At 40.9% G+C, this 72,089-nt stretch overlaps 1 protein-coding gene across 7 annotated transcripts; it reads right to left on the bottom strand.

The window, feature by feature from the left end:
- Positions 1-7,290: 7,290 nt before the first annotated feature.
- Positions 7,291-45,936, bottom strand: Dctd (dCMP deaminase). 7 transcript variants are annotated; one of them, XR_015453440.1, is made up of 8 exons: positions 45,714-45,807; positions 44,021-44,135; positions 43,660-43,795; positions 25,025-25,141; positions 23,548-23,644; positions 22,229-22,303; positions 20,391-20,472; positions 7,291-7,586 (listed from the first exon to the last, which is right to left on the bottom strand). XR_015453440.1 is itself a non-coding variant. In XM_087217050.1 (7 exons), exons 1-7 carry the CDS (start codon positions 45,825-45,827, stop codon positions 20,457-20,459), a joined length of 579 nt encoding a protein of 192 aa, XP_087073176.1. In that variant the 5' UTR covers positions 45,828-45,936; the 3' UTR covers positions 7,291-20,456. The 7 variants fall into 7 exon arrangements, 4 of the variants coding, with proteins under 4 accessions (XP_087073176.1, XP_087073175.1, XP_087073177.1 ...); XR_015453439.1 differs by having other exon boundaries at positions 7,291-7,667; XR_015453438.1 differs by having other exon boundaries at positions 7,291-7,670.
- Between the last annotated feature and the right edge of the window lie 26,153 nt (positions 45,937-72,089).

The following is a 72,089-nucleotide window of genomic DNA, read 5'->3' on the forward strand; positions in this document are numbered from 1 at the left end:
CAGCGAAAAATATCTTAACAGTAAACTCTTACAGAATTTATAAAATTGGGTGCTTGTTAGGAGCAAAGCCTGTCTTTACCCTTCTCTTTTTGACTTTCATCAAACTTGAAATTCTCTTTATCAATGTTGCCTGCCACTCTTTTCTGCCAGAAACAAGTTTTCGTGTCCAGAATCATTTATACTTTGGTGAGTGTCTCAGTATTTGCTAACACCACAAAGCAGAAAATCTATTCAAAAGGCCTGAATTAAACCAGAGTCCTGGCCTGGGATACAGAAACCAGAGTCCCTCAAGCCCTGCCTGGAAGGAGGGAGAGGCTCCTGGCACTTTCCACTGGAGGGTATAAGGATGCAAATTTCTCCCCAATTTAAGACACCAACATTTTGCCAGTTTTTTATCTCCTTCAGCAAATAATGATGTTTTAAATCAGCCACTGTAAACTCAGTTTTCTTACCATCCCTTCAAAGTATGAGTTCATGGTAAATATTTGAAAGGCTCTTTGGCTTCTTGTTTTTCTCTTTGCATTTAAATGAAAATAATTTCCCCAGATCCTGGTTACATCTCCCAGTGGAAAGTGTTTTGTGCTTTTCAAAGTGGTTTTTGTGCTGAGCCTCTGCTGAGTGTTGTCAGTCCCAGCTCAGTGGTTCCTAACTTGGTCACAGAATCCCGTACGGATCTCTTTTCAGTCCTCTTGATACTAATGAGCTCATTTTTCTTTATCTTTCTTGTGAAGTGTCTTTGGTTTGATTGATTTTTAATACTTTCCAAAGAAGATCTATGGCCTCTGAATCTTTTTGTGATTGGCCCTTAGTCAGCTGTTCTTTGATCTTCATAGTCTTACTTTGTTTTTGTTTTTTGTTTGGTACCAGAGATCAAACTCGGGACCTTGTGCTTGCGAGGCAGGCGGTGGCACCACTGAGCTAAATCCTGACCCTCTCACTTTATTTGAAATAAAGACTTGTGATCCTATGGAATCCAGAGTCTCCATCATTTCTGTGCAACAGGTACTAGGTTTATTTATTTAGAGCTGGGGGATGTCTTTGTTTTCCTTGTAAACCTGTCATTTTGCTTTTCCTTTGCCCTAGGAGAGACTAGGTTGCTAGAATGAGTGGCTCTTGTCAGGTTCTGTTGTTTCTTATCACTGTCTTACTTTTTTTTTTGTAGTTATTCCCTTTGTTTCTCTCTTTTTTAAAAAGACCATCACTGAGTCTTAGTCTACAACTTACATATTTAGAAGACAAAATTCAAGGCTTTAGGTATATTCACAGAATTGTGCAACCATCACCACCATGAATTTTAGAACATTTTCATCACCCCAAAAAGAAACTCCATGCTCATTAGCAGTTGCTCCCTATTTCTTTCCAATCTGTCCTCTCCCACTCCCTAGGTAACCAGCCATCTATTTGTCTCTATGGCTTTGCCTATTTCAAACATCTCACACAAATGGAATAGTATAACATGTGGTCTTTCATACCTGATAAAATATTTTCAAGGTTCATCTATTTTATGGGACATGTTAGTACTTTGTTCCTTTCTATTGCCAAATAGCATTTTGTGGAGCTATCAGATTTTTCTTATGCATTCATCAGTTAATAAGACATTTGGCTATCCACTTTTGTGCCATTATATATAACACTGCCATGAACATTCATATACAACCTTTTCTGAGGCAATATGCTTTCCTTTTCTTTGGCTGTACATCCAAAAGCAGAATTGTTAGGATATTTCCTGGTTTAGGAATTATGTTTTTCTGGAACTCTATGAGGTCATTGTCACTCATTGTTCATGTAATTCTTTTATTAAACAGGTACCTAGAGGTGTTTAGGTTATTAACTACTGTGACAAGTAAGTCCCAACATTTCCATGGTGCAACATATTCGAAGTTTATTTCTCACTCACAAAACTATCAACGGGGTGTTGCTAGTTTGCATGCAGCTTTCCTCAGGTGGGAATTCATATTTGCTTCTGAAAATCCTGGTCTAGGCTTTTCCATTGGTTAGAATGAGTCACAGTGCTAGTAGGGCTGGGAAATAACTGTCTCAGGATGAGCAGCTGCTCCCAGAGGCAACTTCTTGGCCTAACAGAGGAGGCATAAATTATTGATGGTCAGCCAGCTGCCTGTCACATGGGGCTCATTAAGACCTGTGTGTTGGAAGGTGAAGGGCATAGGCAGTGGTGGTGAACCTACGGCAGGCATGTGTGCTACTGTGGGCTGTTTCTATCACTGAAAGCTCGAAAAGGTTTGCCATCACTGGTGTAGGGCCAAAGGGGGTTTGAACCAGAATCCCAACAAGGCCAAGAAGGGAGACTTCTGTCACTTATTTTCTTTTTGGACAGGAGTTATCCCCATGTTCAAAGACTGAACTATGAGTAGGAAGTGTTAAATATGGGAAGCAGTGATCTTGTGACCTCAGGATCACTTGTCCCAAATAGTCCATCTCTGCTTCCCTGCCATGAACAGCATCCCCTCGGGAGTTCAGCCCTGGATTTTTGCATGATCTTCCCCTAGTAATAGTATAAACCTCCACCTTTTCCTGATAGGACTGGAAATCAAGGCACCTCCTGTCTCTGGACACAGGGTGGACACTTGACCCAGAGTAGACCAGATTGGCCCTTTTCCAGGAATTTGAACCTAAAGCAAAAACAGACACACCCAAGAGCAGGGCCCTATGGAGATAATGACCATCCCTTTCTGACCCCCACATCTTAAAATGATGCCAGTCACAGTGTTTCAGGAACCTATGCCTTTGCTTTGACTTGGTGAGTTGCCCCATGATATGGCTTGTATCTAAATGTTCCTCCTGCAGTCATGGTTAGGGCTTTTCAGAGGTGGCTGGATCTACAGTGTGTGATGCTGGAATCAAGGGTGTGTGGTTACTAAATCAGTCCAGTGATTGGTTTTGGTACAGAAAGAGGGCTAATGTGCTCTCACTTGCCTGCTTGGTATGGACTGTTTCTCTTCTGAGATGTTTCTCTGCCATGCCACCCTGTCTTGGAGCCAGCCCACTATGGCCTGAAGCCTCTACAAACTGTGAGCCAAATAAACCTTTCCTCCTTTAACTTTGAGTGCCAGATATTTTGTCTCAACACTGAGTAAAGTAACTAAGACACCTTAGTTCTTATAATAAAGCTCTGCTTAATTGAGTCAGAGTTGGCATCTTGTCACTTACAATGAAGAGTCCTCACCTTATCATCCTCCTGACCTTTTGCAGTCAAGTTCCATGAATTCTACATCCTGTACGGTTCTTAGGTCTGTCTTCTTCCACATATAACTCCATTGCTATAGTTCAAGTTCTTACCAGTGTTTGCCTGCACTTTACAAGACCCCTTAACTACTACTTCTCAGTCCCCATGGAAACTTTTCTAAAATGCAAATACAGGTTTTAGAAATTACAATACCAACATTGGTGCAGTGAAATTATGCACTCATACATTGCTGGTGGGGTTATAATTTTTACAACCTTTTCCAAAGGCAATTTGGCCATATGTATCAAGAGCAATTAAAAAATACACCTTTGACCCAATACTGTCCACTTCCAAGAAGTTTTTTCCTAAAAAAAATCATTAAACATACATATAGAGGGGCCGGGGATTTAGCTCAGTAGTTTCACCGCCTGCTGCGCAAGCACAAGAACCTGAGTTCAATCCCCGGTACCATAAAATAAAATAAAATAAAAAACCATACATATAGAGATTTACCACTAAAAATATTCCCTGAAACATTCATTTATTTATTCATTCAACAAATATTGAATGGCTACTGTATAACAGGTGCTACTATTATTATTTACAGTAACAAAATATGGGGAATAAAAGAACCATCCAGTTTGAGGGAATTGATTAAATAAACATAGTTAAGGTTGTATGAAATGATTCTATGTATTCAATAAGCACCACATTTTTAGGGGAATATTTAATGGCATGGAGAAATTCACATTAAGGGAACAAATGGCAGTTTCAGAAAGTATATAAAGAATAATCTCAACTTCAAAGGGAGAAATACATGCCAAAATATTAACTGGCTAACTCTAGAAAATGAGATTGAATGACTTTAAGATTTTTGCCTTTGTTTCTGAATATCTCAATTTTTAATACTGAACAGGAAAATTATTTTTAAATGACTTTTAAAATAACAAGCAAATATGATCATGTCCTTCTGCTAGCAACAATTCCTTACTTGCAGATTAAAGCATAAAGTGTCCCAGCATCAACTCCCTCCAGCACCTCCCACTGCCCACCACTTTCCAGTTTTAGCCCCCAAAAGTGGCCCAGTGCACTGACATTTCAGGCCTTTCAAGCCTCACATGTGCTGGTCCCCCTTCATCCCTCTGCATTCATGTAACAAATATTCTAGTACCAGGCTCTGTTCTAGGCACTCAGGTTACAACAGTTAACATGATAGAAAAAGCCCCAGACCTCAGGAGTTCTTATTCCAACAAAAGAGGACAGATTATGAACACACACACATAAGCATATTTTTCTATTTTTGTATACAAAAAATCATTGCAAATTCAACACCTTAACATATCACACATTTATTCTCTTACATTTCTGGAGGTCAGAAGTTCAAAATGAGTCTTGAGGGGCTAGACTTCGTCAGCCTCTAGTGGCTACTTGTGAGTCCTTCTCCCGTCTTCAAAGCCAGCTACATATCATCTTCGCCTCCTTTTGACCTTCTGCCTCTCTGTTATAGACTCATGTGATCCTGTCAGGCCCACTTGGAGAATCCTGGATGATCTTCCCAAAATCTCAATTGTTAGCCTGATGATACCTGCAAAGTCCATTTTACTTTATAATGTAACATAATCACAGGCTTCAAGGATTGGAACATAGACATTTAGTGGCCCTCATTCAGCTTACCACATGCGATATGTCATATGCATTATTTGCTGGGGCCAATGGGAAGCCAGTTTGCGCTTTATTTGAGGGAGTCAGGGAAGTCCTCACTAATAAGGGGACAGTTGAATGCAGACTTTATCGCCCTGGGCATCCATGAAACTGTTCTAGGAAAAGCATTCATTTCCCAACAGCTAGTTCAATTTTTTCTTCTCCAGAAAACCCTGCTTCATCAACTTCCATCTGTGTTGAGGTAATGTGGTCAAGACGATGTCTTTATACCATTATCATCCTACGGATGAATCTTGTTTACATGTAGATTTTCTCTGCAGTTTATGAATTTCTTCACGACAAAAACAATGGATTGTGACATCCCTTACCTACTCCCACTCCATAGCACCAGACATAGTAAATGTCCAAGGAAGAATTGCTAAGTAGATAAGTTAATGAGAACCAGGTTTAGAATCCAACATTAATTCAAATTCTACCTCTCCCTCTTAGCAGTTATAGAAAAACAGGCAGTTTAAAAAATTATAATTATTAATGTATATTAATTATACAAATTAATGGGGTTCATGGTGGCATTTCCCAGATGCACATGTTGTGCATGGATCATGTCCTTCTATCTTCTACCCTCTGTTCTCCTCCCCATCCCACTCCATCTCCTTCCCTTCCCTAATAGTCAATAGGCAAGGTTTTAAATTCCTCCATGGCTCTTTTCTCATCTGTGACCAGGATGACAATGATGTTACTTGCCTTCTAGTAATTTGAGACTCTAATAAGGATAAAAATATGTAAAACTTCTAGTGCTTGGCTTATATGGGAATTTCACTAAGTTACATAAAGTATTGTTTTGTAATATTGGAGGTGAGGGGCAGTAGAAATTTTTGAAAATTTGTCCCCAGTCACTTAAAGCTGAGGCCCAGAGCTAAGTGCTCCCATTAGCACGTGGTTTAGGCCTCAACCCTTATTTGGCAGGATCCTGTCTTACACCATGTCCCTGTGGGGCCTAGATCAAATTTGTTTCACCCAGTATTGAGCACCTACTGTATCCCAAGACTACACTCTACTGCTGTGCCAGGAGACACAGTTAACCAGACAGACTCGCTTCATGGCCTCAGCAACTGACATAAATGAAAATTGATTAGAAGGGACCAGACCTGGCAGTCCATGAGACTCATGGGGCAAGAAGGGGCCTGTATTTAGGGCAGTAGGGAGATATTTGCCTCAGAAAACATCTCAGCTAGAACTCCTGCATTTTAAGCTTGGGAGCAATTTGGAGAGGAATTAGTACTTTCTTAAGATATTCCTGTGGGCTTCTATTGCAATACCATTTTGTATCTGTGAAATTTGCTAAAGCACAATTCTGCTGTCATGCATCATAAGGCATTTTATGACATCCGTGCAGCTCTGTTAAAGAACCTGCTTACAAGTCGGGAGAGAAACACCAGCACAAGAACCAAGCAGTGGGCTCTCCGGAAATTTCCATTTGCTCTTCACTTAGCACTGCTAACCATCATGCTTTGTGTGGCCTGATTGCAAGATGCTATCATTGCTGTTATTTCTGAGAGAATGTGAGGTTCCCTGTGAAGCCCTCAGGTCTGGCATGTGTGTTGAGAGAATGCCATTCTCCCTACCCTTCCTACAAGGTAAGGGCCTGGAGAATGCCTCCTGCCTCTTACCCTGACAAAAGTGACAGCAAGATTGCCTTCGCAGGCTCTCATTGCCCAGACACTGTTCTTGAGGATGGTCATGTTTGCAGATCGTCCTGCTACTGTCATTCTTCCCTAGCCTGGGGAGAGGCTGTGGCACATGCACCTTGCCCTTCCCAAGGAGGTGACAGAGGTAGCTCCAGTACAGGAAACTGCCAGGTGGCCATGGCAATGAGCGTGGCTGCTGGGGCACACCTGGCAGATCAGAGCACTGTGACTTCCCTGATCTTGCCCGGAACGTGCTGGGCATTCTCCCTTACACCTGCTCTCACTCAGGAGCTCAGATTTTTGCTTTACTCGCTAACCTCTGGCCTCCTGCTTAATGTGTCTTTTTTTCCTGCCAACAGCATATTTTCCCTGAGATGCAGCTTGAATTTCTTTCCTTCCTGTTCATCCTGGACACTAGTAAGAGTTCAGAGAGGATGGGAAAGGGCGACGGGGCCATGGGGTCTGAGGACTAGTCTGGCCCATTTCAAAATTTAAATCTGGTTTTAAGTCATAAAAGGGCTATAAAAACCTTACACTAAATAAGGAAAACGATCCCATCCGGGGGCCTAATCCTTGCCCCGTTCTGCTTGGCTTCTCTCCCTCATTATGCTTGTATAATACAGTATAGTTTCTATTGAGTGTTTCCTTCCTGTTTTTACACTTATTCTTGCTTCACTGACTTTATTATCAGTAGAATTTTGCAGCATTTTTTTTACACAGCCATAAATACTATTCAATTCAACAAATGCATACAAATGGTTTCCATTAGAATTTTAATCTACTCTCCAAATGAAAGAAAAGCTTAATATAAATCTCTTTAAATTACCAGAACATAAATTCAGACAGGGACAGCTCCACCTAGACTACGCGCAAGGGGTCACATCCTGCTGTCCTCAGTCATAAATTAATTGAGGTCTCTCGCTGCCGTAAACGAACAGTGCATCCCGGAAAGATCGTATCTGTCAAGATTGCAGATTGGTTTCCCTCCGACTTTGTAAAAGTCACAGCTTACAATACCTTCATTATGCCGATGAGAATGGATGTCTCCCCAACTGGAAAGAAATAGGTGTTTTGTTCTGTTGGACCAAGATTTACAGAAAGCAATTTTCCTCCATGCAGGAGATATGACAAACCTGCTGGAAAAAAATGTCATTTCACAACTTCTTTCATTTCATCACCTTTTTTACTGCTAGATGTAGATTCTCTCCCCTGTGTGGATGGGCTGCAGTGACATTTAATGGCTAAGTGAGATGGTCACCAGTGAGTGAAAGCACCTTTCAGAGGGGCTGGGCTGCAGAGAGTTCATGTCCTTCTCCCTTCGCCCTCCTCTGAGAGACTTCTGCAAAGTCCCCAGAATCTGTCAGTGAGAGAGTAAAACTTGGGGCCCCTTGAGCCCTCAGACTGACTTATGCAGAACTCGTGGAGACCAGACAGTCTTTTGTAAACAGCTGCAGTGGCCTCAGTTTCCCCCTTGTTTGCTGAGCCCAAGAACCACAGCACACCCATGCTGTCCTTGGCATCGTCAGTGTGCTCTCCCAGGAGGACGCCTGAAGGGCAGAGTTTGGGCTTAGGTTTTTTTTTCCCATTTCCTCATGTCATAACCTAATGCTGTTCTAGTAGGGCTTCTGCATATTAAATGGCCTTTTAGCAACTGAGAAGGGGGTAGCGTGATCTATGGAGAAAAGGCCCCTCATGTAAATGTATGATGGCTGACATTACCCCACTGAGGAAAAAGGGCAAGATTAACTGTGAGACCGAGGGTCAGCAAACCCTGGGAAACGTCACTCTGTACAGCCACTTTCCTCTCCTTGAGTCAAGAGCCACTGTTCTGGGCTCTTTGTCCACAGCTGCCCCATCCCAACCTGTCATCGCCTGCTCTCTGGGCCTTGGTTGTGAGAAGGCTGAAAAAGTGTAAGGAGGGGCTTCCGGGAGTGCTTTGGGTCCTGAGGGCTTCTCTGGTCTTTGTGTACCAGAGAATAAAACACAGCAAAGCCAAAATCAAATCTCTCTGCCTGGCCCTGGGCAGCAACTGGTGCTGCAGGAAGCCTTCCTACCTGGTGGCCCCTTAGCTGCACAGGCAGAGAGGGCAAAGCAGTGCGCTGGTGGGGCATTGCTTCCATGTGCTGGTGAAATTTTTACAAATCTTTCTACAAATGATGATCTCTATCCACATAACGTGGCATAATAGCCTCTTTGCTTTACTGAGTGGTGCTGGCTGTTCAAGTGCTTATTTCTTGATTTTGAGCCCATTTGCTTTCCATTAGCAGTAATCCCAAGCCTGCAAAACTCCAATTACTAAGTGATAATAGAAATGCTGCTCTGCCTCAGACTCTCTGCAGCATGGGGCCCCAGAGTGGGTACAGGTTTCATGCACAGCCATATTTAATCTTGTTTATGGCATGAGAGTAAGACATCTGGCCAGGCCCCAGGTAGAAGACCGTAGGAGCTGGGCAGATGTTCTCAAAGGATGTCTGGGCCCTTTGGGGTCCTAGAAACTGGTAGAAACAGGACAGGTGCTCCTAAGATGGTCCAAGACACTCAGACTCAGGAATGAAAGCTATGGTGCAGGAAGATGAATGTTTCTTTGAATTATCGAGTTGGGGGAAAGGATGATGTGCCATGGACTAAATCATCATTCTCTAAGTTCCAGCCTAACAGAATTTGGAGATGAGGCCTGTTGAAGATTACCAGGGTTAGAGGTCATGAGGGTAGGGTCCTTATAATGAGATTAGTGCCCTTCTAAGAAGAGAACAGAGGGGCCACTGGTCCCACTTTCTCTTCCTGTCTGTCATGTGAGCACCCAGTAAGAGTGACTGTCTACAAACCAGGAAAAAGGCCTTCACCAGCTCCTGGCTATCTGGCACCCAATCTCAGACATCCCAGCCTCTAGAACTGGAACAATAAATGTCTGTTGCTTAAGTGCCCCAATTCGTGGTATTTTGTCACAGTAGCCTAAGCTGAATAAGACAGGATGATAGGGAACTGAGTGATTGTACAGAGACACACAGCAGGATGTGGGGTCAGGTGGGGCAATTCAGAACTTAACCCAAGTTGATGAGAAAATTCACCCTCTATCTGGTCCTTGCTGACAGCTGTAGGTCCAGGGAGGGGCAGCTGTTTTCTCTTTTAATTATGGCAAAAATATGTAAGCTAAAATGTAATATCAGCCATTTCCAAATGTCCTGTTAAGCAATGTTGACTATATTCACATTAGCATACAACCAATCTCTGGAACTTTTTCACCTTGCAAAACTGAAACTCTATCCATTAGATAACTCCTATTTAACCCTCTACTCCCAGCCTCTGTCAAATGACATTTAATTTGACTATATCCCTCATATACGTGGAATCATGTAATATTCTGTGCCAGGCTTATTGCACTGTGCATAATGTCCTCAAGGTTCATCTCTGTTGTAGCATGTTTCAGAATTTCCTTCCTTTCTGAGGCAGAGTAATATTCCATTGTGTGTATGTGTCAGATTTTATTTATGCAGTCATTCACGGAGGAACACTGGGGTGGCTTCCACCTCTTGGCTATTAGGAATGAACATGTGTATGGGGTGGCTCGCTTACAAAGGAACACTCAGGTCTGTCCATCTGCCGCATTATTCCACCTGGGGCCTCCCTGAAGGCCTGCCCAATAATGTTTTTCCTGCCCTTAGCACCATGTTCCCTAAATCCTGATCAGCACTGCCCTTCTTTCCTTATCCCTTGAAACTGACTCCAGTTTTGCCTGCTTTGGGCCTTCAAGAATATGTCTTTTCTTTCCTTTCTCCCTTTAACCTTAAAACTACTCATCATCCTCAGCATCTTTCACTATCAAGCCCTTTTGCTAAATTTCACTAAGTGCTCACTTTTCCAAGTTTTTCTTCAAATTCCTTGACTCCAAAATCCTTTTGAATATTATGAGCAAGATGGATTTGCCCAACTTTGCTCTATTTTACACCTGAGGGAAAAACAGAGCCAAACAGAGAAAGGATGATGGAATTTGTAGGTAATCCTGAAATTCACTTTCATTTTTGTGCCCTTGTTTTGGTATCCCCCTCAGAAATCCTGTAGCTTATTACCACTGCCACTGTGTGAAAACGTGAAGGGTTTGACACCTGAGCCAAGTCCATCCTAAAAGTGAGTTCTTTCCAGCAATAGAAAGTCGCAAAGAAGAGTGCCTGTGCTCTTCCTCTCTAATCCTTTTGAACTGTTAACTGAGGCACCAGCCATTTCTCTTTAAAGATTAAAATAATAATAATACTTTTTTTTTTTTAGGTTTACAGAAAATTGAGTGGGAAGTGTAGTAGAGACTTCTCATAGTTCTACTTATATTTCTGGTCCTCTGGCCCCAAAGGACACAACTGCTTCCATTATTAACATCCTGATTCTGATTCCATGCTGGCCTCTCAGAAGCCGCAGTTGACCTGTTCCCCTAGCACCTGCCCTGACCCATGGGAGGATCTGAGTCCAGTGCCCAGAACTTCACAGCCAGCCTCTGCAAATGGACTGACCACGATTAGCCCTGCTCTAAGAAGGCCACCAGGACTGTTCTACGGCAGAGCTGTAGTGTCATACAGAGTGCCACAGAATGGTCCTCCCAGTTGTATGACGTGGCTTTCTGCCATGTAGACACCACATAACCTTTGAGGGTGGAATAAGAAATGCCCTTCCTAGGGGACACTTTGTATATAACAAGCAGTCAATCTATACTATCCTCAATCTGCAATGTTTCCCCTGACCTCTAGAGATGGCAAAAGGAGTCTGACTGGATTACAAAGGTTTTTTTCTGATCAGAGATCAGGTTCATCTCTTCATTCAATTAGCCACTTAATACCTATTTATTCCTGGGCCAGGCACTATTCTTCACATGAGGGAGTTAACAGGTAGTAAGATAGGCTTGGCCTTTGCTGTCTTAAGGGGTCGATTGTGCCAGTGGTAGTTGTGCATGCATGTGTGCCCTGTAGTTTGTATTGAAACCTTAATCCCCAGGGCAAGTATTGAGGAGATTAGGTCATGAGGGCTCTGCTCTCAGAAATGGATTAATGCTGTTACAGTGAGTGGGTTACTATAGCAGGACAGGGGCCCTGATTCTAAGGATGAGTTTAGCCCCTTCTTTTGTCATTCTCTCATGCCCTCTTGCCCTTCTGCCTTCTGCCATGGGATGGCCCGGCAACAAGGTCCTTGCTAGACGCTGATGCCTTGGTACTGGACTTCCCAGCCTCCAGACTGTGAGAAATAAATTTATTTTCTTAAAAAATTTCCCAGTCTGTAGCATTTTGTTACAGCAGCACAAAATGGACTAAGACAGGGGTGGCAAACAGAAAACAATAAAGCAAACAGACAAGTGGTCAGGTAAGGAAAGAAACTGGCTGACAGAATATAGTAGTACTGGGAGGTAGGGTCCTAGAAGGCAATTAGGGAGTGGAGGCCACCTTTCAGAGGAGTAAGACAAGCTGAGGTGCTGCAGATATGAAAGAACACTCTGTAGGAAGAGTTGGGGAGGAATTTTCATCCAGGAAGGAGGCACAGCAAGCATATTAGCCTTGGACGTGGGAAGAAACGTTCAAGAAGCAGAGGCCTGTGAGGCCATGGCATACACAAGAGGTGACGAGAGGAGGCTGGAATGCAGCTGTGGGGGGGGGGCACAGCATGGTGCCCACCTGCCTGCCTAACTCTGAGACTTGCCCTCTTTGCCTGATGCCATTTAGCCTAGTGTCCTGGAGTGGACATGGGCCTCCGTTTGGAAAGCTGAGCCCCCCACCTTTTCTACTACTAAAGCTGCACAAGCTTGGATAAGTTCCTCAACTGCATGTCCTCATCTGCAATTTAAGACATGATTCTAAACTCTAACCTTCTCCAGCAACAACTGAGAGATGCTGACCACCCACATACTCACTGAGAAATCTAGAGCTAAATGCCAAGGTGCTGCACTTGCATTTAAAGAGCCTAGGATCTTCCCCTGCCAGCCAGGCACTCTTCAGAGGGGTGGAAACCTGCCAACCTACAGCCCAGGGACACTTAACAACTCACTTGGCCAGTGAGCAATGTCACAGTTGTGTCCAAGAGAGGCAAGGCAGGAGGAGAGAAGTAACAGGCAGAAAGCCCACTCCCGGACAATGAGGCTCTTAAGAGTCCTGACTGAGCAGCGGGCTAAATTGAAACATCATCCCAGTGCTGCCGAGTGATTGCACTGAAGCAAGTTGGCAAAACATCAGACAGCAGGTACCATGGCTGCCTGTGCCGGGAGGCTCCAGCTGGCTGCCTAATTGGGCCAAGCTCCTCAAGGGTTCTGAAATTCACAGGCTCTACCACCAGTGGCTAAAACTACTAATCCTTGAATCAATTAAACTGCTTCCAAGGTGGCACTTTGCCCCTCCCTGGAGCTGTGCAACTTACTCTTGTGATCAGGGGTGGCTTTGAGACCCACATCCAAGGTTTGACCCAGGCAGCTTGGAACCCACAGCCAGGCTGTGCATGTGCTTCCTGGACAGGGCTGCGGGGCGGCTCACGCTGTTACTGCTCTGACATGCACCCTGATGGATGACCTTAACCTAGTTTTTGTTTGACAGGAGAGACCCACACCCCATTTAATCCTTTGTACCTACTCACCTGTGGTAAGGCTGCAAATTGGTGAAGAATCCCCAGGTTTTGGATGGGAAGAGAAGGCCTATATCACAGTGCTGTCCTACAGCTCTTTTCCCTCTGAATTTTGTAAGCTGGAACAGCATTTCGGAGTCTCCACCCCCTTTTACACATATTAGTAGCTATTTAATCAATATGCCAGTACAAACTGATGTTTATGTGAGAGACTGGAGGATTGAGAAGTGGGTTCCATTTTAGTTTTTGCGAATTGAGCCCAGGGCTTTTTCACTGAGCTATATCTTGCCTTTTATTTTTACATTATTTCCAGATAAGGTCTGGCTGAGCAGGCCAGGCTGAACTGGAACCTGCAAGCCTTTTCAGCTTTGGACACTTTTAAGCCTTCTGTACCTTCCTCACACTTGTCCAGGGTGTGACATGGGCCAGCTGGCTTCAGTCATCAGCCCCAAGGAAATAGTGGAAGACAGAATGAAGACTTAGTGGTTATTAGTCTGTGATATTTGTGGAACTAAACAGAACTCCCGTGACCTTTCCCCAACCTCTCCTTCTTAGAAGCACTGCTGGTACAAGAGGCACAATCAACCTCAGCCCCCTCCAATTCTGTCTAATAATAAGAACCAAGATTGCAAAACATGCAGAGCATGCTCACAGTATGAAGTTTCTTAAGTAATACTTTTCTGATTCGTTTTATTAAGAAATTAAATTGTTGATCCATTTGAACTCTCATTAATAGATATTAAATGTTGCTTATTATAAAAATGCTAATAAATTATTCGGTTTTTGTTTTTTTAAATTAGCCACCAAATGGCTAACAAATTAAATTTAAATCATTAAGTCTGATATTCCTAGAGAGGGTTCACAGGAGGTGGTATATAAGAGAACCTGCTTTTATTTTGTTTGCTTTTAAACACAAAGAGCCCGTGCTGACTCCTGGCTCTTGCCTCCCTGGCCCCCTTCCAGACCACGGTGAGCATCTGTGAGACAGCTGACCAGGTGGGGGCTGCAGTTTTGAGGGTGGCTGGCTACCTGGGCTGCCGGCCGAGTCCATAACCTTGGCCTCATTACTTTCGCTCTAACTGACCTCGCTGATCAGCGCTGACATGTGCTGCTCAAGTGTTGACTGCCCTATTGCTCACTGCTTCTTTTAGGCTGCTGCTGGTAATTAAAAGCTCTATTACAAAGATGGCCAGTCAGCCTTCCCTGGGCTTAGAAAGACAAACTGATGTCCTCTTTCAATGGAAAGGATACAAGAAACAGGAAATCCCAGTATGTGGACACAGTTTTAATTAAAACTCAACAGCCCACCTTGCCAGCAATTCGCCTAAGCTGCTGAATATTTCATCCTCTTGAAATATACTATTGTTAACTTGACTCAACAGATGTCTCTTATTAGCATTTTTAACATGGAGCATTAAATAAGAGTTTGCAATATTCTAATTTGTAAAATCTTAAAACAGTATTTCATTTGTTCAGCTGCGGCAAACCAAGATAGCCATATCTATCTATCTATCCATATATATATATATACACACACATCTATATAGATACACATATGTGCATATATATATATATAAAATTTTTCTTCTCCGCAAACAGTGGTACTAACCACACCTTGCATATTATATTCACTGTATTACAGAGAGCAAAACTTAAAATCAAAAGGAAGTGATTAACTCTTTCTCTACATATATCCCCCACCCCACCCTTGGGCAATTTCACCTAAACCTAGTGTTAATCAACTTTCCCTCACTACACTGAAAAAAAAAAAAAAAAAAAAAAGCTGAGATGGTCAGTTTAAAAAGAGGGAAAGTTTCTTTTGGCTTGTTTCAGTCCATGGTCCCATGGCACATTGCTTTTGGGCCTATGGTGAGGTAGGACTTTGTGGCAGAGTGCTTGGTGGAGCAAGCTGTTCCCCTCAGTGGTCAGGAGGCTGAGGAAAGAAAAGGACTCGGCTGGGTCCCAATACCTTCAAGAGAATGGCTCCAATCACCAAACTTCCTTTCATTAGACTCCATTCTTTTAAAGGTTCTATTACCTCCTAATGGCACCACGGGTTAGGAATTAAAAGCCTTTAACACATGAACCTTTGGGGGATATTTAAGATCCAAACTATAGTACCAGAAATGCATAAAGAGGGGAAAGTCAACAATGAACAGACTTTCCAAGGTGCTTTTCAGTCTAGACCCACACTGTCATCTAAAGCAGCCAGCACCTCAGTGTACTGGTCTGCATGTATACCCTTTTCAGGAATCCAGTCAAAATTATTTTTGTGCTGGGCATTGTGGTATATACCTGCAATCTCTGTACTCTGGGAGGCTGAGGCAAGAGGATCACCATATTTGAGTCCAGCCTGAGCAACCTAGTAAGATCGTCTCTGAAAATTAAAAAATAAAATTTAAAAAGGGGTGGGGATATAGCTCAGTGTGAAGGCCCTGGGTTCAATACACAGAAACACAGAAAGAAACACACACACACACACACACACACACACACATTTTCATGCCATGTATGGTGATGCATGCCTGTAATCTCAGCTACTCGTGAAGCTGAGGCAGGAAGACTGCAAGATTGAAGCTAGCCTCCACTTCAGAAAAAAAAAGTGCCACTGAGGAAATGTTACAGCTTAAAGAGGCTAAAAAGTCATGGTAACTAAAGGCAGTAAGAAGCCCTATACTGGATCCTGTCCTAGAAATGCTATAGAGAAATAAGATCTGACAAAATGGGAATAAGAATAGAGGATTAAAGTACTATAACAATGCTAAATTTATGAGAAGTCAATAAATAAATACATGGTGATATATGAAAACATCCCAATTCTTAGGAAACAAGTATTTAGGGATCAAAGGCTACCATGCGACTTAACCTCAAATGGTGTGTACGGTATATATATATATATATACACACATACACCTCTCTGTTTCTTTCTCTCTCTCTCTCTACTTTTATAATTTTGACCAACTACAAAACTAAGATATATCTACACAGGAGTTTGAAAGTTAATGCAAAAGTCTCAAGAATTTTACAAAGCAGGTATCATTTTTGAACTCAAGAAATACTTTAACACTGAGGACATGAAGAGCAGCTGAGCAGGAAGTAAATAATTAGACTTTCACAATTTTCGAAGGTGTATGCTGTGGCCAATATCATGAGTAGCAACAGTTACTAAACCCCTTCTCTCTGCAGCCTCTGTTGTAGAACTTGGGATGCTAGCTACCCTGCCAGCTTCTTTTGCAGCTACCTGTGGTCATGTGACCTAGCTGTGGCCAATGAGACAGAAGAGAATTATTTGCTGAAGGCTTCTGGCAAAACTTGTGGTTTCCTATTAAAAGGCACAAGCAGGAGGAGAGAATTCTGTCTTACCCCAGGTCATTTCGCATCTCCTTCATCTACATTTAATGTGCCTGGGACACCTGGACCTTGACAAAGCAAGCTTGAAGACATCAAGCAAAAAGATAGCCATCAGAAAATAAAGAATAAAAGCCTAGATCTTTGCTGAAACTAGCAGCTGAATGCCAGTAAATGCTTACTACTGTACTTTTTTGTTGGTGTTTCTGAGACAGGGTCTTGCTATGTAGTTCAAGCTGGCCTTTACCTCACTATATTATAGTCCAGGCTGGCCTCGAATTCATGGTGATCCTCCTGCCTCCTCTTCCAGAGTTCTGGGATTAAAGGTGTGCCATTATACCCAGCTTGCTGTACATCTTATTATAAGAAAACAAGAGATTATCCATTTAAGCCACCAAGTCATGTATCAGCTACTTATAGGGATACACATTACTTATGCTTGTTTATTCATGGAGAAAAAGCAGAAGAAATCCAAAAAAATAAAAAAGAGGAAGAACCAGGCCATGCAGCACTATGCAGAGGAAGCAATTAAATACCTACTTAAAACTTGGATCAAATGGAATTGGTAAGTTTTCAAACAATGCCAAGACATAACAATTTTCATGAACAGCAGAAAATAAAGAACTTCCAAAACAGTAAGTATTCTACAGTGATTTAAGACCAGGAAAGGTCAAGACATCCTCTAATCAGATGAATTTCAATGCAAACCTCATTTCTGGGTGTTCTGCCAATATGCATGTTATTGCCAAATGCCTAATTCAAAATCATATATAAGAATGTTTTAACTGAAATACAGAAGTTAAAAATAAGACACTTAAATAGTAATCTCCCTACTCTTGTAAAGATAAATGTACCCATTAATCCTATATGTTAATAGGAAGATTTCTTTCTCTTATATTGTACAAGACAATATTTTAAAGCTTTTCACAAGAAGTTGCCATGAAAAAAAATTTTTACGTAACTGGTTCCTTACCAGCTACTTCACTGAATTAAAACACAATGAGGTTCATAACTTTTAAGTGAAAATATTAAAACATGTATTAAGTCCCTCTGCATAAGATCTTGTGTAAACATGGGGAGGATGAGGGACAGTTGGTTGCAACAAAACATAAAGACACCACATATCCTTTTGTGGAGCTTAATATCTAGTTAGGGCAGGAAGAGACAAATGTGAAGTTAAATGAAATGTTTCAATAACAGTTGTAGAGAGCAGAAGAGATGTCATAAAACAGTGTGCAATTCATTGCGAAAAATAGTGTGGCTGACAATCCTGCTGCTGCAGTATTTCAAAGAAGAAAAAAGTCACTTTAAGCCTGGAAGGTCTAGGGAAACTTTGCAGAAGGCAGGATCTCAGCTCAATCTTAAAAGATGTTGGAAACCTGTTACGTGATCAAAGGAAGCACAGTAAGAATCTCAGAAACACTGGCTGAAGGCTAGGGATCTAGCTCAATGATAAAGAGCTTGCCTAGCATGGGTAAGGTACTAGGTTCAATCCCCAGTACTGGAAAAGAAAAATTACTTGTTTAAAACAAGAACCTTTTAGAAAAAAAGAATGCAGCAGGCAAGTAAAGGTGTGGACAGGATTCAACAGGCAGAACTGAGATTTGGTAGGTGGCTACAAAAAATAAGGGCCATGTCCTTTTTCAACACGCCAGACCTGAGACCTCCAGGCTCCACTGTGATTTCACACTTGAGCAGATTTTCTTTCACCAATATAGAGCCTCTCCCCCAGTTTTCTTGGAAATATTCAAAACATTTTAATTTAATGAAGGATTTTTACAATCTCCTAAAGTCTCTGGTCTTGGTAAGAACTAGGCTCCTAAAGGCTTTCACTTTTAGCCCTTCTGCCCTCTGGCTTTGCTGATGGATGCAGACACAGCAGATTATGTCTGCATGGCTCAGGTACCTGGACAGCATGATTTAAATAAAAAAAAAAAAGGTTAGCAAAGTTGAGGTTTACCTAACATTTCTAGTATCTAACTATCTCCATTTGCTCCAAACTAGGAGCCATCAGAGAACTCAGTGCCTGGTGGGCATTCAGCAATTATTTGGAGATTCATACTGTCTTAGGAGGAAATGGTTTCAGATTCTTTCTACAAGAATAAGACTAATTCTGGGACAGTTCTCATCTGACATAAATATGTTATCCTTTTTAGTCCAAATGAGACCCGAGCTGCAAAAAGTCCTGGGTCCAGGGATATTTTGCCTGTACCTCTGCAACTGCTCACCTACAACTCTGATCATCCTGGTTCCCAGATAAGAGGAGTTTGCAAACCAATGTCTCCTTGAATCCCAGTCTTTCCATTGGGCTTTAGGCAGCATCCCAGGTAATAATGTATGGAAACTACCATTTTTCAGAATGGGCTTCCTTAAAAAAAAAAAAAAATTAGTGTCACTAATAAGAAAATTACCTCTCTGTATTCTTCAGTCACTTCTGCAACACTCTGTTCATCTTAAATATTTTTAATCCTCAGGATATGGATTTGGGAAAACCAAAGATTATTCCTGGCCCATGGTAACTTCAGATCACTGGGCATACAAACCCAAGTTTTTATTCATGAAGTTTTCTCAGTTCTTACACTTAGCCTTTTACTTTGTACCATGTTTTTGTTTTTTTGCTCATGTACCATGTTTAATTAGGACAAGATTGCTAATATATCACTTTCAGCTGGGCCTTGGTAGGCTTCAGAAGTCTTGAAGGACAGACTCCTTAAAAATAAGAAGAGGAAGAAAAGCATAAAATGTGTCAGGGAAATTAAGTTCCTTTTGTTTCACTCTCAAATTCTGCCTTTTAAATGTAGTTCGTCTACCCACGGTTCAGTGAAAGATGGTTTCCTTATTGTCATTTATTAGCCATGACAGGCAGCAACACTTCTCTCAGATACAGTCTCCCTTCACCACAATTATCTAGTAATGCCTGCGAGGCAAAAGGCTGCTCAAAACTTCTTCCTTCTGGAATGCTTTTCCCATAGGCAACAGTTCAAAGCAAACTTCTGTTAACTGGAACACTGACATCTGCAGAATTCTCTGGACAGGACAATTCCACTACTCCTGGAGTGATAGCAGAAACTAAGACATAATTACCTGTAGTCCAGTCACTAGGAAATCTGCTCACCAACACAGTTCAAAGGTGGAGGCCTTATGTATCCACACTGACAGTTGCCACCCCATAAACAACCCAACCACAGCCTGTCACTGCACACACATCCCTCTTAGAAGGATCTTTTCCTGTTATTCTCCAAAGAGGAAAAGAAAACAGGAAAAAAAAATGTTTTTCCACTAAAATTGAATGTAGGAAGCTGAGACAATATATGTTAGTATCAAAACTAAATAAATTAATGCACCATTGGCTTGTTGGCCCCTAGACATATTTGCAAATGTGACATAAAAATTACACACTCCTTGCTAACAGGGCTCACAATTTGCAACTTGCAGCAACATAAAAATGGAACCTATTTTTTATCTTTAAGTCTCTTTACTGATTTATTTCTTCTTTTGTTTTATGCATTTTGGAGCAAACCGAGGGGAAGGAGTTTCAAGGAGAAAAGAGAAATTGATGAGAAAAAAAGAAAAGAGACAGTTAATAAGGTCAAGGGGGCAGCAGAAGCGGGACATGAGGACTGAAGCATAACGGCAGGGAGAAGTCTGTGACTTACCAGATCTTCCAGTCTGAAAAGGGAGCAGAGAACTTAGGACAAGTGATAAAAGAGCCTCTTTCTGGCCCATACAAAGCATCACCCAGCTTGACGTAGTGGTGCACGCAGGCCTATAATCCCACCTATTTGGGAAGTTGAGGAGGATCACAAGTTTAGGGCCGGCTGGGCAATTTAGCAGGACTTTGCCTCTATCTTAGTTACGTTTCTATTGCTGAGACAAAATACTTGACACCCAAAGTTAGAGGAAGAAAGGTTTATTTGGCTTACCGTTTGTTGAGGTTTCAGGCCATAGTTGCCTGGCTCCAAGACAGGGTGGCATGGCAGAGGGGCATCTCAGAAGAGAAACTTTCTGCAGCAAGCAGGCAGGTGAGAGCACATTAGCCCTCTTTCTGTCCCTTTCATTTTATGCAGGCTACCAGCCCTAGAAAGCATTCAAGCCCTTAATCCTAGCCAAAACTATGCCAAACCAATCAGTGGACTGATCTAGTAATCACACACCCTTGATTCCAGCATCATACACTCCAGATCCAGCCACTTCTGAAAAGCCATGACTGCACAAGGCTTTGGGGTGACATCTAGACACAAGTCACAACAATCTCAAAATTTAAAAAAGGGCCTGTAATGTAGCTCACTGGCAAAGTACCTGCCTAGCATGCAAGAGGCCCAAGATTCCACCCCAGTAATGCAAAAACAACAACCAAACAAAGCATCACTTATCCACTCTAGGAAAACACACAGCATTAGTACCTCAGATTGTTTTCTAAGCATTAAGCCTACAAAATGTGCTTCACAGAAAAAACAGAAGAGACAGAAACAGGATTAAACATCTAATTGTTATAATATAAACATGAACATACTTTGGTATGGTAAATTTTAATAAGATTTTAATAATATTGGCAAGGAGCCAAATTATAATGTCTTAGAATGTGGAGAGCAAAACCGGAGACAGAATAAAAATTCTTCAAACTGTAAGAGCACTCAAAAAAAGGTAGTAATCTTTAAGGTGAAGCAACCATTTTCTCAACAAAGGCACCAAGCATGTTTAGGGTGATGTTTGCATAGAAGGTGTGGTGCCAGCACAAATGAGCTTCCTTCCATCACCAATAGATCTGGAAGAAATGCCTCCAGGTGGGCAGAATTTCTCACAATGCACCTGAAGGATAGGAAGTGATTTACTCTCTGGTTGTGGAGTGTCTCTGGAAATAAACTGTGTTGGCAGATAGAGGGAGCAACCTGTTTCCATGCAGCAGAGGTGGGAATATGCTCAACACCTCCCACCCATGCAACCCCAGTGGCCACTGCAGCAAGACGTGGTCTGGGGGGTGGCAATGGGAGAAAAGGTGTCCTCTGGGAACAACTCTTTACTCAGATAAACTAAATGTAACAGCTCCATGTGATCAACAAAGCAAAAATAAGAGGCCAAAACAATAGGGGTTCTCACCCCCAGAGGGATAATGTGCCACTAGCCAGCATGTAACCGGATAGCAGGAACAGAGGAAATATTCCTGGTTCAGTGGTGCTGATCATCTGTCAGGACAGATGTACCATCTGATCTAGGTTTTCTGGGTGGGTGGGTAGGGGCTTCCCTCAACTCTGCACCAAGTACTTTAATGCTACTGTCATTTGGGTGCCATTTTTTTTTCTCCAAGGGCAATACATGTTATGCTTCATTTGGGCCAGATGTGCACATCAGCGTGGCTGCTATACCCGCTAAGAACACAAACAATTATTTATGTGTCCTTCCAGCACACATAGAAATGGCTGTTGAAATGCAGTGGATGAGAGAGAACTAACAGTCTTCTGTGAGCAACCAGGATCCCAGTGAACGAGGTCACAAGTGAGAAGACATCCTTAATCTAGCCTTGTGTGACAGGCGATCTGCAGCTTCCCTTATTTCCAACCCTAAATCAATAGTTTAAACAGATGTAGGTTCCATGTGACAGGAGGGAGGGTAAGGGAGATGTGAGGCTTTACATTCTTTAGATGTCTACTTGTGCTGGCCTGGCTATTAAAAAGTTTTGTGTAACTTCAAGATGAAAGGCATTAGCAGCTTCTTAGAAGAGGAGAGTCCCAAACTTCTGTAGATTTAATGAGATTGAACTCACTGAAGCTTCTGACTCGGTTGGCTGTTAATTGAATCAAAGTCAATGACAATCTTGTTGCACCTGGGTGTGAATTTCCTAAACACAAAAAACAAAATATATAAAGATATTATCCAATGAGTAGTTAAAGCAATTTGTTTACTTTGGTTTAAACTATACTTTCTGTGAAGAGAAAAAAAGTCCTGGGATTTGCTTGATATTTTGTCTCTATAGGAGCCAATTATAGGGCACCATACCGAGAGAAACAGGGACCAGAAAAGACTAAGACAAAAAAGATGCATGGGGTGGCTTGGTGTATATGTTTTTCAGCTATCTGAGTTCATGAATTATCCGGGAGTCAAAGGATTTCTAACAAGTTAGCTGCACAACATGATATCTGATTACTTGTTTTCCCATCAGATTTATCTTATTTTCTAGGAAATTTCTACCGCCAACTTGGAGTTGTTCCAAAGCAAAAGGTAGTAAATTTTCTTTTGCCTTGTATATAGAGCAAAAAACAACTAGTTTTAGTGAGGAGCAATTTCTTAAAATCATGTTCTAAAAATGCAAATGTTTTTGTACTCATTAACTTTTTACTCATTACTCATTATTTCTATAATAACTGAAAAACATTTGAGGCTAAATATATTCAAGTATAAAGAGAGTATGTAAATAACTTGGATTTAAACGCTCATAAAGTGCGATAGTTCAAGAGATTTATCCCATAAAACCCATATCCCTAAAAACACAAGGAGCTAGGTATGTTACCCATTTAACAGTCCTGCCACTGCTGATCATAAATACTATAAAGTTTTCTAGTCTCAAAGGAATTTTCTGCCATTAATCAAAGATGAGGGAACTTACTTGCAAGTAAAACATACCACAAAAATCTTTGCTCAGCAAAGACAATCATAAAAATCCAAAAGCTCAATTTTAAATGTTGCTCTTAAAAAATTCCTGGTATTTCAACTAGGTTGCTTTCATCCAAAACTGTCTATGCCAGAGTTGTTATATTTGCAAAATTTACAACTGTTTAGCATTACTACTGCACAACTTGTGAATTTTAAAATTTCTTGATACAGTACTCAAATAATTAGTCTGAACTGTGGAAAGTTATTATTAAAATATAATCATTAAACATATTGTCTTCAGATATATCTGTCACTACTCCTAAAAAACTACCCCTAGAATAACCTTTAATTATGCCATCACATTTCCAAATGTACTTCCCAGTGTGAAAGTTGGGTATCAGAGGAAGAAAGTGGATATCGAACAAGGTCATGCATTTATTTGTCTGTATCAGCCCTTCAAACCACCCCTTGCTATGAGTTCTCCCAACTCACCTGAATATAACCCCAGCCATTTCAAACATGAGCCTCGCAGCTGTTGTCTCATCACTGTCATGGTATTTATCAGACATGAAAATAACTTCCTTTATACCTTAAAAGGTAGCAATGAAAGCCTCATTAGTAAATGCATATACAGATACTGTAAAAGAAGACAGAAGCAGATGGAGCCCTCCTAGTGTGATTAATTACCTTTTCCGAGTGTGCTTGCAGACAATGTCCAGTTACTGAAATATGTATCTGTCATTTTCTAATACAGCAGAGGGTGGACTACATTTAATCTGCCCTCCAGTCTTTATGAATTTTTTTAAACAAATGCGAAGTCAAAGCAGTCAAGTTTTGATCTGATTAATAAATTTTCTTTCTCCAGGTAAGCAAATATTCTTTTATGCATAAGGCAACTATTCAAGAGCTGATGGGGTGAGTAAAGGGTGCTGGCCAACACAGAGATTAGCACCACTTTGCACCCCAGAAAGGCTCTGCAGACCAATTCCGCCCACTTCTGTGGAGCACAAATCTGCTTCCTTTTCTGACCTCACCATACAGCAGCAATAATAACTTGAGTTGGGAGTTCTGAGTGCCCTGCACTAAAGGCTGCTCCTCCACTATCTTCAAAAGGGACACAGAAGCTGGCTGCACAGAGCACAAGCTGTTCAGGGCCTATGCCTGCTGCCAATGCAATACCTGTGGATGGCAGAGGAAACATCCTGAAGGATTTAGGGGCAGCAGCCGTATGGGAGCCCAGACTGTTTCTTAAGGGCAGCTTCTGATTTGCTCTCAGCAGACCTCTTCTGCTGAGATCCACGGGGCTTGTGATAAACAGCCCCTTTAAACCACACATCTGGCTAAACATTGCTAAGTCTTTAGATCTCAAGCTGAGAGCTTTATGGAGATAAAGTATAGCTGAATCTTAGATGTGACAGTTTGAAAAAGGTGAAATATTCAGAATACAATGGTGTGGATTTATGGTAACTATAATATAAGAAAAACTTGGAGTGTTACCATTTCAGTCTTATGACATTTATATGCAAAGATATGCTTAGATTCTCAAATATCTACCACATATTAGATACAAATTAAAATTTGATATACAGACTCCCAGCTGACCTTGTTTCTGACAGAAGTTCATTTTCCTTCCTCCCCCCTAATCTATGCACACTATGTCAGAGAATGGTAAATTGACAGTAATTATATGCAAAGCCTGTGTTGCTTTTTGGCAGCTTGCAGTTTAAGAAGTTGCAAACTAAATTAAAAACATGCTAAGAATCACAGAGGATGCAATTAGTCTTAGAATACCTGGCGCCATTCAAAAACAAAACACGAGAAATATCTTGCAAAGTTGATACTGCAATTAATTTAGATCTAAACAATAACAATTTAAGATCAAACACATCTGCAGTGAACTACTTGATGAGCAGGCAGCAAATGTGACATGTAAATGCAAATGTGACAATTGGAAAGGCCTGTTTCCTACCTGCCTGGATGATGAGCTTAGCACATTCATTACATGGAAACAAGGCGACATACATGCTACAGCCCTTCACGTCAGCTGAATTCTTGTTCATGATGGCATTCAGCTCAGCATGGCACACTGAGTTTGAAAAAGGGGGGGAAAAAAAAACTTAGATTGTATCTCATGAAAAATTTACCAAGTGTTAAGCATTTTATTCCCCCCTCTGAAATAACTGTAATAGACTCAATAAAAACAAATTGATTAGAAAGGCAAGTACTGAGAATACCAAGTGAGGACCAAGTGACCTGACTGGGTTGGTGATTAGTGGGGAAACCGTTCACTGAAGCAGCCCTAGGTCTGTAAGTACCTAGAGCAGCCAGGAGAGGCTAAGGTCAAGTACCTTCACCCACCCTAAGCGCAGTAATAGCTCACCGCTCCACAAGACCCTGGGGTATTGAATGGCCCACATAAAATGGCTCATTTGTGTGTTGATATGCACACACAGGGATATTCATGTGGCTGTTACAGGGCAAAGAGCAATAAGAGCAAGAGAATCAAGAAGTGAAGCTGAGCATTTCTATCCTGAGGGATCTGCTTCATCTCACCATCCTCAGCACAGATGCACAAAGAAAAATACCACCAGATAGCCAGCAGTTTGTCATTCTTAAGAGAAACATTCATCCACTTAATGGCAATCAATAGTGAAGTTCTTATACACTGGCCCATTTCACCAATGACCCAGGGTCATCCCCAGGCTTGCCTGAGTTCAAGGTTGGAGGGAGAACTTTCCTCTCTCCCCTACACCTGTCAAAGCTGACCCCTTTCCCAGGCCCAGTCTGGCCAGCTCTTCCCATCACCTAATCACAGAATGTTCCTCCTCAGGAGGAAATGAAGACTCCAGCAGAGACCTAGTTCTGAATCCCTCAGCCTGCTGGGTGAGGTTTCTGTATAGTCAACTTTGTATTGTTACTGAACTTCTGGCTGTGTTATCTAAGACTATATTATACACTCTTTATTGTAGGGACTCAAACTTGTCCCTGGAGGAGCTTCCAAAATACTAAACATCTGTGTCCCATCCTGGAAGTATAATGGTGTGGACTTTTTAGGAGACTTCCTAGATAATTCAAATGTACTTAAGACAAGTGCAGGAAGCACTGCCAATCAAAGTCCCTGTTTCCCTCAACACATACTTAGGCACACAAGTGCTAAAATGTTTGTTGAATTAATTAATGAATATCTAGGTGTGGGCCAAATCATACAAAACTCTTAGAACATAAGGTGCAGACCTTCAAGGACCTCCCTACGCTCCCCGAACACCAGCCTTCCACACTAGCTGGGCACCTTTTCAGTACTTCCAAGGCCTTAAATGAACAGTGGCCTAAATGCATGGCTCCCATACACATATGTCACGACTTCCTTTGTAATTAATGCACACTTACTACTCCACATACTCCACATCTACTGTGGGTTAGATAGGTGAAGGCCCTGGCCCAGCTTCCTCAGCCAGCCTTCTATTTGGGTTTTTGTGTCCTGCAGCAGCTTGGTAATGCCACAGGTAGAAAGTCAACCAAGACCTCTCAGAAAATGTCAGTACGTCCTTATTTTAGACTAGGAATAGCATGTTTTGGGAAGCTTCAGTTGTGTATGAAAATGACCTGAACATGCCGCCTGCCTCACAAGCACAAGTTCGATCCCTGGCACCAAAAAAAAAGAAAAAAGAAAATAACCTGTCTAGCATTGCAGGAAAAATCTTGTTCTAAAGGAACAAGCTATACCTAATCAGATCAGGGCCCATCAGAGAAAAAACCTGGCTGGGCAGAGAGCGACCTCAGCCACAAACCAAAAGACTTGCTGGCCTGACAAACCAGCAAAGGCCATGTGGGCACCAGCCCTGAGAGGCTCCCTCAGCTCCTGCTCCCCTGGTGATCAAGATGTTCCAGAAGTGGGCATTAACAATGCTCAATGTTAAAAACAATTAGATGTAACTGTTTCTTTTATTTCCCCCTTGAGGGCAGAGCCCAGCCTTCTAGATTCTTTGTAACTTCCCAAGAGCCTAATGCAATGCTATGAACATAATGGGCGTTAAACATTTATTGAATGAATAAAGGAGGAAATGCAGATTCCAATTACTGATGGTGATGTTAAGAAATACCAACAGTTCCCTAAATTCAAATATCAAAAATAGGCTTTTCCATCTAATGTATATTTTTATGGTGTTGGTATTCATATTCAGAACAGAGTCTCTGAATCTGTTATAAAACAGTACTATGATGTCCTCTTTTGAATTCCAAAGAACTGTCACACTGTGATGATGCTCCTCTTAATTCATCTAGGTAGTCTGGAGCAAATTTAACATCACAGGCCTGGATTCATTAGTGAAAATTGCTGTATGAAACATTCTCTTGGGCAGTGCCTGGCGTCCCTGTGTATAAAGGGTGGTTGATAGAAATAATATACAGGTGAATAAACAGACCTCTTTTCTCTTAACTTAAAAAAAAAAATCACTAGAAAAATGCAAAGCTTCTTGTTAAAGAAAAGATCAAGTCTACTGGGTGCTATGAACACCTGAGGGTCAGATACACAGGAAATTCTTTATAAGGAACAGTTCCTAAACCATAATCCATCCTCCCACAAAAAACTAGTGACAGAATCAAAACCCAAGGGCTCAGCCTAAAGCCTAAGAATGCACCCAAGTCTTCATTTCTCTCTCAGTACTGCACTTTCAATTTCAGAAATGGCAAACACCTGCTTCCTTCCCAGGAGCACTTTGGCCCACCTATTGCTGACCTCCAGGCTGCACCTAAAACACTGGTGGTGAACTTGCCACAGTGGACTGTCTGTTATCATTGAAAGCTCTAAAAGGTTCACAATGACTAAAGGGAGAACCCCCCCCCCCCCGCCACCTTCCAGGGAAGCACTGACCCCTCAATCTGGACCTGCCCACCTAATCCCCACTTTGTAACTCCCCACATGCTGTTCATCCAGGTCCCAAAGCCTAGCCTTGTCTTTCTGGCCTGAGATTTGCCTCGAGGGACCAGGGTTTCCATGGGCCCCATAGCTCTGACTCCAAAATTCCCTTCACAATCACCTTGTAGGCCTCTTCTATCCAAGAATATATTACTCATTGCTTAGGCCCAGGCCTCTGTTCTTCCCTCAAAAAAGAAACTGGGCAGACCAACTTGATGACTAGCCACTCAATTTACTTAACATAGGTCTGTCATAGGGTGGAGTATTAGGGGCTCATTTCTTAGACACTGATCAAATAACAGGGAACCACCAAGTTTGCTTCAGGCCACAGAGAGCACTTAAAATTAACATCCTAGAGTGGAGAGCTTTCTTCAGGCCCTGGCTAGCCAGACTACAAGGTCACGCACCTTTGTCCTTTATACTCTCCACCTCAGGAAGCAGGTACAGAGAAAGAATGTGCTACAGGGGTTGTACCAGAGTTCAATCAAGGTCAAATTTGATCTTTGACAAGGTGCATATGACCTTTGACAAAGTACGTGACCTTCGCGTTTGCACAATTAACACAGGCTCTGCAAAAGTGTATTTCCAACTAACATAAAAGCAACTGTAAAAATACCAGATGGATTGATTTTTAGCCTTTTAATTTCCCAGTTTTATTCCTCACGCCTCAAGAACAGCTGATCTCCAAGACAAGCTTTCACTAACAAAACATGGGTCTCTTTTGCTGCCACCTGCAAGGCCCCAGCTCACTCCCACCTGCTCTGAGAATGCTGCTCCCCTCTCCTCCGTTCTCCTCCTTTAATAATGCACACTTAGTCCTCCTTCTGCACAGGTCATCTGCTCAACATTTAAAATCCATTTTCTTTTTTGGAAGAAATCACCATTTCTACTATGGCTACTCTAATTTTTAAAAGTAATTATTTCTTGACTTTGTAATGCAGATTATAACCTCATTTTCTTTAAAACAATGTTTTTTCAAACTTCAAGTCATGAAATCATTGAATTTTTAAAAAAAAATAAAATGGATAAAGTAAGGAAAGAGATCAGAACGCATCCCACATGCAAGGTTAGGTACTGCTCCCAAAACCTGTTTCCAGATCGTGTATTTCAAGTATAAACTATGCATGCCGGACCACTATGAAAGAAGCATGGGACTTGTTACTCCATGGACACCCGTTGGCCTCTGTAATATACTGATAAATGTGGACAACCGAGTATTTTTAAAAGGAAAAAGTCCTGTAATATGTCCCAATTTCTGTGTAGATACTCACATGGAGTGGGAAGAGACATACACAATCGGCTCTGGTGAGCCTGCTCCTGTGTCACTGACTGTTACCAAACCCCAAGTCCCTTTCCAGTTGTAATCCTTAGATTCACCAGTTCTCTTGACCTGTGATTATTAGTAGAACTACACACTACTGTAAAACCTCTTAGACTTCTTTGTGTTCTACTTTTCTGTGAGTCCTTTTCTTTCTTTTGCTTTTTTGGGGGACTACTGAAGGCTTAATCCGAATCTTAAGTTTTTCTCTTGTAGTCACCAACTTGAACTGATCTCTTCATAGAGTCTCAGAGACCAGACCTATTTCTAAAATCCTGAAATCTACATTTCTAACCCAAATTTCCTGCCTTTTTTTTTTTTTTTTTTGGTGAGGGGTGGTAGCATCTGGGGCTTCTGCTCTTTTTCTCACCACAATAAACATTCCATAGATACTTGACAGCAATAAAGAATAAATGTATCTTTCCCTAGTGCTGACATTTTCACTGTGTTGCTTAATAACTGCAGCAAGAGCCAAAATATACTTGTGTGCAAATCTAACCAAGAATTGGTTCTATTAAAGCATAGCTTTTATATTTATAGTAGGAATAAGGACCAAGAATTTAAAAGACACACAATGTCCAAGAAGTATTCACAGATAATCTACATAGTCAAAAAAGATTAATTTTCCAACTTTTTACCTAGAATTATACATCTACGGCTAAACAATAAGAAATCTCCAAATAAAACACATGTATTTCCCTAGCACAAAGAGTATCACAAAACCCTTCAATTATTCCCAACACTGTTTAAAAGGAAAAGAATCAAATAGTAGAAATTCATACTTATAAAGTTCTTGATTGTCAGAGGAGTACCTCTGTTTCAAGTAATTATAAGACAGTTCATATGCTTTGGTCTTTCCTTCTTTTTTTTTCTTCTATTACTAACTGTCAGAATTCAGAACTGCATTAACCTTGGACCACTAAGAAGAGATTGTATAATTAGAAAACTGTATTTTTCAAATTCTCTCTTACTGAGGCTTGATTAATCCTCACTGTCTCATGTAGGCGGTTTTCTAGAAGTTTGACAAATTAACAGGATGTATTCTATCCTTTGTTAGATTTGAGATTTAACATTTTATAGATTTGACTTCTATCTCATTTGATAGAAGACTAATACAAGGTATATTTTAGACAGTTGTACTACTAAGGCAACTCAAGTTAAAACAACAAAACAACAACAAAAAACAAAAACCCTCTTAAATGATCTTCATCTACTGAAATACAACAGAAAATATCAGCACCTGATACAATTTGGAGTCAGAAAAACTTTCTATTCCAGTTAAAGAAACTCATGAGATTTTAAAAATCACTTCATTTTTAATGGCATAGGATTTTATTTGAAGGAAATGACACCCTCAGGCCCAAAGGGTACTCTGTCAGGGCTGACCTGAAAAGGCAGACAGCCCGGGGGGTGGCTCTTGTTAGGATCAGGGTTAGAAGACACACACAGCACCTGCTGCCACTCAGAACAGCCCTGCTCTACCTCCTGCCACCACTCCAGGCTGAATCGGCAATGCATGTATAGGAGGGTTCACAAAAAAACCAGGGTCAAGACTCAAAGAGCCAGAAAATGTCTGCTCACGGCCTTCTCAAGTGAAAAGGTGGGAAGAGTCATCCTCTATTCTTTCCACTGAGTTCTCATTCCACAATTAATAACTGACATGAAATGGGGTTCCCAAATTAAAAGCTGGCCTGTGCATTAAACGAAACAAAATAAAACTCAATGTTTATTTACAAGATATCCCATTTCTATTCTGGTGACAAAGCTTTTTGCATCATTACTTTTTCAAACTGGAATCTAAGTGTTTTGACTTCTTGGGTCCTACTGGTGTCCCAGAGTTACAAAATCTGAGCACATATCCAGGAGCACGGTGCCCCTGCCCCTACCCTCACCAGCCCACACATACCTGATGGAAACTTCCACTGAGGTGGGGGTGTGCGCGCCCTCCTCTAACAAATCCACTTAAGGAACTGCTTCATGGCTTCTGGACTAAGATGGAATTTCAGCTACTTATTTCTGAATTATTGAAAGATATCCTGACAATGTCTCATATGTCACTGTCAGCCTCCCAAGTACCTATCCTTCAAGTCAGTAATTTAACAAGACTGGCCTCTAAATTGAAGGCCCCCTATCTACGATCACCCCAAAGCCCCTCAAAGGTTATAAAGTGTTCACTTTTATGGATACTCCAAAATCCAAAGCAAAAAATTATAGAATGTGGTCCCAAAAAATGTCATTCCTCTACCTCATCTCCCTCTACTCAGCGTTTAGGTCTGTACCTCATATACCTGGTAGAGTAGCAAGTTGATTATCAGGGTTTTCATATGATCTGAAATACAGGTAGACTCAGGGAAAGGAGAACCAACTTGAAGAGCAAATTACTCCACTTCTACAAGGTCACTCAGCCCATCAGGCCTGGCCAGCCACGACTCATTCTTCTCTGCCTCTGCTCCCCACCCCTTCTCTCAGATATTTTCCCTTCCACTCTTCACAGCCAACTCACTGGAGCAATCCAAAGCTGTTTCACTCTTACAGCTTCTCAGACACAACTCTTGCCTATGGCCAGAGCATCCCTTGTGTTGGCCTACAGCAGAAAGAGAACAGATTAAAACCTTGAGCATTTCCCATATGTCTTGATAAGTTCTGGCTGCAAACACCATCCATCCCAGGCCAAGTGCTCACAGGGTGAGAAATGGATCCAGTGCTGTGAGCTCACACTCCATCAGGCAGAAGATCAAGCAAAGCTACACACGGAATGACAAACTGCAGAGAACATCCAGTATATGAGGGGTTAAATGCACTGTGTGCAGGTAGATGGGGAACTGGATCTTCAGGTAATATTGTTTCTGCAGAAAAATACATGTGAATTACAAATGCCTTCTAAACAAAGAGAGTGAAACTCCGAGATTTGCCTACACAAAGATAAAATCTTACTTAAGTCCCAGGCTCTCTCAGCTACGAACAGGAATAATAATACCCTCCTTTCCCTGCACAGGGTTACAGAAAGAGCATAAGGCACACGAGAGGAAACAGTTCTATGAACCAGAAAGAATTATGCAAATAAGGCCTTTGCTGCTTATAATTAGAACTGGACTTTGTTTTCCTCACTGTGATGAGGACTTGGGAGAGCTGGCTGCTAAGGACAGGGTCTTTCTGGGCACAGATGACAGGTGACAGCACTTCTGCCTGACCAACCAATTAACCACATTGCTTAGAACAAAGACATTAGTGCCCCTAGTCCGCTGCAGTTAGTAGCCCTTCTATTCAGAAGATAAAGTAATCCGGCCTCCCACCTCTGGCATTGAGTGGCATAGGATTCTACTTGAGAGAAATTCTAGTGTGAGTGTGTGTGAAAAAACCAGGAAAGAGTGATAATGCAGAAAAGCCCAGTCCTATGCCTGGAAAATAGTCTCTCTTACTACTTTGTGCCCACAGACAAGGTCTCTGCTAGAAGAAATGATAAAGAAAAGGAATTCAGGCTGGGTCTGGGAAGAAAGGGACATCCACTAACTCAAAAGGCAGTATGGTTTTCTAAGCTCTGACGAGGCATGGACCTCTAAAGCACCCCAGGCCCACCGAGCACTGCCAACAGTCACCTCTTGTGTCACAGTGCACCTCTGATTCTTGGAGCCATACCTGGCTCTTTTTCCCTGTGCTTCCTCTTTACCACTTCCACTCAACTGTCTCCTCACACACTGCCTCCCCTACCCAGTAGCTTGATGTTAGCCTTAAGCTTCTCTAAACCTCAGCTTCGTGGCCTATGGAATGGACAGAAATCCCCACCTCCAAGTACCCTTGTTAAAAGCTGTATTCTGTTAAGTGCACAGTGCAGAAGATGCACCTGGCAAACAGAACTTCCACCCTTCCCCCAGGCTTACCCACCTGAGACCAGAGGTCCTGGGCCGCACAGTTCAGCCTGACCACAGGAAGAGACCTTTCTTTTTCTCTCTTGCTCCATTCCCTGTTCTTCTGCCCCCTTCCTCTCTGCCTCTCGCTAAAGCTGCTGGCAACAACTCATGGCACCCAGGGGAGCCACTTAGCCCCAATGGTAGTGCTTAGGGCTAAAGAGATTTCTGACTGTGGTGTTTCCACTATTGATAATAAAGCCCCCAAAACTCTAATTACATTGCTTCCCTAGGTGCTGAGGGCACACAATCAGGTCAGGAGGAGGAGGACGTGGAAAAGACTGCATTTCATCCATGGGTAAGCCAGGCCAGCTTCCTTCCTACTGTTTACGTGAAATACTTGTGGATGCCTAAAAGGTACTAAAAAGGCACCAGGAGGACTTGGGCACTAATCATCCTTTGACAGTTCTGTAACGTAAATATATACCACAAGGCTTAAAAGCTCCCCTCTTGCGTTCATGGCTTTTAAAGGGTAAACTGGGACTGAGCACTGGAACAGGAGTTGAGATCCGTGTGTTCTAATTAATTCTATCTCCATAAGGCCTGCCTCAGGCACCTCACTGATCCTGCCACAGCATGTGGAAGACAGGGATTAACTGACCTAACTCCAGACCCTCCAGCAGGACTGCACTCCTCACTGCCCTACATTCCTGGGACACATCTCCAGCGGGCTGCTCCAGGGCCCCAGCACTCAGCTCCTCCTTCCCACCCAACTCTTCCAGCTGACAGTCTTGCTTCTATCTCATTGAGAAGGCTGTAATTTATCATCTCCCACTGAGACACCATGAGCCTCTGTATCTATTGTCACCTGCCCCCACCTGCTCCTTAGTGTCCCTCCTCCTGTCACTAACCAGTGTGCGTGTGGGAGGTCATCTCCCTCCCATCCTCAAACACGACGCCTTTGTCCCTTTGATTCTTCTCTCCCTCTCCTGCTGAGATGATTCCTGTGAGCTAAAAAAAATGTCTGATGCAAAAAAACAAAACCCTAAAAGTAGCTTCTCCCATCTCACAAATACAACAAACCTTCCTTTGGGTTCCATCTCCTTTCTAGCTATGCCACCTGTGCTCTTCACAGCAACACACCTCAAAAGCCTATCTAAATAATGTCCCCACTTCCTCACCTTCCCTTCGCCCTTCAACTGGCTCCAATTTGACTCCTAATCCTACCACTGTCAGAACTGCTCTTGGCATTGCCAACAATGACTTCCACATCACTAAACCGCTTTCTAGACTTTTCAGGAGCCTTTGACACAGCAGACCATTCTTTCCTTCATAAAAAAACACAGCTCCATGGGCCCCCTGATGTCATGTCCCTTTGCAGTCCCCCTTCATCCTATACCCAACCTCTGAATGCTGGAGTCTCAAGGGTCATGCAGGGCCTGCCCCTCCTGCCTTGTACACCTACTGATGTATACTGATGCCCAACAGGCCTATACAGGCATCACCAGGCCAGACCTCTTCCTGTCTCTCCAGATACCTACAGGACTACCTGCACCTTCACTGGGGGCCCTCACATCCATCTCAAGCTTCAGCTGTCCAAATCTTCCTCATCTTCCCCAAATCTAGCTTCTATCAGTCTCCCCCACCCAGTTGGTGCAGTCAGAACTGTTTGGGGGAAGTTAACCTCCCTCCCCTACTGTGTATCACCCCGTTCTCTTGATGCTGCCTCTAAAATATACTTCTGTGTGCAGCCACTTCTCTCAGCCCCAGCACTCCTGCCCCTCCAAGCCCCACTTGTCTGGCCTGATATACTCACCACACTGCAGGCAGTCCTATTTCCACTCTTGCCCCTACAAGATTCACTTCACACATACAACCTCAGTCACTTGTTAGCTACTCTAACAAGTTAGCAAAAACTGGTAGCTTCTAAACAACAAAAATTTATGTTCCACAGTTTTGGAAGCTGGCAAGTCCAAAACCAAGGTGCCAACAGCTTCAGTGTTTGGAAAGAGACCCAGAAAGGGGCAGAGAGGGCCTTCTCCCTGCATCCTCACATGGTAAAGGGGCTAGCTTGCTCCCTCAAGCCTCTTTTAGAAGGGTTTAGAAGGCACTAATCCCATCTAGAAGTAGTGTGCTCTTGTGATCCAATCACTCCCAAACACTCCTCTCCTTAATACCATCACCTTGGGGTCAGGATTTCAACATGTAAATTTTGGGAGGACAGAAATATTCAGTCTACAGCACAACCAAAGCAATCTTTTAATTTAAACTTAACCGCTAAGGCCTTCAACCTCACTATATCACTCAATCCTTCACAAAATAAACTTGAGCTGATTTTTTCCATGACACCTACAGCATTTCCACTTGGAGCGCTTCAACCAAGCAATCCCTCTGCTTGGAATGCTCCTCCCAACTCCAATATCAATTGCCCATCTTGACCTGAGATCCATCTGATTCTTGGAACTCAGCATGAAAGTCATTTCCTCAGAGAGGAATATTCAATAACTGTTTATTTCATTAATGTCAACTTCCTCTGTAATTAGTCTGCAAATTCCTTAAAAACAGACCAGACTATGTACATTGTTTACCACTACAGGGTGTCTGGCATTAATACATGTGACAGATGCCCTATTAGAACTTGCTCAATGAATGCGTAAGTGAATGTGAAAGTACTCCAAAAAAATCTGAAACATTATAAAATATAACTTGAAAATGAGCACACACCTACCACCAGCAGAAAACTGAAACTGGTAAAAGAACAGATGACTCATCAGTATTTATTTCAATTCCAAAAAAGCAGTATCTCACTTGCAGAAGGAAAAAAGAAGAGTTCTGCTTCCCTTTATTCACCTAAACTCAAAATTAATGGCATTTTGAACAAAGTCTTTTAACTGCAGAATTTAAAAATTCATGCTCAGTTATCACACTCAATATTTTAAATTTACTATGGCATCTATCATTTGAAAGAGGCACAGGTAAAATTTACACCCCCACTAATTAGCCAGCAGCAACTCTTCAGATAGCATGATCAGAAGAGTGTGTGCACACCCTCCCATTCTAACTCCCTTGCTTCCACCAATATTCTGTTTATCACTGGGATCTCCTAATTCCAGGCAAGTATCTGTTTCAATAAATACTGTCACAAAGTTGCTTGAGTCACAACAGGATTTCTAAATTCCTTTCTATTTAGTCAGATTAATCTCATCTCCAAACAGTTCTAAATTTAGTGCCTCAAATATTCATATATTCTTTTACTTGGACACAGGCTCTTTTCTTCCATCGATGTTATCCAACCTTTCTTTTGTCACCTAATGTCTTTTAGTCTCCATGTTTGTGGGGTAACCAATATTCTTTAACCACTGCCTGCTTGTGGGAGTGCATAACCTTTGTTCCTTTTCTCCAGCCCCATTGTGATTAAATGTGAGTTAATGGATAAAGATGCTTGTTAGTTTTGGGACACTAGATAAAAATCTATAACAGACCTAAAGTCCCAAAGTAAACTACTCGACTCCTTGTTTGCCCGGAACTAATGTTCCGGACACCACAATCTATAGAACAAGCTGCAAATGTCTGCTGACCATCAATACGTGACAGTCGACCACTAACTAACCTTTGTACCTTTTCTTTAATTCTATATGTTAACTTCCCCCTCAACCCCCTATAAGAACAGCCTCGGACTCTGAGCCAGTTGCCTAAGCTATTTTGCTTTGGGAATGCCATCTGGCCAGACTAATAAAGGTCTGTTTTATTTTCCAACTTGTCTGGTGTGTTCCTTCCCGGGTGTTCTTCGCTGCAGTCAGCTCCTTGGAGCGTTTGGTAAGGCCCTCGGTCTTACATGCTATTCGCGTATATTGTCCCTATCTGGTTTATACTCATCTTAGAACTGCAGCAGATTTTAATCAATGGAAGGGAAGGAAAGAAGCCTGCTCCTATCTATTTTATCCATATACATGTATGTACATTCTCTCTCTGTTGCCACCAACAACTATTTACACTCTGCACCTTGACTGAATGCTCTCAGAACTCAGTAAGCAGAGAAGTGACACTAACTTAATGCAATCAAAGCTATATTGCTAATATTTTTCCTGAGGATTATAGAAATGGAGCAAGCAGTCCTCACCAATGATGTTTCATAGAGATACTGAGCAATAAATGTCAAGTTATATGTCTAACAATCCCATAATCACTGGATATAAACAAATGAATGCTGGAACCCAGAACTCTTGATGGCTGGTTCAGGGTTCCTTCACTTGAATGTGGTCATTGTTGTTTAAAACAACATTGTGGGGTTTACTCGTCTAATACACATATTACAGACATGCTTAGCCCTATCCAAATATCAAAGTCCTAAGAAGTAAAAGGCAATATAAATATTTACTCTACTTCAATAATCCAGTATTAACAAAGCTGTTAAAAGGAGATTCCTAATTGAAAAAACACAAAATAAAATAAAGACTTAGTGATTCAGACTAGTTTCAGAGAAAATAAGTAAAAATCAGCACAAGTAACAGAACAGGTCACCAGAATAAAGACTATGAAATTCAACGTTTTCAGTTACTCAACACTAAATGGTAACGGCATAGCAGAAAGAACAATGAACTGGGCCTCTGGGTGACTTAGACATGAGACCCACCTGGGTCTTGAGCCCTGCAATGGCCCTCCTACCTGGGCTACCTTGGGCTCTCCAGCTTCCCCTCTGCAGACCGAGGGTGGTACAGGCCTGATAGGAACCCAGTATTAGTAGGCAGACTTGGCAAATTTAAAGAAGTTTCATTTATCATTAGGAATATGTATCTATTTGCATTTAGATCATTAATCTGATAAAATACTAAACACAACTGTTTTGGAAACTAAGTTGAATGTGCTCCTGAAATTCTACTGGTTATTAATTTTCAATAAAGCTGAATCTGGAGAAATGGTACAAAGATAAACTTCAGCCCACCTCCTCACATCATCTTAGGAACTACTATTTTCAATTAAGTTTTATTTCAAACTTCTGTGAGGAATTTGACTTTAAAGTTCACATAATAGGAGACATACATATGTATATTTTCCTGGGTAAGTTTGATCCCTATAGATGAGAATTTTATTTTATTTTTTTCCAGTACTGGGGATTGAACTCAGGACCTTGCGCTTGCAAGGCAGGTACAGTGCCAATGAGCTAAATCCCCGGCTCTAGACGAGCATTTTAGCTCTTCCTACATCTGTTTTTTAGAATGGCGTAGGTGGGTTATTCTGTTACTATCCATCCTTTGTAGATATTCATAATGAAATCATCTCCTATGCTTTAAAAATAAAAACTGTTTATAAAAATACATATATAAAAATCAAATAAATTAACAATTATTCTTTTCTGAAGACCATTTATAAACAGTTGTACTCTCGAATGAAATATTCTTCTATCAAGTTTGTTAATTTTAGGAGGTAGGGAAAAGACTCAAACATATACGACCAAATTCTTGTTGATATAAATATAATTACAAAATCAAACCAAGGTTTACCCCTTGATTTATAAAAATAATCTACTAAACTTCTCCCCTGGATAAGAGCTAAAAGATTCTGATGAATTTTATCAGTTACTTTGTGCAGAAGTCCCTAATTAGACCTGCTGTCAGAATACAACTCCTAGATGGCCGGACAGGAGAGGAATGGCAGAAAGTTGTAAGTGAAATTAAATTCTGCAGAAAAGAAACAGCAAGTCATCAAATTCATAGATCTGCTGAACAAAACCAGAGGGCATTCAATTTCAACTGGCTGAAAGAACAAATTTGATCTTAATTACTAAGAAGCTCTTACAAGTTGTGAGGAAGTCACAGCTTAAGGAGGATCAGCCTCCTAACTTCTTGATAAATTAGTTTCTCAAGACTAACCTTTTGGATGTCAAAGAAATACATCACATGCATGGTAGTCAGGAAAATGTCAGTGTTCAAGGGGGTAAGGTAAATGGCTACATAATCACTAAAATGACATCTATGCATGCTTAACAATATGCTAAGTCTGAAAAATAAAGATTTAATTTACATATAAAATTTACAGGAGCAATGCTACATACTGGCAAAAGTATTTAAAGTTGCCATACTGACCTCTTGCCTTAATTCCAGGTTTTCCTTCCCAATATCATATCCAATTTAGGGTATTCCTATAGAAATAGGAATGGATCCACTGCTGCCCACCCAATTCAAATGAAAGCTACCACTCACTCGCTGGGACATCAAGATAGTAATTCTAACATGATGATGTGTAACACTGCAGGCACAGCAAACCTGGCTTCTCCATGGGAGAACATCATGAAGGTGTAGCAACATTGTTAAAGAATTTCTGTGGCTTAACAATGGAAAGAAGTTGATTCTACTCCAGACTCTGTAGTCTGTAAACTATGTCAGCAAACCTGGTTACACAAAAGCCCAAGAATGATATCTGAATTATCAAGAGTATTTTACCTCCATTTTATAAAACTACTATTTTGATTAAATGTGCTTTACTGTAATGAGTTTCACAAAGAGAAAAAAAGTAAAAATGTCAACTGAATACTTCATCAGGGGGTAGTTTAGCAACCTACCCCTCATAAAAATAAAAATCTTCCAGTCTTTTTATATGGTAAATTAGATAAATTTGCTGCTTCCTACTTTCTTGTCATTCATCTGAAAAAGGTTCTCACCATAACAATGATAGCTTCTTCCTGCCACTTAATGTTACTGACATTATACTACCTTTTGGATTTTTCAGGAAGAAGATGAAATAAAAGCCATTTTTTTAGCAGAGGGAATTTTCATTTTCCACATTAATATTACATCATAATCAAATAGTTTCATGAAGTTTTGATCCTAAGTCTGGAAGAACAAAAACATCCTTTAAAAATGCCTCTCCAGAGACACAGCCCAGGAAAAGCTGTCTTCCTATCATGGTACAAGTACTCTGTGTTTCCCTCCTCTCCACAAAGTGTCAATCAAGACTAATGACTTCAACCTCACAGAATTAATAAAGTAGAACTCAGTTGTATGTTATTAGTAAATTCAAATTTACATAATTTTCAAGCTCCCTGTCTTAGTCACTTTGGGCTGCTATAACAAAGTCCAATATTTATTTCTCACGGCTATGGAGTTTGAAAGTCTGAGATCAGCATGTCAGTATGGTCGCGTTCTGGTGAGGGCACTCTTTCAGGTTTGCAGACTATCATCTCCATGTATCCTAACATGGTGGAGAGCAAGCCTTCTCCAGGGTTCCAGATGGAAGGATACTAATCGAATTTGTGAGGGCTCCACCTTCATGGTCTAATCACCTTCTACAGGGTCTACCTCCAAACAGCACCACATTGGGATTAGGGGTACAACATACGATATTCAGGGAGACATAAATATTTGCTCTACTTCATTGCCCTCTGAAGAAATCTTAAAGTCACACGCAAGTGGCTTTCTGTCTAACACTAGGCACAGGAAAACACTCCCCCCAAGCTCTGGGTCTCTGAGGAGTTACAGCATCTAAGCCTCAGTCTGTTCAACTGCAAAATGTGGAGATCAACATTTCAGAGGAGCTGAATTTCAGTATCTCACAAAAGAGAAACAGAGTGACACAACAGAAAGAGCATTGGCCTTGAAGTTAAGAGGTTACAAAGAAGTTCCGTAAAAGATAGGGGTAGGCTTAGACCCTGTAGGCTCAGAACCCTGAGGCATTACCAAGGTACTGCAAGAGGCCTAGCATGGTCCACAGCTGAATAAATACCACGTCTAGCACAGAACATTTTTCAAACACCACAAATGCTATCTGATTAATGAAGATTTGATAAATGTCAAGTCTTAATGATATGAAGCAGTTTCTCACTCAAAAGATACTGAAAGATTTTTGGTGTTTAACAAAAGGTCCTATTTATTCAAGAGTTAAGAATCATTGGCCTAGAACTCCAGTGACCTCTAAAGCTTCTTTATAGGGCTTAATGCATAACTTATGACTCTGTTTTTTCTGATACAGCAGCTCAGTCACCATTAATGTAGGTGAAGAAAAAAAGGTACACCAACCCAATTTCAGATATTGTCATCTTATTTTTAAAAAATAATTTTTAAAATCATGAAATAGAAACAAAAGAAGGCATTTGCATTTTAGCCAATCATCAACAATCATTTTTATTACATCCCAGGCAATCCAAACATCTCTCTGTGGCTTGAAAATCCTTGAAAAGACAGGGACGGTGTAGTGTACACAGTCATTGTTACTTAGATGTAAAGCCCATCTTTACATGTATTATGATGGTAGTAATACTAACTGCCCTTTAAAAACTATTTAATACCTTCTAAAATTTTTACAGTGCATCAGATTACAAGCTTACTCATGAAAGAAAACTGTCTACAATCTAACATAGCTACTTATAAAATGAATAATTGGTGAGAGTAAAGAGCTTTGAAAACCAGAAGTATCATATGAATGATAAAAAATAATGCAGACCACCAGTGCCCAGAAACTCAGCAGCTATTCAATAAAAAACAATCACTGGGGCCAGGGATTTAGCTCAGTGGCGTTGCTCCTGCCTAGCAAGAGCAAGGTCCTGAGTTCAATGCCCGGTTCAAAAAACAAAACACAAAAAGAAAAAAAAAAAACAGTGAAGTTGGATAAATGCCTCTGTGGTTTTGTTGTTGTTTTAATTCCTCTAGAAAGTAGCTCTGAAAGGTACTCTCCTCATTTTGGACAAAAGGCAATGTCTCATCAGAAATCCAGTTACTGGAGAGGTTACAGAGCCCGGAACAGGGAGAGTATAGCAAATGTAATGCAAAGTCCTTGGCTTCTGCTGCAATTCTGCCTGAGGCTCACTGTGACTGAAGAAGGCACAGGTCACTCAGGGAGAGCTGCTCTGCTCAGTGACCACTGAGACTCCTTCTACAGTGGTCCATCCATTGACATCTTTTGCATCCATCCTGTGTAGGACAGACTGACATCTCCTAAGAATTCATCCATATCACACTCAGCACAAGGACCAATATTTCACTTTCCTGACTCAGTGAATCATACACTTCAATGCAGATCTTTAATGTATCGACCCTTCTGCTTTCACTATTTTTATATGGGATACTGAAGTACACTGTGAAAAATTATTTTTGCATAGACTTCAAAACAACTAATCATTCTTTTCTTTCTTGCCATGAGAAAATTATAGAATCAAAATCTGGATGCCAAAGTTTCTGAAATATATCAGTGTATTTTGCACGTAACTCACTACCACCAGCTATAAAGCTAGAGCTGAGAGGACAGTTTTACATCTTCCCAATTTTGATCCTGCTCTTCCTACTCCTATCAAGGTAAAGATAAATTGACTATCCAACTATTAAATCCCCTTAATCGCCAAACTATCCTTTGTACTGCAAACACCCTGAGTGCTGCCTAATTGTCCCTACTGTCATTCCTCAATTCTTTCTCTACTGCTACACACTTTTTTCTTTTTCCTCTCAAATATGGAAGATCTGCCCCTAAGCAGTTTAAAAATAAACTTATAGGGCTTATTTAACTTGATTAAGGCTCAAGAACTTTAGTGAAAATGCATAAATTAGACTAAACGTAGGCTTGGAGTTTTTCATGAGAAAAATCCAGAGGAAAAACCTACCAGGAAAGAGTCAACAAAGAAAGGTCTTACATCATGCCTTGAACTTGGTCTCCTGAAGGCACACTCTTTTTCGTTTGAATGGCCTTCATCCTTACCTCCAACAGAGACACTGTTCTTTCGCAGACAAATACAGGGCCCAACATTATGAAAAATTACCAACTAACATATGCAATCCATTTTGTCCCTTTCATAGCATTAATCGAATATTCTTTAGGGAGTAAAAGGAAAAGATTTCTCTCTCACGGATAATCTCTGAACACATCCTCCCACAAATTCCAAAACTTATTTTTTCCTAATTTTGAGGTGAAAATCCAGAGAGCTGAGCCAGAGGGTTTTCCTTTCCATACTTCAAGCTTGTGGTCTGACCACAGACTACATGGGATTGCAGAAGCCCCGGCAAGCTTAACAGAAGAAGCTACTGCATCACCCTTCTCACGATGGATGCTCACAGTTTGATTCCTGCTTCCCAGACAAGAGCTTGAACCAGAGATCTCATCAGGCAAGGGGCTGAATGAAGCCTGCTTCTCATGACAGCCAAGCTCAAGCAGCACTTAGTAAGCTGACCCTGCTTCCCAGGAGTAAAGAAACCATCTACAGAGGCACTACACACAACCCTCAGCTCTCTCTGCAAAGGGCTGCGGTGTGCACCCAGGTCTGGTGTTGCACAGGCCAGCTGGCTGCCAATGAAGCATACCGGGCCCACAACAGGCACCAGAGCCCAGGACGTCAGGGCCCAGCTGTGTGACCACCACCACACTCCCACCAGCAGCTCCTATGGAACTTATAGAGACAGGGATAGCAAATGGAGATAGTTCAATAGGACCTTTTCTCTTTATAGCTGTTGATGACTGAAAAGACAAGACGGTACCTTCCCACCAACTTTTTAAATGAAGCACCCCTGCGGCCATGTCACTAAGCGGTGTGGAATAAAGAGCCTTACCATAAGGATATTTGGTGTCCAGCTTATTTTCTGCTGTCCTCCTCCAAGGCAACAGGTCATCGCTGCACCCATTCGGCATTCCATTGTACCCAATTCCAACAATCTTGTTTTCTGCATTCACAATGCAGGCTCCAACCTACAGGGAAATGGGCCCAAGGCTTGGTGACTACAAATGGCTGATTTACCACTGGGGAGCACTGAAGAGAACCAAAGCCTCTTATAGGAACAGGTACGCATGCAGGAATACAGCACATAAAGCAGCAGACAGACTATGCACTTTTAAGTTGACAGCTGTTTCATAATTTCCTTAATTCGTGAGTTTCTCTTTCCAAGAATCCATTCTCCTATGAAATCCATTTACCTGGGAATTTGGATCTTTGCTTCTCTGAGCTGATAAGAAGGCCACTGCCATGAAATACTCAGGCCATTCCAAATAGTCATCCCGTTTCTTGCAGGAAACTTCACTCACATTAGGTCTAGAAGAAAAACATGACAAAATGTTGAGAAAAGCATTTTGGTAAATCTGCTTTCCAAGTCAGTGCACTACACTGAACTCTGGTCTCTGAACAGTCAACTTCAGCTACATTTATCAATCAGAAATCACAAAACTTTGATGCTAGACAGTCTCTGGTGTTAAGTAAAACATTAAAGATATTTATTATTTCAGAAGTTTTGCTTTTGGCACCTATAGCTTCACAGTGATAGTTCATCTATTTACTAACAGGATGTTTCTTTGAATTACAACATATGGCTAGTCTACACATTTTTCTTTCCTTCAACCCTAATAAATAGAGGAGTCAGCACAGGAGGGGAGAAGAAACATTTACTGATCATCTAATAGATTCTGGACACTGTTTTAAGGTTTTACACATCTCCCTCAAGCTTCATTCTAAGAGAAGCAGTAACATCTGACCTTACAGTTACAGAATTTAGGGAATGGAATTTGCCCTAAGCCACACAGGAGAGTATTATCCATGCCAGTTGGACCGTGAAGATAACATCTTGAAGTTGTGACACTAATCAGGTAATTTGTTCCTTCTTTCCCCCTTAAATTCCCCAGTCAAAAGTGTCAACACTGAAGACAGAATCAAAGGAGAAACAACGACAAGTGCTAGTACTAAAGCCAGGTTTCTGTAACTTGGGTTTTACTCCAGGCAGGTGCAGGAGGTCTCTACAACAGGGAGAGCCCATGAACAGGAGCTATTCACCCTTTCAAAAGGAATAAAAGTAGGGTAATAAAGAAAGGAGAACAACACAAGATCACTCAATTTCTCAGCTCAATGAGAAATGCTGAGAAAGCCTAGGTTCTGGTTTAAAGAAAGGTGAGGATTCCCAAACCCCCACCTCAGGGTCTAGACTTCAACCTGATGGTACAGTGCAGTGCATAAGTGCCCAAGACTAGAATGCAGTGAACAGGTCGGAACCATGGTTACCAACTCATTCCTTCGCCCAAATTTTGAGAAGTCTGCAAACTCAACAGGATGAGAGAGGATGCTGGACGCGCCTGTTTTCCCGCCTGGTTTAAAGGCTCCTACCCAAAGAAAACTAAAAAATAAAAAAAAAATAAAGGCTCCTATCCATAAGGGCTGTAGGGTGCCTGATAAGTACTCCCTTCTAACTGGAGGGCGAAAGAGGGGAGAGGGGTGGGGGGAGGGGAGTTAAAGTAGGGAAAAAATAGTTTTCCACCTGACGCTCGACCCAGGGGTGGTTAACGCTCACTGGAGCCCGCGGAGGACCCAGGCGGGCATTGAGGCTAGGATACAACTAGCTCAGGAAGAAACAGCGCGGAACGAGCAGAACCCACGCTCCTCGCAACTCCCCTCAACTCTGATCGAAGGACTAGAGCTGCATTCCCACCCAACGCGTGGGTACCAGGAAGGACTATTTTCACACTTCCAGAACCGCGTCCCTCCACCATCGCCGAGGAGAATGCCTGGAAGGCCGCGGCGCACACCGTTGAGATTAACCCCGGCGCAGCCCAGTGGAAACCGAGTCGTCGCCCCCGCCCCTGCTTGCCCTTCGGCGGGTTTCACGAGGAAGTGGGAGGTGCTTACTCAGGGCCTGTCGCGCCCGAGTCCCCCCCGCGCCCCCGGGAGCCGGCACTCCACATCCTAGTCGGCGCCACGTGGCGCGCCGGCCGCGTACCCGTTCAGCTGGCCCCCGCCCATCCTCTGGTGCTGCGTCCGCGGGCCTGCAGGCCGGTGCTCGTCCCCACTGCCGCCGCCGCCGCCGCCGCCGCTGCTGCGCGCCCGGGCAAAGGACTTTGGGAGAGGGGCGGGGCGCCCGCTAGGCGGGGAGGTGGCCGGGCCGGCGGGGCGGGCGCGCGCGCGCGCGCGCGACCCTGCTGCTGAGTCCCGGCTGTGGGCCCCCTGCGCGCGATCTGCGGTCGGCCTGGCCAGTGTTAGGGCCGCAGGGCTGACTGCTCTCGGGGTGGCTGGGCCCCTTTGTTATGGTTCCCGGTTTAGGGTCTGCCCCTGACTTTTTGCGCTGCTGACAGGGCGTTCGCCATGAAACCGCCCGGATGTTGGGACCTGCCCGCCTAAGCGGCGCTCCGGACCCCGCAGGGGTGGAAGTGGGGGACCGCTCCGCGACCGCCTCCCCATCGCCTGGTTTAAGACTGGGTTGTTTTTGTTGGTAAGGGTGATTTTTTTTTACACCCTTCCCCGATCTATCATTAACTTCTTTATTATAAATATGTAGTGTGTGTGTGACTAAAAGACGACCCAAAGAATCTAGTGCAGTGAAACTGAACTGCACAGGAAGTGAAGGGACCTGGAATGAGCCTGCTGTGTGGCAGTGTCATGTGGGGGACAGTTGGCCGGTGCTGGCCTCACAGTTTCATATTAGAAGTATTCGTTTGAGGGCCCTAGGCCTAGAGGCACAAATACCTCGAAGCTGAATTTGCATTTGGGTTTTGCCTGACCCGCTTTTAGAGTCTACCCAAATTGTGTGGCAAGGCCTCAGGTGTTTGCTAAAGCTTGCCACCCTTTGTCACTTCGCACACACATTCCGCTTGATTTTCCCCTGGTAGTTTTCCCGCTAAAATTGTACAGGTTTCTTCAGTTTATTGTTTTTTTTTTAATTAGGAAAACAAGGCACGGGATGAATCAGAAAGACCATCAGTGACCTGTCTGAGGTCATATGCCTCAAGGAGCTAAATCTTATTTTTCTTGAGCTTCATTTACACTATCCAGACATTTGACACCCCGCCCCCCCAGTCTGGCACAACATTGGTTCCAGCACAAAGAATGGCAAAAGAACCCCTTCCTGTTTTTTTTACACATAGGGCTTGAGGATACTTCCAGCACTCCATAAATAACAGCTACTGTAATAATCATGGGTTCTGATCAGCACAGCTCAGATCTGAACTGCTAATGCAAACAAAAGCTTGTTAACTGTATTAATTTACCCCAACAGAGGAAGAATGATGAGAATAAACAGTTGGTTCTATCTAATTCCTCACTACAGCAGACACATCATTCTTCATTTCCGTGGTCCAGCCCGTAGATTCAATAATTAAATTATGTACTCCTCAGTAGATGCCGGGAAAGCAAAAAGGAAAAATACTTCACTGTTAACTATAGATCTCTCTATTTTTTTCCTTGATAAAATTCAGGCTTGAAAGAGCTACATCGATTAAGATGATGATTTTCAATGTCAAATTGACTTGATTTGACTGTTTTGTTGCCATTAAAATGCATTACATTTTGTGCCCCTGCCCTTCCCCTCCACACTTCTTTTTTGTCACACTCATCTATAGTCTTTGGGTCTTCAAAGATCCATTTCTCTTCTTACCAACCTACAACCCAATACATCACCAATTGCTGCTGGTCCTTCAGCCACAACATCATTAAGCTTTCCTCCTTCCTCTGCTCCATAAAGTCTGTCATACATAATTTAGTTACTTCTCATCATTCTCCATTTTGGTCAACTCACTCCCCTCTGCAATAAATTCAAGATCCTGTTTGCTGCAAACACATTACCCTGAATGTTCATATGTTTCACTGGAAGTCCCTCATCTTAAAGATGACATTATTCACAATACAAGAAACCCTCCTGATTCATGGTTTCACAACTTGAGGTTTCAAATGTTCTTCACTAACAGTGAAACCAGGCAGCCAAGGGGGAAAAATACATTCCTTGGTATAGCTTGCTCATTAACACCTTGTAACTCTGAGTGTGGCTGTAGGTGTTAAATCTTTCTTGCTAATACCTTTTATTTTGGTGTATAATTGAGGATCTTTCTTCACCTACCACAGACACAGAGATTTGCTATGCTTTCAGCCATCTCTAGCAAGGGGAGGCTATTTCACATAGGTTGAACACCATGTTCTTAAGGACTGTTGTCACAGGCTTTGGCTTTGCACCTTTGTTAACAGGACTATGCTTATCTATGTCTCATCTATTGCATAATTTAGAATATAGTTCAGTATCTTGGAAGTGTGGGACTCAGATTTTAAAAGGTAGAACTGGAGATAAAATTCTTGGACAACCTTGGAAGGGGCTTTGATGGTCAATGGATATCTGCCCTCTCAAGATACCACCTACCACTTCTCCTGCCTTCTCATTTGGCAGAGAAGGGATGTGATGTTACAGGGAAAACAGAGTCAGGAAGTCTGGGAAGGAGCCAAACTGCATCAGGTTTGTTGTGGGAAAAAAGGACACAGCTTTGGAGTCAGGCCAAACTTTGAATTCTAACCCCTCTGTTCTTACTACCTATGTGACCTTCAAAAAGTATTTACATGCTAGGAGCTGTAAAATCAACAACATTCATTCAGTCATTTTTTTATTCTCTGTGGTGTGCTAGTGCTGCAAATACCACAATAAACAAAATATACCAGTTCTTACCCCTCCCCAATAAAGGCAGAATAAATGAACCTCATTGCTGCCCCAGTCAACATAATAAATGTTGAAATATCTTTAGTTTTAATTTGTCATCATTATAAACTTATTTTTATAGCTTAAGAGTTGTATGTAGAAGGAAATATCCCTTTTACTATTTTTCAAATGAATAGTTATGTTTCCATGCTACAGTCCAAACTGGGGGGAATTGTTTAAACCTTAAGTAAGGGCAGATTTTATTGTCTGCTAAAACTAAAAAAAAAAAGTTCATGAAAATTCTAAGAAAAAAATTAAATGTGTGGTCTTATCAACATATACTGTTAGAACATGAGGTCATTTGTTTGTGTTCAGTTAAATGCATACAGACTGCAAATTGACATGATAGAATAAAAAAAAATCAGGATTCCTAGATAGAGGACAGAAAAAAAAAATCAAGATTCCTAAATAGAGTTTTTGTTATGAGTTGAAGCTGCCAGTTATCTTTATTATTCCATATCTTCAAAATTATAATGAAAGTCAAAGAGGAAATATTAACTTGGCATTATGGTGCTTTGCTAGGTACTTTGCTATTATATATGAGTAAATATTTGTTGAGTAAATAAATTAATAAAAAATAATTGCTTCATGCTGAATTGTTTGGAGCATCCAAAAAATAAAGAGAAGTCTTTGTAAACTCTGGTTATACCTCTATGCAGTGTCTGCCTCCTTTTTCTGAGTTTAACAAACCTGGAGAGAAAATTGATAGATGAGACATTGGGACTGGTGGGTCAGGGAACTAAGGGAAAACAGTTGTTTTCAAGAGGAAAGGATCTAACTTCAGATTCTGGTCTTGACCCTAAATGACCATCGATGGTACCGGAACTGAAGGCGGCTGTGAGAGCTGACTGCCTTTTTTTAATATGTCGGTTCTCTCCCATGACTTGCTTCTCCTCTGCAGAGCTGAATGTGTAGCCTCTTTCATACACAACTGGTTGAAGTTGATGGAAATTACATGTCTTATCACTTCTTAAAAGAAAAAAAAATACATAAAATGTAAATCTAAAAGAAATGGGCAATTTTCTTGTACCACTCTGTATTTCTGTGTAAGTTACCAAGTGCCAATCATTCCTGCTTTTTAAAATTCAAATTTGTCAAGCAGCATGTAAGCTTTCAGTGTTGTACAAGAAAAGATAATGCTTCATGTGGAACAGTCACTTATGCCAGTTCTGTGAAGGTGCCTACCTAAAGAGAATTTATCAGATTGCTGGTTTTATAGAAATATTAACAATCTCATTAAATTACACCTTCTACTCTGGGGTCACCATGGCATCTCCTGAAGGGAGTCAACAAAGTATTATGGTTCTGGATATAGAATTCTTTATTGACGTCGGAGTCACCATGTATATTTTAACTGGTGTAACGAGGCAAATGTCTAAGAATCCTTGTGAATGAAAGCCCCTGTTAAATTTTATTTGGAAGTTAATGGCTAGCATAACTTGCTTGACATGCTGTGCCTTTCCTTAGCTAACTGGAAAGCTCACTGGGGGGGTGGACTTCTAAAATGAGAGGACAAGAGTCAAAATAATATTTTAGTGTTGCAGGTCACGAAGGATGTGTATATTGAGAGTAACATCCGTGGTACTGCCATAAAAACAACAATCTGTTATTAGTGCCATGAGGTAAAAGGTGTCTTCTACAGACCTGAACAAACAAAATAAGGAAGAAAGCCTAACCTGTTTGAATAACAATTGACATTGTTCAGTATAAGAAAACCTAAACTGTGGTAGAGGAGGTAAAGGAGAAGGCCTGGTCCCATCTTTGACCACCTCTGTGTGCTGCAGTGTTTGATAGACAGCTCTAAAATGACAAGAGGGAAAAGCTGTCAGCCAGGAAGCATTTTAAGACATTTGTGATCCTAGTAATGCTACCTTCAAATTAGCCCTGGATTGAGTTAAATATCAACGGAAGGGAGTGGAGCGGCACTGGTGGAATCATCCCTATGAAAAGGAGAGAGATTTAATAGCATGGTGGTTACAATAACCACTGTCCTACAAGAAAAATCAATATCTACACAGTGTTAGAATCACACCAAGGGCTCCTGGAGCTGAGCCATTTCAGTGAAGAATAAACTCAGATTCATTAGAGTAGAAAGTCAGAATGTGGTAGGAGGTCAAACATAAATACACCCTGGGCTCTTTTGTCAGGAAACCCAAGATGTTCTCCTTTCAGGATCCGAGCATTTTTGAAAAGCATAGAATTTACAGAGCTGGAAGTGACCTTAGCCATCACTGAGTCCAGCCCCTTCTTTTTACAGATGAGGAAATAGTGGCCCAGAAAGATTACTTGGCTTACTCTTGTTCACACAGCCAATCTAGGAAGACTTCTTCCATGCCACAGTGCTCATAAGCCTTAGGATCTATGAATCAAACCACAACTGTTTATTGTGAGTCTCTCTAGAAGGCACTCTGGGAAACCTTCAAGGAGCACTAAGAAAGCCAAATCCGCCTCTTTCTCTTCTTTTTTGCCAGAGAGAAAGATATAAGGAATTATGCAGTGTTTCATGGTTAAGTAGCAATGTAAGACAACAATGAAAGCTCTGTCCCAGCACAGACCATGAATTTTTTGTGTGTTTCTCACCAAAAAGCAAAACCAAAAACCAAAAAGCTCTCTGCCCACCTAGGAAGTAGGTTATGGACACTTGCTCCCTTCATTATTACTTCTACTTAACACTTACACCCCTGTTCCGCTTACACCCCAGTTTCTTTTTTGAAAGAAGTACAACATATAAAAAGTACAAAGAATAAAAGCCAGCACAGACCTACAGAATCATTTGCATCTCAACCTTGGTATAAGAGGTTGCTCTAACTATAGTCCTGTACAACCTAGGGAAAAAGATTCCATCAGAAGAAACCTGTAGTTGATGCTGGAAGAAAGCCCAGACAAGGAATGCCATCTCTCTGCATTTTCTAAGTATGCAATGTTCATGTGCACTTAACATGATCACAGCCCCTGAAAACCAAGGAGTTTCAGGCAAATAAATCCACATACGTATGCACATATATAATCTTTCCGCTTGGTACTATTTAATTCAAACCTTGTTGAAATTCCAAGGCTAATATTACTTTTCAGATAAATGTCTGCTATCTTGTCACCCACACAAAAAGCAGCACATGAAATAAAATAAGAGAATGTGAGATACTCTCCAGGACTGGAGAAGAAAGTGGCAGGATCTGGCTTAGAGCCTGATAGCTAACAATCAGTCTGGCTGCTAAAAACCAACAATAACTGCATAATAATGCACATACCCCATGTAAATTACTTATCTTAGTTTCCACTCCTTTATGTTTTCATATTCATGGCTCCTTGTGAAACCCAGAGGAGTGTATTTTTTGAAAGTCTTTGTTAATGGCCTATTCGCTCCCTTGCTGCTCTCATGTTACAGCACAGATGGCGCATGTTGGCTGCAGGTGAGGTAGCAAGTTTACGTCTAGGACTGATTTCATTTTGAAGCAATCCAGTTGTGTTCGTAACATCCTGCTACTGTTCTAGCCAGCTTCTATGAGCCGGCACCCTTATGAGGAGAGAATTTCATTTTATAAAAATGGTGGCAAATCCTATTAGTGATTTTCGTGGCACATTAAGCAGGTTATTATTAGACAGATCTGACATTTCACATGCAGAAATATTCGTTCTTGAAAGTCAAGTGTCATTCAAAAGAGGGAGAAATTATTTATAATTTTTAAAAACACCAAAGAAATCCCCTGAAAACCTATCCTTATAAATGCCTCCATCCATCGAGGAAATCAGGGCTAGAAACTGATGCTTTTGATTTCTCTTTGATGCAAACTATAACACCAGAATGGAATGGCTTGAGGAAATGCTCGTAAGCAGTGGTCAGGAAAGCAGATTCCTCTTCTATATCCACAGCTGGACCCCAGCACTGATGGCCAAAGCCCAGCTGAAGATCGGTATTATTCATTTGCAATGCCTACCACACAGCCCTCTCTCCTCTCTACATCCAAACAGAAGCTCATCCTCCTGCTGTATATATAGATATTGCACCAGTAACTGGGATGCTTGAAGAGTTTTTCACTGCGTTTGCCTTTGGAGGTACACATTTGGCTCAGCAGAAGCTAAACATTTTTAAGAGCACAGTAAGAAATAGGCCAGAAAACATCAAAGCTTTATAGCTTTTTAGAGAACTTGATGGTCTTGCTGGTACAACTCCCTATGATATGGTTCAGTTGTAATAACAATAGAAAGTGTATCAGTGCAAACGATGATGAAACATCAGAAAATGTAGCCAAGGGTCTTTTAAACACATTTAAAAACTGTTCTTTTGAACTATGCCTCTTAGCCTTGGAAAACCTCTTCAAGATTTTAAACAGGGCTTTGGATGAACTGCAGAGTGAGAACCTGAAATTATCTCGTGCACTGGAATCAATATCAAGCAATATTTTCTCTTTGAGAGAAATTCAGTCTGACAGAAAAGAGTAGGCACAATAAGGAATCGGGGACCCTGGTGAGAATGCTTGCCTTAGAAATACACTATAAAGCTGTACAAATTAGGTGATGTCACTAGAGGCAGAAAACCATACTGACAGAATAAAATGTTATCTGAGCGTCAGAATACTTCATTATCACTACAACAGGTCACTAAGCTTCACAAAATGCATCCATCAGCCTTGATGGCCATTTGTGAGCCACGGCTGGTAGCTAGATGGCACAGTGAGGAGATGCGCTGCCCCTCAATCACTGGAGACCAGGGTTCAAACGGAGACCTGGGCACAGAATGAGCTTTGTTAGTCTCAAAGTGCTCTCTAGTGGCCAGAAGAGCATAGAATTATCTGAGACATGGAAGTCACTTCGGGAGAGGGTCCAGAATTAGGGCTGTCATGGAAAGGCAAAGGAGAGATGCTTCCCACTGCAATCTGCAGCTCCTGGATCTGTAGGAACAGTTTGGAAGCAAACTTGCAATTGTGTTATTATCCATAAATGATTAAACTCTTGTGTGTAATTTCTATGTGATATATCAGGGACTTAGCAAATTAATAGGGAAGTGTCTAGGTTTGAATTAATCCCATGCATATTTCCAGGAAGTTCATTAATGGAAGGTATTTCTAAGCAGAACATGAAGTCCATTTAGCTTGTCCATCTATCAGATTATACTAATACTCTGCATTGTGCTCTAAAGCCTTCTTGGAAACAAAAGTGATAAGATTTTTAAAAAGTGATAAGATTCAATGATTGTGCTTGGTTGAAGGGAGTCATTTCTCAAGCAGCAGTGTATTCCAAGCACAGTCCCATATTTTATTTTGAGTATTCATTTAAATCTCACAAAACCCCTTTAATGTAGCAATCTTTATCCTATAAGTGCCCACCTCCTGCCTCCATCTGACAGTGTTGACAGACTACCTGTAAAGGCCAGGGAATAAATATATTAGGCTTTATGTGTTCTCTGTGGTACCAGCGCATATAATCAATCTTATAATTGTGTAAAAGCAGCCAAGGACATTAGGTAAACCAACAGTGGATAATGGCTGTATCCAGTAAAACTTTATTTATGGACACTAAAATGTGAATTTCATGTAGTGTCCACATTCCTCAAAATATTGTGGTTTTCTTTTGTTTGTTGTATTTCAGCCATTTAAAAATATGCAAACCATTCTTAGCTCAAGGGCCATACAAAAACAGGTAATGAGCTTACATGAAAACAGTAGGCTAACTTGGCCACAAATCACATATTGTCAGATCCTGGATAACTAAATTCCAGGTCACAAGTCTATAAAAGTCTATAAAAGCACAAGTCTATAAAAGCGTCAGCAGTTGTTTTGGTCTGAGTGTTTGTCCCCTCCAAAATTGGTGTTCAGATATAATCCTCAGTGTCATGTATTAATGGTATTTGGAGGTGGGCCCTTTGAGAGATAAAGATTAGATGAGGCCATGAAGATGGGGCATCAGTGGCTTTATAGAAGGGGGCATTACTGAAGAGAGCAAGCTTGCTCTGCCTCACCACGTGATGTCTGTGCCCCTTGGGATGCTGCAGAATCCTCACTCACAGGAAGGACCTCACCAGATGTGGCCACTCAATATTAAATTTCTCAGCCTTCAAAACTGTGAGCCAAGCCAGACATAACGGTGCACACCTGTGACCCCAGCACTCTGGGAGACTGAGGCAGGAGGATCCCAAGTTCCAACCCAGCATGGTCACTTTGGCGAGTCTGTCTCAAAATAGAAAAAATTTTAAAAGGCCTGGGGATGTTGCTTATTGTGAAGGGCCTGGGTTCAGCTCCTGGTAAAAACAACAGAATAAAACAAAGAACAATTGTGAGCCAAATAAAACTTTCTTCTTCATAAATTACTGGGTATTCAGTTATAGCAGCTGAAAAAAGACTAAGCAGTCCAGTCCACCTGACTATATAAGTCCACGCTCAACTAGGTATCATGGGTGCTGCCTCTATTTCTGGCATCAACACTAGACTAATTTTTTTTAAAAAGAAAAATAAAATTCAAAAAAGAATTTTACAAACAAGTCAAAGAAAAAGAAAGGAAAAAAGCACTGACAGAAGCCAATATGGCATTTAAAAATATGTACAATAGTCTCAGGAAAACCACAGTATAAAAACTTCATGGAGATTCTGAAGTAGAAGGAAGGCACAGTTCTCAAATTCAAAAGGCTTGATATCACATAGGGAACACATTAGAAATTCATGGAAACATAAATAAAAACGCTTGCAAGTGTATGTCCAATCACCTTTAGCAATAGGGAAATCCATGTAACTTGTTGGAGAAAGACCTCCAAGAAGCCAGGATTTTTGCTTTCAAAGATGTCAGGCATTAATTCACTGGTTCTCTGAACAACAATTTTTTAAGCCACAAAACGCAGGTGAGCAAAACAAAAAAGTAAATTTACTTATTTCTCTCAAATTTATATTGTTTTACTTTAAGTTCTGATGTTTTCTAGCAGAAGTAATGTAGACTTGGTCATTTTGGGTTTGAAATCAGTCAGTTCAGCATTGCCCTTACCCTTTATTCTGGGAAACCCTCTGCTAAATGTCAGGGCTGAAGGTAGCATTATGTCCTCAGGGAGAAGGAGTATGGTCCTCGCTGGTGTCTGGGCTTGTTTTATCTCCAGCTGTGGACATCAATTCCCACCAGCCTCCTCTGAGGTGGAACAGTACCCTCAACCACGAGAAACTTTCCTCATTTCAAGCTAGAGGTCCCTTTGTGTGCAGCCATGTCACCCATAACCTGCTGGCTGTGATGTCTCAGGTTTTCTTTGCCAATCACAGCCTGCAGCCCCATGCACTCTGCTGCTACCTCTCCTCACCTTGCTGACTCTGTTCAGGAAAAATCAGGGACCTTGCTTTCCTGCCTGCCCTTCACCAGGAAGCAGGCACAGATCCCTTCTTAGCCTGCACCCCAAGTATATCTGGGGAATACGAGCAAGATTGGGGGGTGCCACTCACAGCACTCCATACACTTGCTGCCTCTCCAGCTCTCATTTCTACATAAAATTCTTGACTTATTTTTTTAGCAGAAAATGGTGACAATTTACCCTTTAGAATTCATATATATATATGAATATATATATATATGAATATATATATATATATTTTTGGTACTGGGGATTGAACTCAGGACCTTGTGCTTGCAAGGCAGGCACAGTGCCACTGAGATAAATCCCCAGCCCTTCTGTATTTATTGTTGAGACCAAAATCTTGGCTCTTAGAGCTTAATAGCCACTTTCCTTTCTATTTGAATTCTCAGCAGTCTTCCCCTAAAGTTCAAAGTCTCCGGATCTAGGTTTAACTAGAGAAAGATAGTGGGAGGGTTTTTTTCCCTCTGAGGTGTATTTGGGGGTGGGTGAGGCAGACTGCAGGAGAAAATACAAATTAATATTTTATGATAACATTCCAACACATATTCTAAAAATACATAGTAAGCATCTATCACATCCCCAATATATATGGTATATACTGCTGAAGAAACAGATGGAGTCTCTTGCCCTTAACGAGATAAGTCTGGGTGGAAGTGAGGGAAGGAGATAGTTGGCAAGTTCATATATCATTATAACTTGTGAGAAGAGCTGTAAAGTAGGGGTAAGAGTTCCGTCCATCTGGATGAACACCTTGTAAAGATCCAAAGGCTAAAGACAGTTTGATTTGTACGAGGAACACTAAAAAGAAGCACTCAGAATGACATAAATTCAAGGAAGGAGGGTGAAATGACATACATGTGGGGAGAGGGGCAGTACTCAGACCACTGCAATGAGATTGCACTATTTTGACTGTGTTAGAAGCCCATAAAAGGAATTTAAACATGAGAGTGGTGTGATCTGGTGTACATTCTGAAAGAGCATGCAGCTGTTGTAAGCAAATCAAACAGGAAGAAGACCAGTTGGGAGGGTATTACAGATGTCCAATAAGATATGATGTGATGATTTAGATGATTTAGATTAGGTGTCAGTGGAGATGGATAAACAAATGGTCAGATCTTAGATATACTTTGTAGGTAAAATTAAAGAATTGGGTGTAGAAGTTAGGGGTAGTGCAGAATTACAAATGACTCCCAGATTTCAGATTTAAGCAACAGATGTGAGGCAGATTCCATTTTCTAGACATGGAAAACTGGCTTGGGCAGGATTAAGGAGTAGGATCTTTGAGATGCCACCAAGACACTGGAGATCCCAAATCAGCATTCTCCCTTGGCCCATACTTCCTACTGTTGCTGCTTTACATGTACCATAGTAAGAGTGGCAGAAAATTCTGGATACTGGGCAGAAATGGAACACTTACAACAAACAGAAAGGTGCACAGGTGGTGAGTGAACAGGTACCCCCTAAAGTAAGGAAAGGATGAGTGGAGAGGAATGATTCTGGCAAATCTTTGCTTATGGAGTTACTATTGCATTGGGAATTACATTATAGATATTTACTAATACATACAGAAAGAAATACACATTATAGAACATTCCTGATAAGAAGCTAGTATAGACAATGACGCAGAATAAAACATGAGGGAAAGAAGAGGTAAAAGAGTCATAAAAAGGGCTTGTTCTAAACAAATGTCCTGGTCCTTTAACTCGTAGAATCAGTGCTTCAAAGATAATAAATTCTATCACTTCCCTCTTACAGCCTTAGTTTCCTGGCCTTCAACAGCACTTGGCAGAGATTCTTAACCTTAGGCCCTGGATCCTGCTAGATGAGACCCGGGTTGCTGGGTAAGCTTCAGGAGACAAGGCCCCTCACCTCCCAAATCATTTGCAAAAAGGTTTTGTATATTTGTATGTATTTTTGAATTTTTCTATGAGTAAAGGTGTTATCTAAAGATCCCTCTGGTATTGATGTTCTTTAATACTTCCTCCGTATTTGAATTTTTCACTAAGAAATTCTAATGTTAAAAAATTTTTCAAGACAAGACTGTTAAAATCAACAGATTATATGATTATGTATGTATAAAATTTAACATAATTGACATACATATTATTAGAATTAATGAGTTTAACAATGTTGTGGGAAACGAGCAATCTATAATCTATAGGACTAAATAGGAAAAAAAGTACATAAAGATACTATATAAAATAGGCAAAAATATATCAAATGCCATAAAAATTTAATATAAAATAGAACAGGATGTCTTAGTTACCTTTCTTGTTGCTGAGACAAAATGTAATCTTATGGCTTGTGTTTAGATGTCCCAGCAAAGACTCATGCAGTTATCACCGGGGCTTCTTCAGAGGTGAATGGAACTAGTGTGTGTGACTGATTCATGGTGCAATGCTAGGATTAAAGATGCTAGAATTAAGGGTGGGTGATTACTAAATCAGTCCACTGATTAGTTTGGCACCCACCCTAATCCCTCTAGCCTAGAGAGAATATAAAAGGGGCAGGAAGATGCTGCTAAGGTCCCTTCCTTGCTTGCTCTTTGCCTGCCTGCTTACTGTGGACTGTTTATTTCCTGTGATGTCCCTCTGCCCATGCCACGCTGCTTTGGAGCCAACTGATTATGGACTGAAATCTCTACAAACTATGAACTAAATAAACATTTCCTCCTTAACTTTGGAGGTCGAGTATTTTGTCTCAGCAATGAGAAAGGTAACTAAGACACAAGACTTCTATAAGGAAAACTAAAACTAAATAAATGAAATAGTTTATACCTTGTTCACGTGCTGGAAGATTCCATAATGTAAAGATGTCAGTTCTTCCTCAGTTGAAATTAAAGTCAATGGAACACCAACCAAATCCCAGCGGGATTCTTACGGACTTTGACAAATTGATTGCTCTTCTTTCTTTCTCTTCCTTTTTCTTCTCTCCTTTCCTTCCCTTCGTTTTGCATAATTTAGTCCAAAAGCTCTTAGGCAGGCTGAGCACAGTAACATCTCTAGGGTGGTATGAGAGACCTATGACCTAGAGGGTGTTGGAGCCTGATCAAACTGAGGAGAGCATCTACATGGAAGTAGAGGGAAGGCTAGCTCAGTGCTGGTGTGAAGGCCCAAGTATGAGGACAATGTCCACAGTGGGAACAGAAGTTTGGTGAAAAATGTTGGCATTTGGGTAAGATAAGGATAGTGTCATGCACGGAAGTTTCATGGAGCAGGGGATTTTGGAGTCTGAACAGGTCCACAAATCCTGTGGTGGGTCCACAAAGGAGAAGGATCTCAGTTGAGGGTACAGACAAGGGAGCAGAGGAGTGCGGAGGGAAACTCATACTGGTAAGTCAGAGTTCCTATGAGACCAGCAGGACATCTGCACAGCAGGACATCTGCACAGCAGGACATCTCAGCCCAAGTTAAGAGAGCCTGAGGTGAGGTGAGGCAGGCACACACATGGGGATGCGCCGGGGCAGGTGGTGGTGCACACATGCAAAAGAAGGGCAGCTTTGTGGGATGAAGCCTGACACGGGATGAGGAGAGCATCCACACTGGGGGTGGGTGCAACACGAAGGGTGGAAGCCCAAGCTAGAAGAGGAGAGGAGGGCAGCCATGGAGTTGGGAAGCCTGGTTCAGTTGGACAGAATCGAAGGCAGGTGAGACAAAGAAGGGTGTTGGTAGGGAGGAGGGACAGTCAGGTGTGGGCTGTCATATATCAAGGGAGGCCAGGAGAGCCTCTGCCTGTGGAGTAGAAGGGCTGCTGGCATTGAGGGTCAGCAGAGGATGGATGAGGAGGACTGGGGCAGGACGAGGGGGGGGTGGTGAAACAAAAGAAAGGTAAGGAGTACATCTGTGAGGAGAAGCGGGGCTGACGGTGACAATGGAAGATCTGCTATTTACTGGAGGGTTAATCTAAATAATTAAGAACAACGACTTCCAGGTTTCTTTTTTTTTTTTTCCAGGTTTCTTACTGTTAGAGAAGAGAGTTATAAATATGTACAGGGTAAACTAGAATAAACTCTGTTTAATGAATTACAATTAAAGACATCAGTTGTGAACATCCTGTTTTTAACATATATAATTTGACATAGAAATTTGGACAACTGTAGCCTGGAATTGGTGCATACTGTTATTGGGGTTTCTCTACTCTCCAACCCCTCAGATGCCAGAAGTTGAGAATATGACGCCCACATTTACATCTCTATTTGTATATTCAACCAAATCTGGGGCAATTTGAACATCAAAATAAATAATGAAGCAGCAGACTGCAGCCCAGTAAAAATAGGAAACTATCATCCATGTTGATAAACGAACAAATACATTGAAAACATAAAGAAACAGAGTACATGCACATAATTCCAAGGCATCTTCCCAAGGATATTCACTCCAAAATTGGGAGGCAGGAGAGTAACTTTACAGTAGAGGAGTGGAGGAGCCTGGCCAACACCACCTGCTTCAAGTGGTCCCAGTTATATGACTGGTAATGGCACAAACCAAAATCACAAGCCACCAAGAGGATGCACGAGCACAGCATCAGTTCTATGACATTTCTTTTTTGCAGTACTGAGGATCGAACTCAGGACCTTGTGCTTGCCAGGCAGGCACTGTGCCACTGAGCTACATCCCTGGCCCCAAGTTCTATGACATTTCTACCAAAGATGTATATCCTGAATCTAATGAAAAAGTCCAGTCTGAGGAACATGTTACAAAAGAACTGGGTTGTGATCTTCCTAAAGATTTTATGCCCTTGCAGAGAGAAGACTGAAGAACTATTCTAGATTGATAGAGACTAAAGAGACATGTGCTAAAGGCAGTGTTAATGAATTGACTGTCAGTTAGGATTAAAGCCTTGAGACAACTGTTAGGACTTAAATGGGGCCTAAAGACTCGATGATAGTAATGTTCCTGAGTTAATTTCCTGGTTTTAATGGCTGTAGGTTATGCAAGAAGATATCCTTGTTTGTAAAAATACATTGAATTAGTCAGGGGTGTTGGGCAACTTACTCTCAAATGACTTGGAAAGGAATAGTTCCCTGTTATGTATTGGCAAATTTTTATTTCGTTTACATTTGAGATTGTTTTAATATTTAAAAAAAAAAACAAAAATATCCATGATAGCAAAAAAGTCCGAGAATAGCCAAGGCATAGTGGACAAAGTTAGAAAGAGTTGCTTTGCTACATGTCAAGGTACATTTTAAAGGAAGTAATTAAGATCATGTGGTACTTTTTGGTATTAGGGTAGAGAAATTGACCAATGGGACAAAATGGAGAATGCATAAAATAGGCCAATATATAAATGGCGACTTTATAAATTACTAAGTTAGCACTAAAAATAATGTGAAAAAAAGAATAAATAGTGCTGGATTAATTAGAAGTTCATATGGAAAAAATTAAAACTTCCTACAACAAAACACATACACAAAAATTAACTCCAGGTGGATTGTAGATCCACATATGAAAACTAAGCAATAAGACTGCTAGATCAATGCTACGCAACAGAGGGTTTAGGTTGTTAGAGTTATTCTATACTTTTACAGTTATACATTAGCCACTAGTCGTATATGGTTTTAAGCATTTGAAATGTGGCTAATACAACTGAAAAACTGTTTAAGACACTTGCATTTAAATAGTTATATATACCCAGTGGCTAGTGCATTGGAAAGTACAGATCTAAAAGATACTTAAGAAAATGCCCTCATAATTTTGTCTTAGGAAAGAAAAAAAAATATATATATATATGGAGGGAGGCGGGGGGGAGAGAGACATCAGGAAAAGAAAAGTAGCATGATGTTTTTTCAACAGATGATCTTACCCTAATATGGAGGACCCTAGAGAATGTCATATATTACAGAATACCTACTATAGTGTCTGCCTTTAGAGAAGGCATTGAAAATGCATGTGCAGCAATCTCAATGACCAAGGTTACCCAAGCAGCAGTTTGCCGTACTAATAAATGTCTGGAAGATAATAGCTACCATTCTGAGCACCTCTTGTAATTACAGAGGCCAAAGGTAACTTGTAGTAATCTCATGATGTCTCAATGAATTTAGCATTAAAATGTTTATACAAGTTTTTCTTTTCCTGAAGTGTGTATACATTTTTTGGTTCCCCCCCACCCACCCCATTTTGTTTTTTTGAGACACAGTCTTCTTATAGTCCAGGCTGGCCTCAAACTCACAGCAAACCTCCTGCCTCAGCCTCCCAAGTGCTGAGATTATAGGCATGTGGCCAGCAGGAAAAGATTTCTTAAATAAGGGCCCTCACTTAAATTAATGTTTAAAAAGAAATGATACATTGTACTTTATTAAAATTAAGACTTGCTGTTCTTTATTATAAGAGTGGGGAAGGAAAGTTACGGGAAGGAAAAATCTTGCATAACTGATAAGACATATTCAGTATATACAAAGTATTCATACAAATAAAAAAAAGATAGTCCAACAGAAAATTGTGCAAGAGACTTAAACAGAGACATTATAAAAGATACCAAAATGGCTGAAAATATAATATATAACATGTCTTTAGTCATTAGGGAAATGAAAATAAAAACTATAATCACATACTGCTATCTTCATAACAGGTTGGCTAACGTTTAAAAACTTGACACTATCAAGAGTTGATTTGAATGAATAGTAATTGGCCACTCTCATATACTACTGGTGAGAGTGTACACACTTTGAGCCATTTTGGGCAACTGTTGGCCTTCTCTAATAAGTTGAATATTTGACCCAGCAACATCATTTCTGGGCTACCTACCAAAACATTTATATACCTACCAAAACATTTGCACATGTACACCAAGAAACATGTTTAAGAACACTCATTCTCATTATTATTTGTAATAGAAAAAATTACAAACAATACAAATATCCATCAAAAATAAAATAGCAAATAAATTATGGTATATCCATACAACAGAATATTACATAGCAATAAAAATAAATGAACTACTGATACATGTAACACGGATGAGTATCATAAATACATTGAGCTAAGGAAACTGTGCCCATTTCTAGCCCTTGTTTTTTGGCTTCAAGTCCATCCTTTCATCCTCTGTTTTGCAATGCTGAGACCACGGTAAGTCTCTGAAGCATGTTTCTGCTTTGCAAGCTGTCTCCCTGCTAGGCGCTACCAACAGGGGCCACTAGAGGGAGACCGCAAAGCAGGAAGAGGAAGAATAGAGCTGCTCTCTCCTGTAGCATCCATTGTTCCAGTTTTTCTATTACCATAGAGGTCCGAGTTTCACCTCCACAGCATCCCTCTTCTTACTCGCTTTTTTTTTTGGTACCGGGGATCGAACTTGGGACCTTGCACTTGCAAGGCAGGCGGTGAAACCACTGAGCTAAATCCTCGGCCTAGCATTCCTCTTGACCTTCTAAACTTAAATAATTTTAAAGTCTTCACTTTGTTTCCCCATTCTAGGCATTGTAGTGGCATCCTCAGACTGCTGTCTCCATGATGATTTAGAGTGTTTTTGTCTTCTCAGTTCTTCAATACTCAGCAATTCATTGTATTAAAGCATCTTTGGGGCTGGAGGTATAGCTCAGTGGTGAAGTATACATTTTGCATCCCCAGGGCCTGGATTTCAGCCCCAGGACTGCAAAACAAAACAAGACGACTCTGTTAAAATAAGTGACATGGCTTCTAGAATCTGAGGCTGAATTCAAAATAACAGTATGATTCCACTTATATACAATTAAAAAACAGGCCAAAGTGTGACACCTTTAGAGAGGAGGGTGGAGTGATCTTCATGGGAAGGCATGGGACATTCTATTTGCTGAGGTGCATGGTGATGCCACAGTGTGTTCCCACATGATTAATTAATTCAGCTATTTGTTCATGCTGTGTATTTTTCTGTATGTAACTTCTGCTTTAATAAGAAGTGTTTTTTTAAAAAATTAAATGGAAACAGAAAAATAGCATCATTTAGAGCACTTTTCTCCTAGTGTAGGCTACTGGACAATTGTCACTTAAAATGCACATGACAAGGTCTTCTTCTCAGAGATCCAAGTTCTCAGCATGTCTGGGATGGGGCTAGGAGCTGGAAGAATTAGCAGACTCTTTAAGAGATTTCATTTTTTTTTTCTTTCCTGGTACTGAAGATTGAACACAAGGCCTTCAGACTGAGCTACATCCCTAGCCATTTTGTCCCCTTCTTGCTCTTTCTTCTTTCTTTCTTCTCCTTTCTTTTCTCTTTCTTTCTTTCTTTCTTTCTTTCTTTCTTTCTTTCTTTCTTTCTTTCTTTCTTTCTTTCTTTCTTTCTTTCTTTCTCTCTCTTCCTTCCTTCCTTCCTTCCTTCCTTCCTTCCTTCCTTCCTTCCTTCCACCAGGGTCTTCCAAGTGGCTACCTTGCCCAGGCTAAGCTTGAACTTCCATCTTCCTTTCTCATCCCACAGTGTGCTAGGATTATAAGCGTGCACCATCAGCCTAGTTTGGTTTTATTTTGTTTTTGTAGTAGCAGAGATTGAAACCAGGGGGCATTCTGCTACTAAAATACACCCCCAGATCTTTTACTTTTTTGAGACAGAGTCTCATAATGCCCAGGCTGACCTTGAACTTGCAATCTTCCTGCCTCAGCCTCCTGAGTAGCTAGGGTTAAAGGAATAGCTCTAGGAGCTTCTAGGAGTTCATGCCTAGCTCTAGAAGCTTCTTATACACACTACAGTTTGAGAATCATTGATACTAACTCATGTTCGATCTGATTCCCCTATTATCCACAGTAACCCCACCATGCCCTGTGAAAGCAAACACTGGTTTTGTCCATGTCTACTTTCCTGTTGATTAGGTATTTCTGATGTATTTATTTTGATAAAATCCCAGTATGAAAAAATATCCCACTGAACTGAAATATGTGATGGGATTTCACCAATCACCTGCATCCTTACTGGAGCAAAGACTAGAAATCTGGAAACTCTTGAAAAATTTAGGAATAAGATTGACCCAGGTGATAGTTCCTAGTCCCTTAAGGACCCTGTGAGAATGTGTGGATCACTCTGAAGAAGCTCTGGACATATGCATGAGCAGACAGTTTGCAGACCACTTGGGAGAGTGCTCGCTTCTGGCCTGTGACCTCCCTGGGATTCATGGACTTGTGGTTCAGCCCATCTGCTGTGGAGATCCAAAGACCACAGTTGGTCCAAATTTTATTTCAGAAGTAGGTAAAACCCTTGAGGTCTTTGGGAGGGGTGGTTTCCTCCAAACACTTGCTGATCTGTTTTTCAAGTCTCAGAGTGAGGAGAAGCTGGCAAAAGAACAGTCAGAAGGATCAATTCCTAACACTATGGAACTAGCTCCCATTTCTTAATTTCCATGCCATTTTCTGTCCTTGAACAATGAGGCTCAGTTAAGACATGAACCTTCTGTACATTGAAAAGCCGAAAGTGCCTATGTTTACTGGACACCCATTATCTAGTCATGTACAGCCTGACATGGGCTGCAGATACAAATATTTATCAAATATTTATACAAAAACAAGGTATCATCCATCATTCACATATACGAGCAGTATAAAGCCTAGGTGAAAAAGAATAGGTGAAAAGAATAGGTGAAACCAACAAATATGGAACAACTGAGATGTTTTTCAAAAGGGAGAAAAGGAAAGAAACTCACAAAGAAAAGACATAGACTTGAAAGTAAACAAAATGCAGTGATACAAGTAATGACTGTCATGGAGTCATTTAAACTGGCTAAAGGACCATGTAGAGAAGAGTTTGCAGGCACCCACTGATGAACACAGTGCTGGACTCTCTTTTTTTTTTGCTCTGTCCCTCTGACCAACAGCTTTGCTCTTCATGCTTACACCCTTCTTTTTCTATTTCCTCTCCTTCCATCCAGAGCCATATTCTCATTCAAGTTAGTGTTATTGTCTCAGTTTCTCTTGAGATCTATATTTACAAATGATGTTTTTATGACTCTATTGGAAACCATGATCTGTAGAAAGTGAAAAATCTAATCGAACTCTTCACTTCAAATAGACATACATTTCATCTTTAGGCACAAATTCTTTGCACTAAGGTTTCTGTCAAAAGACTTATCAAAAGAAGGTGGGAAAGAAACATAATCAACTCCCCCTCCTAATTTAGCTCCAACAGTTGATTAGTAGGCAGCAATTTTAAATATCTTCGTGGTATTGCTCTTGGCTACACTCTACTTTCTGCTATTTTTATGCTCCCAGGTGTATGATTTTTAAGACAAAGAAAGTTTGTTTGAAAATGTTGAATAATTTTCTTTTAGTATCCTTTAAAGTACAGCATCCCTTCACAGCACTTTTTCTCATACTGTAGACTACCGGCTACTATACAATACTAGAACATATTATTACCAATATAATCCATGCTAATTGTTTTGTGCATACAGCAGGAGACAAAGCAAACAAATCTTATGCAGCTTCAAAATAATTTAAATTATATTTTTAAACTCAGACTTTATCATCAACTGAGATGATAACTAAAAGTGTGCCAGGATTTTCTCTGACAATAATAGATATTGTGTTGAATTCATTAATATTTGAGTCATCAAATAGAAGAGAATGGGGGAAATAATGGGTTTAGTGATCACATGAAAACCAGCATGACATATCGTAAGTCATATTTCTGGTATCTAGGCTTGAAGCCTGAGACAATATTAATAAATGTATGCATCCTTTTATTTATTCTAAACAGACATGCAGTGACATAATCATTAGGTTTACTAAAAAGCATCCAGTTCCCAGCAGAAAGTAAACATTCTAGATGTGACTCAAAACTAATAAGATTGATTATTGTGAAGTCTCACTACTTCATAAGCAAATTACATGGGCTGAAGGAAGTGGCTCACTCTTTTCTTGATTCTACAGTCTTACTAAAAATATTAAATATTAGTTGTTATCACAGTTTTATTTTAGTTGCACCTTTTAGAATCTTGCAATATATCCTGTTCATTGGCAACCAAAGCTCCTCTTTCTCTGGCAAACTCTATACTTATACAGCATAAAATCTATATTTATAATGTATACTATTCATTTCTAGAAATTATAAACCATTGAAATGACTGGAATACATCAGAAACATCTCAGGTGTTTGGAAACGTCATCATTGTCACCATTAAGATATACTAAGAATTTCACATGTGTTGTAACAGTCAATTGTCACTAAAACTCAGTAGGGATGTAATGATTTCCATTTCGTAGATTAGAAAATTGAGATTATAGAAGTTAATTAACTCACCCAAGGTCACATGGATAAGTAGTGAATTCAGAAGACAAACTTAGGCATTTTGGTTCTGGATCTCCCCCACACACTATATATATGATGCCACCGTAACTTCCATGTTATGCTGTCATCAGAAATGGATGGACTGGGCTGGGGATTTAGCTCAGTGGTTCTGCCACCTGCCTCGCAAGTGCAGGGACATGAATTCGATCCCTGGTACCAAAAAAAAAGAAAAAAAAAATGGATGGACTTAGAATAAGTATATCAATAGAGTAATAAGTAACCAGGAAGAATTTTGTATTTTAAGGTTTAATAACACCAGAAATATTCATAATATGTTAAAGAGAAAAAATTGTTGAGTAATTACTATGTGTTAGACATTGTTGTAATTTGTTACATATACATTATCTTATTTAATCCTTATATTATCTGATAACATAATTAATTCTATTATTATCTCTCTTACAAATATGGAAACTGAGTCAGTGATTTAAGAACTTTGGCTAAGATCACACAGCTAATTGATGACAAAGTCAAGATTGAATTTAGGTCAGCTTGACTCTAGAGATGATATACTTTTTTAAAAAGTTTATTGGTACATTTTAGATATATATTATGATCACATGCATCATTGGGAATTTGTACCTGTACATGATATATGTTGGTACTTCTTTTTTCCCCATTCCCTTTTCCTCCCTTTCACCCCCACTCTTCCCCATTTACAAATGACTTTGTTTCTGTTTTTTTTCTTTTTTCTCATCATTTTTTCTTTCCCTTTTTCCCTTACCCCTAACCCCCCCCCCCACACACACTTCCCCTTCCCCTTTGGACCTTTTCTTATTTCACATTATCTATTATACATTTTGGTTCTCATTTACACTTTCAGTTTCTTACACCAGTGATAGTAATAAATGTACACACATACATTTGTGTACACATATGAGAGTGAAAGAGTGGAAAAAAACCAAAATATTAAAAAAATGGTCCTCATCAAGGGTCAGATTAGGGATGTTTCTTGTTGTTTTCTCTATGCTTGTATTTTTCAATTTTTCATTGAAGAACATTTTATTTATTATTTATTTAATTGAAGTATATTTATTATTTAATCAAAAGTGTATTGCTTGAGGGCCGGGGATTTAGCTCAATGGTTTCGCTGCCTGCTGCGCAAGTGCAAGGACCTGAGTTTGATCCCCGGTACAAAAAAAAAAAAAGAGTATATTGCTTGTGTATTATTCTTAGTGTGCTCTGGAACCTGCATTTCAGAGACAACAAGCAAGCTCTCCCTCTATCTTCAGCCCTTTCCTGGAAGCTCACCCCATTTCTTGACCTTATCTGACACAGAATAACTTGGAGCTCATGTTGCCACCTACACCCTCATTTCTCTTTCCTCTCCTGTGAGACTCATAGCATTTTCTGGTATCGCTTTCTCCTCCTATTGAACGCGGTCTCTCTCCCTCATGAATCCCTCAGCCCCCAACCTCAGCATCTTTTCTGATGGCTTCCATATCTACATGGAAGACACCCCAAACCCTCTAACCAAACAGTTCCTTGGCTTTCTTTGGCCAAGGCATAGCCTTTTGCTCCATTGCACTATTGCCATCCTCTTGTATGATTTTAACATGTCAACAAAATACTTTACCTCAAGCTGTTATAACCACTAACCAAAAACTCTTACCTTCTATGTCACTTGATCAAGCCATTGTACCACGTTTCACTTTTATTATGACAGAAAATCCTTGATTTCTCAGTACTCACTGGCTCTTTCCTATCTTCAGATCTCTTCTCTTGACTAGACTCCATGGGCTATCATTCTAACCATGTGCCTCCCTCTCCCTGCATCCCACTTGCCTAACCAGATCCCAACACGCATCAGCTCCATATCTATGCCTAGGAGTTAAACTTTACCAGATTCACATAACTGGGCAAACAAGCTTCATCTTAAAATTCATATTCCCACATCCTAAATGGGTTTTCCTTCTAAGACTGTAACCCAATGTTTCTTTTGCTAATAAAATTATGCTCCTTGTCTCCAAGACCATTTTTTCTCTTTTTAAACCTTCTATCCTTCCTCCTTACATCCTCCACCCACTTTACCTTAGGTCTGGTTGAGAAACTACTCATTACTTTCTCATTTTCCCATCACCAGATTTACAAATTTACTTGTGCCTATAGTGTTCTTTTTCCCTTCCTTTACTAACAAGGAAACAACTTCCTTTCCTTTCAAAGTCAGGTCTCTTCATATGCTTTCTGAGTCTCATCCTTTTCAAGATTATTTGGTCCTTAGTTATCATTTCTTTTACATGTAATACCAACTTTTCTCAGTTCATTTCATTTGGCCTAATTACAAAATTTTGCAACCTTCAATATTTTATCACATTCTGGCTAAAGTCAAAAGTTAGGATAAATAATGGGACCACATTTCTTTGGAATCAGTGTCAGAGTTAGCTCTTTAGGTCCATACCAGATTCACCAGCCACTCTACAGCCTGACCATATAAAAAGAGCCCCTTTGGTCCCAAAGATGCCTCTCCTTGTTGGTCATTCACATGTATGAAACATGTATCACCTCCTCCAGAAACCAGATATTATGATTGGAAGTGATTTTTTTTGGCTAATGGAGGCAAAAAACATGGCATGAGAAACAGCGTGGTGACATGGTAACCTCTTACACTCTGAAGCTCTTGAAATAGTTTCCTGGGGAATCCAGCTTCCTAAAGCTAACTTAAGTAGGAACTATTTGTTACATATATATTTATGAAATAGGTGAGAGACAGAGTGAAGGCAATGATGAGAGACTGAGCGCTGGTCTTTCTATTTGGTTTGGCCATGCATTCTCAGTAACCAGCACATAAACATTATTGTGCTTCAGCCTTTTATTACTGGACAATAAGCTAAACATATTCTTTGGAAAGTCAGTTCCCTGGGGAAGGCTTCTTTCAGCAAACTATAGATCTTGTGACTTTTCTCCTACTCAAGAAATACTCCCATTACAGGAATATCTTCCCATCTCTCTACCCTCTTGAAACAGAAATGGCAAAGAAGTTCCAGAAAACGGTTATTGCAGCTGCAGCTCACATATTGCTTCTTTGACTGTCCATATACAAACTGGTATGAAGAAGCAGATAAAGGCAGAGCAACAGAACAATGAGTGTAATCCACAGAGTCAGATATGGTAGTCTATCAATCCTAGAAAGAAAGAGAGTCATCTGTTCTATAGCTCTTCCAGTAATAGGAATAGAGAAGCTTAAGCCTTCTCTTCTACAATACTATGTCTCCTCAAGACCTTCCCAGAAATAACCAATATCTCCATGGCTTTGACTGTGCAGGAAAGCCCAGGAGAATAAACTCCAGAAGGAAGGGAGATGGGCAGACAAAGAAGAGAAAACATACACACAGCTCATCTGACTCTGAATGAGATGATGAGACCCACTGAGAAAGAAAGGAAATAATTTGTACCAGTTGTCCAAATGTGACCTATAGCCCAGTGTCTGTATTTGGACTATTTATTTTGTGGGTTGAGTACAGAAATTGAGCACAACTACTTAAAAATGGGCAGTTTAACAGAATAGTGGTTTTTTTTTTTGTATCTAACAAAGGTTTGAGACTTGTATTTTTATGTTTTTATTTTTCTCTATAAATTGATTATCTTATTTTACAAAAATAAAGCAGATAGAGGAGAAAACTCTGGTCTTTCTTACCTGATTATTTGAGAAGTGCTGCTTTGGACTAGTGTTTGTAGTGAACTCATATAAAGAACATTTTCTTTCTAGTACAGACACTACTACCTCCTGCTTTCCTGTCTGTCAGCTTACAAGAAAGTCATTTGTATGTTCTGGGAAGAAAGAAATGGGGTCTTTGGAGGAGAGTATGAAGATAATAGCAGGAAAAGAAAAGAATGTTACTTAATATCTATGTATAATTTAAATCTTGTCCCTTTCTTTCTTAAAGAGTTGGAAAGACAACAAATGAGATGTGTTCTTCCCTGACGAGAAGAAAAAATTTAGAGCCAAGGAAGTAAGGTGCCTCTTCCTGAAGTTCAAAGACAATTACAAGAAGGTGGATGTAGATATAGACAAAGAAAAAGAGCATAAAGTATGAAAGAGCTCAAACAGCACTTGTGTTAGTCTGCTAGAGCTTCATGACAAAATATCATGGACTGAGTGACTTGAAGAAGAGAAATGTATCTTTTCACAGCTATGAAGCCCAAGATCAAGGTGTTAGCAAGGTTGGTGTCTCCCAAAGCCTCTCTCCTTGGGTTACAGACAGCAGGCTTCTTTCTGTCTGCACATGGCCTTTTATATACACACACAACCCTGGCACCCCTTCTTGCCTTATAAGGAAACTAATCCTATGAGATTCATACCTTAATGTTATTTTATGACTTTATGACCTAATTTATTCTTATAACCTATGACCTAATTTAATCATAATTATGTCCTTAGAGGTCTTATCTTCAAATATAGTTATATTGGGAGTTAGGGCTTCAATGTGTGAATGTTGGAAAAACACAATTGAGCCTGGGACAGAATCTCAGTCTCAACTGCTACTCAAAATTGGATTTAGTATGGGCCATAGGGCAGCAGCAGAGGACAAGGACACATTCCTGGTCTGCCATCAGGACCATATGCAGCCCCACCCATCCAAGCCACTTCTTCTCCACCCCTTCAGGAGCCTTGCTCCATTTACCTGCTCCTCTTTTATGTCAGCGGGGACCCAGAATATTGATCCTCCATGAACTCCTATTCCTATTCAAAAAGGTAAAACCAAAATTCTGAAATTGACCAGGCAGTATATTATACAGAGAAAACTCCTAAAAGTGTGGCTAAAGATCAAATAGCTGAGATCTGTAACTTGTTCATAGATTAAATTTTAAAAGAGGTTATTGTAGCAGAGGTTGTCAGTGGCCTGGCCATACCCATCAGCCTGAACCCTCCTGAAACTCAGAGGCCTGAAGACTTTCTCTGGCCACTGAGCCAACTCTGCCTGCAGCTGGAATGGTGGTGGTGGCGGTGGTGGTGGAAGTTCCACAGAACTAAGCAGTGCAACTGCACCTG

This window comes from Heterocephalus glaber, unplaced genomic scaffold (genome assembly GCF_053883595.1).
Source record: "Heterocephalus glaber isolate CG9 unplaced genomic scaffold, H.glaber_assembly_v1.0 deba00001461, whole genome shotgun sequence".
NCBI lineage: Eukaryota > Metazoa > Chordata > Mammalia > Rodentia > Bathyergidae > Heterocephalus > Heterocephalus glaber.

Bases quoted from the DNA above. Each gene is read 5' to 3' on its own strand.
- Dctd (XM_087217049.1), bottom strand. From the start codon at position 45,769: ATGTGGAGTGCCGGCTCCCGGGGGCGCGGGGGGGACTCGGGCGCGACA. The intron at 43,796-44,020 runs GTAAATGGATTT...ATTTCCCTGTAG, and splicing joins GCAAAGATCCAAATTCCCAG to GTTGGAGCCTGCATTGTGAA. The intron at 25,142-43,659 runs GTAAGGCTCTTT...TTTCAAACTCAG, and splicing joins GGACACCAAATATCCTTATG to TGTGCCATGCTGAGCTGAAT.